The sequence below is a fragment of the Azolla caroliniana genome, unplaced genomic scaffold (assembly GCF_043228905.1).
Source record: "Azolla caroliniana isolate FFs.n. ecotype wild unplaced genomic scaffold, voAzoCaro1.0.p SCAF_15, whole genome shotgun sequence".
Lineage (NCBI taxonomy): Eukaryota > Viridiplantae > Streptophyta > Polypodiopsida > Salviniales > Salviniaceae > Azolla > Azolla caroliniana.
Genome location: NW_028230450.1, coordinates 13,583,597 through 13,655,685, shown reverse-complemented (window position 1 = coordinate 13,655,685; position 72,089 = coordinate 13,583,597). Strand labels below are relative to the sequence as shown.

The following is a 72,089-nucleotide window of genomic DNA, read 5'->3' as shown; positions in this document are numbered from 1 at the left end:
ATATATTCTACGTATTTAACAATATTACAACATTTCAAAAAAGTTTACAAATTTGTAAAATTTTAAATTTATATTTTTTGAACAAAAAAACTTTAATTTTTAAGAAGTATTTAAAGTATTTTACATGTATTCTAAGTATTTTTAAGAAAAAGTTCAAATACTTGTAGCATATGTATTCTACACGTATTGCATGATAAGTATTCTACAACAATGGGGCAAAATGTGCATAGTTGACCACTCTTATCACTTGTGTCCCAATGCCCTGCCTCACATTGCAAGGCATGTGAACTAAGTCACATGGAAGTAATGGTTCGAATGGCAGTAAACTGAATGGGCTCTAACATGTATAGATGTATATCGTTTTCCCGTTCCACAAAGAATATGGTTTTGTAGTTTGGTGCAACATGTGTAGTATAATGTATGAAGTGTGAGACTCCACATTTGTCCCATGTCATGATACATTGGCATTGCAAAAAGGCCTCATTTACACAGACACACAGAGATCCTTTTAGAAAGATAGTAGTAATGACCATTAATGATTGCCCATTCTTGGTTGGTTGGTTGGATCATCCAAATTCATGGAAAGTGATAAGATGTTGGGAGCAATTGAGATTGGAATGTACAAGAGAGCAGAGAGAGAGAGAGAGAGAGAGAGAGAGAGAGAGAGAGAGAGAGAGAAAGTGAGTGAGAGAGAGCTTACAAGAATAAATCATATAGGTATTGGTTCTTTTTATTTATTTTTGTGGGAAGAGTGTAGCTAATTTTCGATGATAGCTAACACATTCGCTATGGAGTTGTTGACAATTGATGTACTCGTTTTATTTTTATTATTATTTACTATCATCTTCACTGTAGTGAGTAACGAAAGATGAGACATCCATCCCATTCATGTCCAAAATATTACACACTTACCATGATATGCCTTTTTAGTTACAAGAAAATCATGTACTTTTATCCTTGTCAATATACTTTATGCCCTTTCTAGCCTTTACTACCTCATCATGGTTCATCATCCTTGAGACACATCCATAATTCAATAGTGATGAGATCAATGGATTTACAACCATTAAAAGAAAATATGACCATATGGTTAAGGTAATATGTGTTCGATAATCAATCATTTCAATGCACAAACATTAGGTCTTTATTATTAAAGTAGCATCTTAAAAATTAAGGATTTGAACATAACTGTTTACTTACGCTTAAGTATTTGCTTCCCATAATTTACAATAAATTAATCCACCTTTCAATTGGAGTTTGACTCATATGCTCTAGCTAGAGGGAAAAAGAATCCAATAGGAAATTGTGGCGTACATGCTTGAGGCAAAATTATGGAGAGCTACCTATCCCAATTCTCTAGAGCAAGAAGAGTGGTACACAAATAGGTCCAAGAAGTTGTTGATTGTTCTTCCTAAAGCCCCCTTGTGGCAACAATGAGGGCCCTCACATTGAATGAACAAACAACCAAGCATGAAGGTGAAGTTTAAGAGGGAAGTGGTATGGGCTTAACAAGGTTCAAGTTCACAAATTAGGCGATTTCAAATATAGAGATATATTCTATTAACCAAACATTCTCAAAGTGTAAAACTTGATTTAGAAATACTCATAATACCTATATATAACTAAAGTCAGAACTATCATAGAGTCAAACGTTCTAACAAACATTGAGACTCTTGTGCTCTTTATCCTTAGAGCATATACAATGAAATATGTTATGGAGAATTTGGACTCAATCTCAAGAATTAAACATTTGGAATATTTCCAAATGATTCACTCTCAAAATAATAAGAAAGAAGGTTCCCTGTGAAACTTTTGAAGTTGCCATTTAGAAATAAGATCCTAACTATCACAACACAACTCCAAATTCAACCATCTTGCTTAAGATTCAAGGTCAAGAGTTAAGAATCTGGATTATATCCAAATAGTTCTCTCTTAGAATAACAAGAAAGAAGGTTCCCTAGGAAACTTTGCAAGTTGCCATATAGAGATAAGATCATAACTTGCACAACACGACTTCAAATTCAACCATCCTAGACGTTCTAGTTTAGTTTTACTAAGATCCTTCTAATACTTGGACAAGGTTTTGGTAAGGGAGGCTTACACCTTTAGGTAATCCCCAATGCAAAAAGTATATCAATGACATGATAGTTTCCATAAGGCCCAATTTTTAGTCTAAAATCTCTTAAGAAAATTTCAAAATATTTTAAGAGATATTTGTATTGCTTTAAATTCCAAAAACAACCATTACGAAATAGGGCTTAAAAGCCTTCACAAAGGTTGTCCCAACTTGGTTGTTACAAGGGTGCAACACCATCCTTGAAGGAACAACCATTTGAATTTTAGGAATATGTATGGTGTGATTTGTATACACTTGTCATCCATCTTATGCAATTACATGAAATTGGTAAGAAAGTGAAGGTTGCATCTAGAATGTTCTCAAATTATTACATCTAGGCTGGAAAGTGGTTGTTGCATTTTAAATGTTTTGGAATTCTCAAAAATTAATCATTCAAAATTTTGTGAAAGTATCTTCCAACCCACACTCACAATTCTATTACTTGAAGATCTCTTTGCATTAGTTTTGTAAATCTAGCAAATGAGAAGTTAGTTTGGTGTTTTTTGTCAAGTTTTAGCTTTGGACTAAGTGTACATTTGTATACCCTACCCACAAACTCTTTAACAATCTTTATCTAGACATTTTTAATGCTTTTATTTAAGTCAAGGCTAGTATGCTTCTAGACCAACTTCCATGAAGAGCATGAACTTGGGAAGATGTTATCACGTGGCCCCATATATGACTTATCACCTAATGAATTGGACGTTTTTTGAAATTTATATTGAGGATAATTTAGCCCTCTATTTCATATGGAATTCTCAATCACCGGCCAAGATATTAATTGTCTTTGTTTGGAAGAAAGAAGATTATTTGGGATCGGTCTTTATTCTTGACATACATGAGAGGCAATTGGGCTTGGTTCTCTAGATTCGTAATTAGCATAGAATGTGTATCAAGATGGTAAGTATCTACTATCGACTCTAAAACTTCATGGGTATTGCATCATTTCTTAAAGATTTTATATGGATTTATGTAAATGTAATAAGTTTTAAATGATCAAATCATCGACTATAGTACACAATATACTTGAATGCATTTGCAAACATTCTTTTTCATACTTTTGCAAACGAAAGTGTATGTTCTGAAAACATACTTATGTTTTTTTTTAACGTTTTTCACTTTAAAAAAAGTTTTACCTTATAATAAATAATAAATACAAAAGTATGGTATTTATCATACTTCAAGGGTGTTTACCATACTCGAATGCGAATGCACATATGATTCATACTATGGATCAAATACCTTTAAATGGATATATCCATGTTTTCTTCTACCCATCCTTTATTCAAAACCATTTAGAAACTAACACTCATTCAACACGTCTCGTTATGGAGGGTAGAAGTGGAAAGTTCCTTCGTTAACCTAAATCAAGCTTTCACTACACTAACTTAAATATTGTCCACTTAGATCCATGCAATCCATACAATCCAAAGTCAAATGTTTTTGGTAATATATTGTCAAATGGAATGACCATCTAATCTTTGATCATTCTCAGAAATGTTAAAATTACAAAAACCAACTATCCAATTTATGACAAGGAAATCTCAAAATTCTTAAATTTTTTGAGTTGTGACATATTCTTGAAGGATCTTAAGAGTCACTATCTACATCGATCCTCTAAATCTAGTTTGCCCTCAAATTCTCAATTATTAACAAGCTCAACAAATTATTCTAAGTTCTCCCCCACGCTTGCGGAGCAAGTTTGGAGGACATCGCACATTGTTTGTGGAGTTGCCAGTGTGCCCAAGAAGTTTGAACGAGGAGATTAAGAATCTTGGCTTAGTGTGGGTTTATAGTTCATGTATTGAGTGCAACTATCGGGTTGACTACTGAATCGACTGTGTGGTTCCCTGTGGAATGAAAATAGTCCTTCTTTAAAGGTGGTGCATGGAATAGTACAACCTTCAGCACAGGGGGGTTCATTCTACATTCAGGAACGATACTTGAACATTTGGTTATTAGTGGCCGACCTTACAGTTTGGCAAGTGTTGGTATCTAGATGCAAGGAGACTTTCACAAATAAACAAACCTCACCGGCCAAGAGTTTAATGATGATCTGTTTTAATCTTATTTCTATGTTACAATGAGAGTTTGAAAGCATTCAAGGGACCTCGAATGCGAGTGAAGAAGCTAGAGGTCGTTTCCTCTTGAAATGGAGAGGTTCTCCAATGATGTAGATGGTAGATGGGAATGCAAAGTGGATTTATGAGCCACCATGGTGGTTGTTATCTCTGAGGGTACCAAACATTGTAAATAGGTGGGCGTTGCCACGTGAGGAGATTGGAGGATGTCTATGTTGAATTAGAGTCATATGAGGCTCACGTTGAAGGTATGTGGTCGAGTAGTATTGTGCTCATCGGATGCATGTTGTTATAATCCAGATAATCCAAGGGAAGGTTGCTCATCCTCCTATCTTCGTCCCTCTTGATGTGGTGATTATTAGCTTACTTTTTTGTTGATTCCTTTGTACATGCTGGTCTCTTTGTAGTCATGCAAGTTGGCCTGTAAGAAATGAGTTGTTGTATATTATCCTATGTCCATTGACTTAACTAATGGAAATAGTAAATTTTTTGGAAAAAAGAAGTTCTTCCCCACATTGATTTTGTGATAAAGTATTATCCTGGATTCTAGGAGGAAAATTAAGAGGGTTTGACACATTGCTCATATTTTAAGATTATGCCAATGATCCTTTGTACAAACGATATAATAAGTGGAGGTAATAACCTTCCACATGCTTCTATTAGCCCCAAACTATTCTATCAAAACTCATTGGTTCATGGTTTTTTTTATTTGATGCTGTAAATTTAGTGATACATAATGAAATATTCAATATAATCTTCTCCAAGCTATGGATTGATAATAGAAGTATGGATACACATGTTTTCTAGAAATTCCTCCCTTTCATGTTGATTTATATGGCTTCTTTGAAAAGATTTAGAAACTAAACCTCTCTATTATATTAATGATCTAAAATTGTACTACAATAATGTAATCTATACACATGTCTTTGTCTATACTCATGTCTTGGTTTATCACATCTTCACTTCTCAATCATCACATGATCTAAAACCCCAATGATTATACCCACGCACACTCACATGTTGCACTACTATATGACACCATGTTATTACTTCATTGATTGGAAGGGATATGAGCTTGATATGGTCACAATCAGGAAACTACCAAGAATCCAGCCAATGCGCCTATTGTCGTGAGAATACGTGCAAAATGGCATAACCTTTTGATAAACATTTGAACTTATGGCCCCTTTGTGACAACCTCTAACATTAGCCATTAAGATATCTTATTCAATATAAAATATATATAGAACCCTTTACTATTATCTTCCATCTACCAATGTATGATACTAATTGTATCATAGCAACTTGAGCAATAACCATAAACAATTGCCAAGTGACGAGTGTCATATACACGATGCCATGGTGGAATGTAGGGGTTGAACCCATGACCTCTTGGCCTTATTGGGCAACCTTACCAATTGAATTGCATCCATTTGAGCATCGTTGTATAAGATTAAACTTCTTACATTGTAGGTTCATCACTAGAAGTTTCCTAGCTTGGATGCATACCTCCTCATTCTTGTATAAATACTCAAGTGCACCTTGATTCTAATCAAGGTGAACAACACCAGTTACGGAAGCATAAATTTAGTTCTTGTTCTCTTGTCTATTCTCTCTCTCTCTCTCTTCTTCTCTTGCCTATCCTCACTCTCTTTTAGTATTTAGCCTCGTCTACTCGTTCGTGACAACAAGTATGTGTAATTATGGATGACAACTACGTGGTGATTATGCATGAGTTCAATATTAACGATTGAGTTGAAATACCCTTTAGTGATCCTTCATTTTTCCGAGAATTTTATTGCCCTTACCTCACAACCAAATTTATGGCATTAGAAGAAGAGAACCAAAAGCCACTTGGAGATTTATAAAGAGTGAGTTGAGAAGGCATGACAACATAACCAACTTTCTAAATGAAGCTATCAACTCAAAACAGTTCTAATATTTTTTATAATACACAAGAAGCATTTCAAAATTAGCTAAGATTACCTTCCGATGAAAGTTTGATGAAACATAGTCTCAATTTAAATAATTTCTAAACCAAGTACATTTAATATTTAATTTAGATCCATATCGACAAAACTCGAATTAGGTTAGGTGTGTCCTTGTTGATAATAGCATGGGTTGCCCAAAATTTGGAGAAAATGTCTCTACTTTTAAACAATTTTCATAGTTTTATCAAAGAGTTTCAAGTGTGTTTTGGAGACATTAATAGTGCAAGGAGAGCAATCAATAAGATATCCTTGCATTGGCTTATGTGATAGATTTTCCCCTTCTTGTATGTGATATACTTATTTCTTACATTACATGAAGATCAAAGTCACTGAATCAAGTTGTGTGATGTGACAATAACTTATTTGAAGGACATTCCAAGCGCCAAAAAAATGCCATGCCCCAAATTTGAGCCATAGTTGTTAAAAAAGGCGTACTCTACGTTTAGAATACTTTGAAGTATTCTACACGTATTCTACGTTTTAGAATTACCATTTTAAAAAAATTGACATATTCTATGTATTTAACAAGTATTTATCACTTCAAAAAAGTTTACGATTTTTTTAAACTTTTTAATTTTTTGTTTGAAAAAAAAACTTTAAATTTAAAGAAGTATTTCATGTATTTTACAAGTATTCTACACGTATTCAAAGTATTTAATGTATTTTATCTATAGAATGTGTATTATACATGTATTTTATGTAGAATATGTATACTTAGCTACTAACATAGAGGCATATGTTTGCTCGAATCATTGTATAGAATACTTAGCATACATGTTCTACATGTATATTATGCTAAGTATTCTACAACAATTATTCGCGCAAACATATGCCTTTGTGCTAGTATCTCTACCTTCAAGGATAATGCAAGCACCTAACCCCATTTCTGAAGTTTTCAAGACTCATAGTTTCCCAAATGACATTGTTACTGAAAATTATAAGCAGTCAAGAAAGTTTTCAAGACTCATAGTTTCCCAAATGACATTATTAGTAACAGTGGGTCATAATTTGTTTCAAAGTTGTAGAAGCATTTGCTCACGATGCTTGATATCTCTTGTGACATCTCTTTGAGCTATCATCTACAAAGTGATAGACTGATCACATGCACAAAGTAGAACTTGGAGTAACATCTTCCTATATCATCAATGGCCAACAAGATTATTTGGTATATTTCTTATATTTGTTGAGTTTTCTTACAATAATTCATTTCATTTTTCCACAACTATGTATACTCCATTCTTTGGAAATACCTACAATAAGCATCATGCGACAATGCTTGATCACCCTCAAGTCTTTCTAAGCCCAGTTATTGAGAATTGTCTAGTTCAACTCCAACTTATTCAAGTAAAATTTTTATAGCTAATATATGCAATGGCCAAGCTTAACAAATCTAGGTTTAGTTCAACATGATCTAGAATCTTCACTAGATGAGCCTAAGTTCCAAGTTAAGGATCATTTCTAATTGTTATGATGCAATGTGAATACCACCATGCCGTTTGAAAAGTTGGATGATCAATATCATGGTCCATTTTGGAACTAAAGCCATTCATCAATGTCGTTGCATTTTGTTTGGATCACCCTTCCAATACGTAACTTCATCGTGGGGTTCATTTGTCACTTTTTGAAATCTTGGTGTTCATCCTACCTCATGTTTGACTTCTTGATGGACTAGAGTAAGAGGTCAAATTTGGACTTTGAGGTTGTGTAGATTACTTCTTTACCTAGTGGGTTGGTTAGTCTATATGTCCAATGATTGAACATGGGAGATCACCAAGAACCTTGCTAATACCCCAACCCTTGGAGAATAATTTCATCATTGTTATCCTAACAAACAAAGTCCCAATTCTTTCTTGTAAAAGAATACGATTGCAGAAGCTAAGACAAAACCGGTTCATCCGGATAGCTAAATAATATAGACATAGGTTTAATGGAAACCTTACACGGGAGATACAAAGTTAGAGCAGAACATTAAAACTCAATTCGAATAATGACACTTTGTGCATACAAATGTCCTACATAACACTTTTTATACAAGTTCTTAAAGGACTGACAAGTACTTCAATGCTCATATGAGCGACTGACACTAACTCCCAAAAATATGCCTACGTACTAGGCTAGATTCGTAGGCCTCTAACGTTCTACAAGTTCCAATTTGATCTGACTCTCCGATCTGGCTCTTGGTTCCAGATACTAGTCTGACCACTGATCCGATTCTTCGTTCCGGACTTCGATCCGGCTCTGGCTTATTCAGCCAATACGGATCCGGCTGAGCTTGTTCACTCAACACTCCCCCTCAAGCTCAACTTGAGGTCGGATCGAGGTATCAGTGTCTGTGGTCTCCGATTCTTCTCTCCGGCTCCTCCTAGTGTTCTCCTGCCTTGCGTGCTCTCCTCATCCGATCCGATTCCGCATCCTGTGACCCGTCCAGTTCTGCGCTCCTCGACCTTCTCAATTGGCTTGTCTGCTCCTTCGGCCCTTATCAACTCCCTTGTTGTCGTGGTGTTAGCGCTTCACGACCCGTCGGTTCCTTCGTATCAGCGTCGTCTTCTATTGCCCTTTCGTCCACTTGGCCCATCGTAGATTCGGCTCCTCCGAATCAAACATTTCAAATGAATCGAGTGACCCCGATTCACTTCTTCTCTCGACCGAATCGGTTGTCTCTGATTCGTCTTCAATTTCTAGACCTTTCACGACATCGGCCCACGTCCGTGTCTTGGTCTTTCTGGCTTTGCCTCCCCTTTTTTCGGATGGCTTTGGCTTGAGTTCTCCGTTCCGGTGGCTCACCCTATGTCTGGTCTCAGCTTTCTTGATTGACCCGTACACTCCGACTTCTTCAGTCGGACCATAGTCAAAATTGGTTTCCGACTCGGCTTTTCGGTTGTCTTTCTCATTCCTCCTTTCATTCCTCCCCCTCAAGTTCGGCATTTCAAGGTATTGCACACCTACTCCACCGGAAAATTGTCGCAACTTGTCTAAGTCGAGGGATTTGGTGAAGATATTAGCCACTTACTGATCCGTTGGAACATAAAATAGTTCTACTTCACAAGAGGGAATGCGCTCTCGGACAAAATAGTAGTGCATCTCAATGTGCTTTGTCCGGGCGTGAAAGACGAGGTTCTTTGCCAACTAGATGCTACTGAGGTTTTCGCAAGTAGATCGTCGTCGGATCAGACACCTTCACTTGCAAATCCTTTAGGAGCCTCTTGAGCCATACGGCTTCACATGTCGCGACAATCGCTCCTTGGTACTCGGCCTCGGTGCTCGACAGTGCTACTGTCAGCTGCTTTTTGTTGCTCCAGGCGACCGCGACGCTTCCAAGTGAAAATGCATATCCGAATGTAGACCTGCGGTCACCGGCATTTCCAACCCAATTGGGATCCGTGTAGTCGACAAGTTGTTCGGCTACACCGGTTTGATATAGCAACCCCTTGTCCTTAGTGCCGCTGACGTATCTGAGAATTTGGTGTGTGCACTGAAGGTGTTGCACGGTCAGATGTTCCATGAATTGACTACTCAATCCGGTCGGGCGATGGTCAAATATAAGGCTTCCGACTATCTGTTGGAACCTTTTCGGGTCGCATGTCATTACCAGTCGGGGCGAAGCTTCACATTCCGGTCCAGAGGAGTTGAGACGAATTTGCATTCCGGCATACCAAATTCGAAGAGCATACTCAGCAGATAATGTTGATGGCTGATTAGTATGCCTTCGGGGTTGCGGATCACTTCGATCCCGAGGAAGTAATGAAGCTCTCCTAGATTCTTCATTTTGAATGATGCCATGAGCTGGGATTTGACGTGGACGATTTCGTCCAGGTCGGCGTCGACGATGACTAAATCATCAACATAAAGCGAAATGCTTACCAGCTTGTTCCGACCTTGCCAGATGAAATGTGAAGAGTCTGATTTCAATGGAGCAAACCCCATACAACACAATCTCAACATGATCTTCGTTTTGCAGGCACGCGGAGCTTGCTTGAGTCCATAGAGGGACTTCTTCAATTGGCACACCGCCGATATATTCACTCGGGACTGAAACCCGGGGGGTTGAACCATATACAACTACTCCTGAAGATCACCTTGCAGGAACACATTCTTTACGTCCATTTGATGTAGATGCCACCCCTTCATCGCGGCCACCACAACCAAGACACGGACGGTCATCATCTTCAGGACCAACGCGAACGTCTCATCATAATCGATGTTGTGCTATTGCGCGTAGCCCTTGGCCATTAACCGGGCCTTGTACCTATTGACTGATCCGTCGGTGTTGTATTTCAATTTTTCTACCCATCGACAACCGATCTTCCTTACCCCTTTCGATACATCAACTAAATCCCACGTCTCGTTTTCCGTGAGTGTGTGCATCTCTTCCTCCATGGCCTGCTGCCAGTTTGGATCTTTAGCCACTTATGCATAGCTCTCTAGCTCACACACAGCTGCCACCTTGACCATGTACGCATAATGATGCACCATATACTCATTGTACCTGTTACGGGATGGATAAATCTATCAAAGATGCCACATGGGAACGCAAAAATACTCTTAGAACTAACTTCCCTAGCTTTCCATTGCAAGACCATATAATATCCCATGGTGAGAATTTACCGTAGTATTCTATACACGTGGATAAGTGTGAGGGTTAAACGAGAGTGTAAAGAAGGGGAGGATTACTTTTAATCCTCGGGATTGAGACAACCCATTAGGCCAAGTGTGAACTTACCTGGGGGCCTTGGGTCTCGCTATAAATATGAGTCCTAGATACCCTCATTTCATCATCTCTTGATTACGTCGAGACTCTTTTTCGTGGTAGGGTAACTCTTGTAGCGAGTGCGCCAGCACCAGGTACGAATCGACGCCACTACGGTGGTATGGGACGCTGATCGAGGCTCGAGTCCGTCTCGGTTCATTCGCTTGGGGGTGGTTGGGTAGATTGATGCCCTTCTTTCTCTCTCTCCTTTCTTATTTCATATATATTATATCCTTATCGTATGCTTACATTAGATCATCGCTCTAATAGTACCCATACCTCTCAACGGGGTTTTTCTGGCAGGTGGATCAACGCAATTCTTGATTCGCCGATTTTGTGGCCTTCTCGGTCGATTTTGACCTCTTCCTCGGAGGTTTCTTTTCGATTCTGTCGGAGTCGGATTCACTCCGATCCGACTCGGCTCGAGCGGTGTCATACTCTGGCATCTCCTTCTTCCCCTTTTTCTGCGTGCGTGAACCATCTGCTCCATTCTTTGCATGGGGAGAGCATGACCGAGTCTTCACTACTCACCGGCTTGTCATCCGGTTGACCACTTCGGCTCAACCAATTTGGATTTGGTTCACTCATCCAGCTGTTCAAATTCCGCAATGCTTCTCTCTGTTCCGGATTCCACCATATCATGAACAACAATTAGTTCAGGTTTAGGTGGAGAGAAGTGCCAAAATGCCGATTCATCAAAAAAGACATCTCGGCTAACTCAAACCGCTTTCGATTGGGGGTTATAACACTTATAACCCTTCTGTTCATCGGAGTTGCCGACGAGAATACACTTTCCGGCTTTCACGTCTAACTTCCTCCGTTTTTCCTTCAATACATGCACATATGCAATGCTACGGAACACCCGAAGGTGTGCCAAATTCGGCTTCCACTCAAAACATAGTTCGTGCGGTGACACCTTTGTCCTTGAGGCGGATATTCGATTCTAGATGTAGACGGTTGTCCGAATTGCTTCGGCCCAATAAAATTTGGGCATGCTTTTCTCCTCAAGCGTCACTCTTGCCGCTTCTACCAGCGTCTTGTTCCGACGCTCGGCCACGCCTTTTTGCTCCAATGTGTATTTGCAGGAGAATTCCCGTCGGATTCCCTTCGTTTGTAGATAACTCGTGAACTGGCCGGAAAAATACTCTTTTCTGCCATCCAATTTCAAACACTTGATCTTTCTTTTGGTCTCACGTTCGACAAGGTTCTTCAAATCCCAGAAGGATGAGAAGACTTGGCTTTTCTTCTTGATTAGATAGGTCTAAGTGTGCTGGGTGAAATCGTCAATAAAGGAGAAGAAATACCGACTCCCACCGATGCTCACGTTTTGTGCCGGTCCCCACACATCCGAATGGATGAGATCAGGCCGATTCTGGCTCCGATTCTTCTTGTTGGGGAATGAAAGCCTATGTTGCTTCCCGAGCTGGCATGCTTCACAAATTTGGCCTTTCCGGCCATTGAAATTGATGTCCGAAAACCATGTGTTCTGACTGCAATTCATGAAGCTTCTGAAAGTTGATGTGGCTGATCCGCTTATGCCACAAGTCGATGTCCAACTCGACCTTTTGCCCTTTTGCGAACATAACGGTGCCAACATCATACGTCTCGAGGATAAACATCCTCCTGTCTCGGTGCCCTTGCGCGATGACTTTCCCTCTTCTTCGATGAAGCACCCGAGGTGCGTGAACCGAACCTCCATCCCTTGATCAACAATCTATTTGACTGACACAAGATTCTTTGTGATTGTCGGGATGTGCAGGACATTCATTAGCTTTCCCTTCTACTTGACATGGTTGAGGGGAACCTCTCTGATGTGCTCAATGGTATGCGGGGTGTGGTTTCCGGTTTCGACGACTCCCGATTGTTCCGGTTTTTCTAGATACGCAAACCATTTTGCGTGGCTTGTCATATGGTTTGACGCTCCGGAATCGACATACCATATCTCGTTCGGTTTCGGGGTGTTTGTCTTCATCGAGTTCGCCTTGACTCCCCCTTGCTTGTGGAGGGTCGGGAACTTTGTCGACACCATCATTGTGCCTCTGATTTTGCTCTTGTCGGCCCCTGTCACCACGTGCTGATCCGCCTCGTCTGCCACGAGCACAGGGCCGATCCTCCTTCGTGTACAACATCTTGTTGTCGGTGTGCGTGCTTGTTGACACACCCATTTAGTTCTCCTCTATTAGGAGTATTGACTTGTATAGACCGCTTCTGGAATGCTCCGGACATCGACGCCAGGCCCCCGAGACAAGCTTGCACCATCTCATCTTCCTTGACAGTCACGTTGACAGAGGGAAGTGAGTCACAGATGTCTTTGATCCGGGCCGTATAGTCGGCCACCGACATGTCCTTCTGTTGGACATTGTTCAACTTCTGTCGGAGTTGCAGCTTCCAAGCCGTGGTGCTTGTGGTGAAGACCTTCTTCAGGTTTCCCCAAGCTTCCTTTGGCGTCTTGGCATCCCGGATATGGCTGAGCAACTGATCACCGACACTTGACACGAAGTAGTACATTACCCTGCTTGCCGCTTGCTCCCAAGTCGGGAAGTCCATGTGTGCCGCATCAGGGCTCCCTTGACATAACTCCAGTAATTGTGCCCGAGCAGGTACTGGGGCATCTTGTATGACCAAGATGCATAGTTGAATCTGTCGAGCTTCTTCATCGGGAGCGAACTAGCCATTCCTCGGTCCATATTTTTCTTCTGTCTATTCTTTACCTGGTGATAGGGTTTGCCTTCGGAAGTCGCTTCACCTGTAGAGGGGTTCTCAACCCTCGCGTTCTAATACGATGTAAAATAATACGATTGCGGAAGCTAAGACAAAACCGGCTCATCCGTATAGCTAAAGAATATAGACACAGGTTTAATGGAAACCTTACACGGGAGAGACAGAGTTAGAGGAGAACAGTAAAACTCCATTCAAATAATGACACTCTGTGCATACAAATGTCTTACAGAACACTTTTTATACAAGTCCTTAAAGGATTGACAAAAGTACTGACAAGTACTTGAATGCTCATACGAGCGACTAACACTAACTCCCAAAAATATGCCTATGTACTAGGCTAGATTCGTAGGCCTCTAACGGCCTAACGGTTCCAATCCGATCCGACTCTTCGATCTGGCTCTTGGTTCCGGACACCGATCCGGTTCTTCGTTTGGGACTCTGATTCAGCTTTGGCTTATTCAACCGATCCGGATCCGGTTGAGATTGTCCGCTCAACATTGCTTTTGCAACTCGTGGAATTCATTCTCAAAAGGATGGGAAGGATATTGTCATGAGCACATGCATAAATAACATAACCTTTTAGGGATTCAAACATCTAACCCTCCTAATAACTTCCAATCTCAAGTAGTATGATATCTTATTTTATATAAAAATGATATACCATTTTATATAAAAGTGTAAACCACTCTGATTCAATAACAATATTTAACGAACTCTTGTAATATTGTAACTTGTGAATACAAATCCTATTTTCCCTTTTATTTTCTTCCTTTTTTGAATCAACACTATTCTTCACATTGGTTGTTGATACATAATAAAGATTGAGTAGTCTCAAAGATTTTATTGGCAAGAAGCCAAGTCATATTACTTTGGATCCACCTCTATATTGCCATCCATAACTTCCTGACATGTAGGTGACAATGTCTTCGAGGAACCATGGCTTGAGATCAAATTTCCTCATTTAGGAAGACAATTGAGCGCTGGAAAAATAGAAAAATGAGCATGGGTGAAAGAATCATTAGTGGAACCCAAACTTCATTATTATCTAACATTTCATATATGTTCAATGCTATTGAAAAAAATCCAATTCTAGGATAAAGAGATTCCAAAGTTATGCTTGAATACATTTTTGGGGGAAGCTATTGAGCAATCAAAACTCTATAAAGTTAGATGGTATATCTACACTTCTTCCAAACTCCAAGGTTAAGTAAAGCGGTTTTGGGAACGATTAAAAGTCACAATTATCTTTGAGTGTGTCACTTTTGAGTGAATCCCGAAAGTTCGGATAATCCCTCTCGAGGATTTAGCCCAATTAATTTGATGTGTGTGTTCTTCCTTTCGACATCAAAGGTCATAATAGTTTCCACAACATACTTGTAAGTTGTAACCTTGTTAGATACTAGAAAACAAAAAACTATTTCCTTGTTATCAAATCTTGTGGAATCAATATACAAAATTTACATCACTCTACCCAAAGTAATTAAGGGAAAATTCACCACAAGCTACTTTATTCCAAGCATATTTTAACCAAGGTAAGAGGATATAGGTTTCTAAATTTGGTGAGATTTATTGAAATATAGTGTCAAGACCTTGAAAATGCCAAATGAAATTCAAGATAATTATGCATTAAAATCCCAAAATGTGGAATTTAATCAAACTAGATTTCATGCTTAAAATCTCAAGATGAGAGGTGGTATGCGCCTCAAACATTCAAAGAGGTGTACCATCAAGTGGTTGAACAAAATCTCATATTCCCTCTCCAACATTAGAGTCTATGCTACACTTAACAATGATAGGAGTACAAATTGGTCCATTTCTCACTAGTGATGAGCAAATCAAGAGCTCATGATGATCTCACAAATTAGTCGCAGCCATATGGCTCATTTTATTAAATGTTGTATGCATCTATTAAAAGAGAATGTGTTCTAGATGTTAAAAAAGACAAAATGTATTATAGATGTGGGACCATGTGGTTAAAACTTCTTATTACTTGTTTCTCATCGTCCCAAAATGCAAAAAAGAACTAATGGAATGCCATTAAGGTAAATGTATGCATTATGGAACAAAATAATCTTCACATTAAAAGAAATCCTTCTAGGGGAAGCCAATGTGAGATATTATGATAAGATTGAACTATGTACTCTCTCTAGATTATAAGATTTTTAACAATGTAAGTGAGGATCCAACTACTCGATGAAGATGTTGACTACATACATGTCAGGCAAGACATGATAGAGGTAAATGAATTGGACTGATGTTATGAAACAAATCAAGAAAAGAAGGGCGAGAATCAAAACTCCATGAGATAAATGAGAGTCTTGAAGACAATGTGAGATTGCGTAAGAACTCGAGGCGATGATGGAGAATTTGAAAAGAATCCCGGAACGAGAGAGCGAGAACAAGAGAGACCAAGCATGAGAAGAACCCCCGACAAGTGAGAGAAATGTAATACGATGCTAACCATAACAAACATGAATTAGAATAGTTCTTGATGAGATCAGATGTAATATGATGGGCGATGCCTACCAGCTCAACAAACATGACATAATTGCTCACTAGCTCTCAACGTAATAGAAGAGAGGGAGACACAATGTGTATGTGTGTGTGTGTGTGTGAAAGTGTATATTTGCTTTTGTTTTTATGTAACTGATTAAGATGTGAAAAGAGGAACCAAAAAGGAAGAAGTAAGGAAGGGAAAAACAATGCTATGATATTTAATAGTTGGCCAGTGAGAGTGAGTAGATATAAAGAAGATAAGTGGGTCATTGACTAGGGTGGATAATTCCCTCTTTCCTCATCATCAAAGTGACTTGAATATGTTAGCAATGGACCCAACCCATCAAATTCACTCATTCATCTTTTAAGACCAAAATGGTTCAATCATAGAAGTCCCATTTCATGTGTTTGCGTGTGTGTGAGTGTGTGTGTGAGAGAGAGAGAGAGAAAGAGATCGATCGATCTATTGATGGATCAGTGGATCTATCGATCGACAAGCTAGAAGCAACGCTTTCGGGTGTACCCTAAATTCTCTTGACCCATCGAGTTCATATATTTCGAAGAAGCTAGCTAAGGTGCTTGTAATTTGTGCTTGTGCATGTGTTTTGTGTTTGTGTTTGTGTGTGTGGGGGGGGGGAGGGGGGAGGGTGAGCCATTTCGATGAGATCGATCGATTGACCGGTTTATTATTGAAGCAGAAGCTAGCTAAGGTGCTTAGGTTCTCGGCCCGGATTTAAATTTATAGGAGTGCGAAGGACGACGAGCTATGTGGAGGAGTAAGGGCCACCGGAGACTAGGAAGCGAAATAACTTGAAGCTCGGCTCGGGAATGTGTCATTGCCCCCTAAAATGATAGCAGAAATAGATAGATGAAGCGCAATTGAGAGGCCGATCCGGTGCCGAGCCATCCGCACCACACCCCTGACCACTTCGTATGGCGGCCAACAAGCCTTATTATAACTACATGGCAGTTCATGGCATGACCACTACCACCACAACTAGTAGCCCTTTTCATAATGATGATGGTGGCGATGATGATGATGATGATGACAATGGGGCTGCTGGTGTGAATGTGCCCTTATGTGGGCAGCACCACCAACTACTGGCGATGACAATGGCCGGGCGTGGCCGAAAGCAACAACAACAACCGACCGCTTCCTCGTTAACCACAATTACGACGATGCCACCGATCCGCAACAACTCGATCACCAATCTCTTCTCTATGAATAGAAACCCTCAAGTTTACAGTTATGATCACAACAAGCGACAACAGAATCACCAAGGCGCGGCGGCGGTTCCGGGACATCATTCCCACAATTCTAACACTTTGTCGAATGCCATTCAAAATTTGGGCGTGTCCCAGACATGGGGGAGCGTGGGCGCGGACATGGGGCGGGCGCGGATGCTGGCCAATGATGATAATGATGAGGATGCGGCGGCCGGCCTAGCCACGGGCGTGTGGCCGCCGCGCTCCTACCATTGTACCTTCTGCCGGCGCGAGTTCCGATCTGCCCAAGCCCTCGGCGGACACATGAATGTGCACCGCCGTGACCGAGCTCGCCTCCGCCAATCCTCCTCGCCACCCCCGCCCAATTCTTCTATCATCTCACCGCCACCCGATGCTTTGTCCGTAATGACCACTACCACGACCACCCCTCCGACTCCACACCCGTCCAAGGGAACAACCATTTTCTCCCCGGATTTCTTCTTCTCCGCTAAACCATTGCCCACCAAATACCTAATGCCATCGAGGGCCTCGGATTCGACCGAGCATATCCGCGATCTCCCTGCCAAGATTTCTAACCACAATCACCCACGGCCAAGCAGAACATCATTCAATCACCCTTTGATCATCACTCCTCCTACTACTACTACTATTACTTCTACTACTTCTACTACTGCTACTACTAAGACTACCCATGACTCCATTGATCTCCAAATCTTAAGAAGCCATAGCCCGAGACTCACCAAGAAGCCCTTCAAATTAGACCACGGATTAGGGATGGACATGAACTACAAATTCGAGTGTCCGGGTGCCAATCCGCCTAGTAAATTAGTAGACCTCGAGCTCAGGCTCGGCCACGACATTGTAAAGTAGTCCTTTGGTAGCTAGTTTTTATGCGTTTCGGGGGATTCCAAGCTTTTCCGCCGCAACGCCACATCCTCTCGAGTAGTCAGTTAGTCATGTAACCAGCTAAACTTTGAGGAGTAAGAAGTTGTGGCATGGTCCCGACCGATCTCGAGGCCCCTGGCATGCCATTCTAGTGTGAGTAGCTAGTCGGTTCGCTAGCTAGCTAAGTTATATTGGTTTGCTTCCAGTGTGGGGATGACACCTTGTGTCTCTCCTTCTTTGGATCCAGCGATCTTGAGCCATCTCGAGTCCGCGAGGATTCGCCTACCCTTACCGGCATTGTAAAACAATTAGTCCGTCTCTTGCTAGCCAACTAACTTAGTTGTGTTTAAATTTGGGCGGTTTTAAAACTTGTGTTCGCCGCCCTTTATGATGCAAAAAATGTATGCTACCGGATACACGCCATTTAATTAATTGATTCCATTCTTTCTTCTTCTTCTTCTTCTTGTTTCTTTCGTCATGCCGGTCTACTTGTTGCGATTTCATTCCAAAGTTTCAAATGAACGAACTCCTTCGTCTACTTGTACAAATTAATACAATGCTAATTGTATTTATGGTATGAATTAGCACATGCGACACGAGGATCCTATCATCATATAAGTGATTATACTTTTCCTATTATTGATGGAATGCTCGTCTTCCTCCGGTATATCCGTTTGCTTTGAGTATAAAGGAGTTGTTTGCTCCATGTATCGTATCCTATACGAAATTGTTGTGGTTTTGGTCTCATAGGTCATATTTGACACATTTAGCCACCTCCCAATATACAATGTTAAGATGTTTTCACTTTGATCCCATGGCCAATGTTTGACCTCTAGCCATCACAATAGTAAAATCTATCTATCTCTAGACCAAGGTTATCGTAAGTAATAAGGTCAACATTCCATTTGTACAGAATAAGACAAAATATTCACCCATTAGTTGAACTACTTATAAGCATATATTAGAATAAGAATGTCATTATACTATCTAGAGAGAAAAGGCAAATTTCTTGTTTAGAGAATTAAAAATGCATGGTTCTTCTCATTCTTTTTGTAGAACCCCATGTGAATCATGTTCTAAAATCTGGTAAAGCAATAAAAACCTATGCATGTGTACTTCCTTGGATTAGTAGGATAACACCTCTTAAGAACGTAAAAGGACGGAGACACTTTAGTACTCTATGTTTACTTTATGAAAATAATGCAATGTAGCTTTTTAATGTTTACTTATCTAGTTTAATATAGATGTTTTAGGCCGCTCTACATCCATCTATACACATATTTTGCACAATTAGGATTGTGCAAAATAATAATAGTTTAAAATTATATGTCAAAAAGTATAGTCATGTTTGAAGTTTCAATTACAGAACAAGCGACAAATGTTAGAATTTCAAGAGTATAAGGACGCAATATTCATGAGAACGATGTCATGACTCGAAGTATGTTAAAGGTTTCTCCAACTCCATCATGACAACAAACAAGGATGTAACTGTGAGACTGGGCGACATCTAGGAATAGTTATCGACCCATGACTTGATGTATAATATAAAATGGTATCTTCTTATAGTGGGAGAAGAAAAAGCGTATGAACATCTCTAAAGACTCTAGTGTCGCCTATCCAAAGGAGACCATAGATGAGAAGAACAAAGAAGCCAAATTTGTTTGTATTTTTCCACATGCGTAGCCAATTTAATCGACAAAGTCAGATGATGTTAAATTTATTGCTAATACTAGAGAATCATGACTTTTAATAAACAAACCATTTCCCTACTCCCTAATCAATGAATCATCATAGAAAGTGACTGATTTGTTTCTCTTCTCTCTTCCACCATAGAAAATCTAAATTTACACGATACTTATGTACCATTATGTTTTGTAAGTTACATGTGTGTGCAAAGAGAAGAAGGCTCTTCAGAGATAGAGAAACAAAAAGATTGTACACTAGGTATTTTTTTTCCGGATTTTTTCAATGGGATTACGCTTATGGTTGAGAATTTAACCTTCCCCAACATATAAGGTATTGTTTGACTAACTAAAACATTGGGATTTATTGGACAATTGTTGTAAGGTAAATGCAGATTCTTATTTGTACATTGATACTAGTCGATTTAGATAGAGAAATTGTTTATCATTTGAATTTAGATTTTTGAGACAATGGAATAGAGAGATTGAAGAATGTCGAGCAAAGTCCATACAAGAGTTTTTAATTTATTTGATTAAATCGACCATAGGATATTTGGTAAACAAACGTATATGGCGCATAAGCATGGTAGTAATTACTCCCAACTATAATATTAAATCATTAGAAAGGATTTTAAATTTAGTTTTCAGAAACATTTGTATGTCATACTTTTCTCTCTAAATGCTAAGACTGAGAATGAAAATGATGCCTTTAAGATTGATTTGAACCCATACTCTCTCCTTTTTCTTTTTTTCTTTTTTTCTTTTTTTTCTTTAGAGAGAGAGAGAGAGAGAGAGAAGTAATGACCAATGATCACCTATTATGAGTTAGTTGGTTGGTTGGGTCATCTAAATTCATCGAAAGTGATAAGGTGAACAAAGAAGTAATGGAGCCTAGAAGCAATCATGAAGGTTGGTTTTCTTTTGGAGAGTGGGGGCATAATTAACTATCAATGATAGCTATCACATCCGTTAGGGAGAGTGATGTTTTCACTTCACTTTGTTTTTCTTAAGTGTCATCTTCGTTGCAGTAAGTAACGAAAGTTGGAACATCCATCTCATTCATGACTTATTATTATTATCATCACTCATTTCAAGGTGATCTACCTTCATTTCCAAATAGTAGTAGGTCATGTACTTCATAATGACATGCCTTTTTAGTTACCTCGTAGTCATTTTCTTCTGTTCATACCTTTAGGTATTTTAGCTTTTACCAACTCATGAAGGCTCATCATCGTTTTTCCTTACATCCACTCTACGTCCTTGGTCTCCTCGTGTGCAAGTGATCCAACATAGCAACAATTACATCACACTTTAACATAACAATAATTTTCACCCGCCTTTAGCTCCTTCGATCTCGTATTGTAAATGCACATAAAAGTTTCTGAAACTATTCATGCTCCAGTTATCAATGCTTTTTCCCAACATTGAGTTTCGACGGCCAACTGCAAAGGTTCAAGTTGAACAACAAAAGTAAATTGATGAGTTTGTCTGGTGGATTCTCTTCTAATGCCTTCTTGTCTTTTCCACATTATAACCTAACGTTACACGAAATTTGACTCTTTTTGAGGCATTTTAGTTAGTTAGAGAGAGAGAGAGAGTCTGGAGGGTAGGCAATAAACAAGACACCATTAGGGAATTGCTCAACTAAAAAATGGGTAGATTAGAAATTATGCGAGAAATTGCTCAACTATAAAATGGGTAGAGAAGAATTTATGTCATGTTACTATACACATTTGCATTGAGAGATGACAACTTTTACTAAGATATTATTAAAACCTTATCATACGATCCATCTTTGAAAAGATCTTAGTTCCACAGTTTTGAGCATGCTCAAATCAAGTTGTGGCATGTTAGTAATGATATTTTCTTGCACAAGCAACTCCAACACCTCTTTCTCCTTGGTATGATAATTTTGAAATATTAAAAAAATCTTAAATAGGTCAAAATTAAGTCTAAAATTTGCCCAACTTTTTGTTTGGGGGGAAATTTGAATATTTTCATTTGACAAAATATTCATAAAAGAAGAGAATTCATAATACACATAGTAATAAATTAGAATAAAATTGGACATACTTTTACACAAACTTAAATTCCTTGTATTTTACTATGTTAATCGAAAACAAAGAGTGCCACATAATAGGGAAAGTACAACAAAGGGGATCCACAATTGTTACTAAACTGAAGAGTTCATTAATATTTTGGGCTTGTTGGACATGGCATGATTCTAGAACATTCTCCTAGATACACATACTCCTCTCCGGATCATTGCAAGTGGTATAATTATGCAAGGTGGATGAGAGCCATATGTATATAGTACTCATGCTATCATTAAATTATTCACCTCACACCCCAACGATAATGTTGATAAAATTAGTCAATAATCTTACCTATTGCATAAGTCAAATCCTTGGTAGGTTCCCATATGTGATCAGTTGTACAATATCTTTCCCATTTGAAAAAGTAATATAATTATTGGTGAAGGAACCTAGATCCTAAACCATCTCTTGAACCTCAAATTCATCTTGAATATCAATCTCAACTAGAGAAGCGTTAGGAGTACTTTATCTAAGTAGTAATAGTTGTATATGACTTCAAAGAAAGAAACAAGGAAGCCTCCATTTGTGCAAATTGTTGGTGGTTGTCTAAGTTGAAACGCAAGAAGAGTCAAGATGGCAAAAATAAGGCTATACAAGATCATCAACATGAAAAGGTGGAGCTTCTTGGCAATATGAGTTAGAAGACTTTTTGATACTAAGTTGTTAATTGTACAACATAGGCTTCACGTCCTATAAACTTGTAGAATGACAATTACCTTGACATTAGTGTAAAAGTTTATCTATGGAAGCTTGTACACACCAGACACAGTTGGCTAAGCCGGACAACAATGCACCATTAGGTATACATAGAAAGAAAGAAAGATATATTAACGTCTTCTAAGAACAAACTTGGCTCATGAGACAATTGGTTTACAACAAAAATGGAGCATTTACCCATTCATCGAAAGTAAAAATAAAATAAAATAAAATAGAACATGAGCTAAAGAGTTCTAGTATTATACAAAAACATGTTATGGTGTAACATATTCTATAAAGGAAATGACTTTATACTAGGCCTAGTTTCATTTCCATCCAAGTCTCTCGAAAAGGAGCGAGAGGTCAAAGGGTTTCGATGTGGATGTGGCCCGTGGTCCCAATGTAAAAGGTACCCCAACCATAGCTTCTAGGCGGCGTAGCTCATGTTCCCTTATCTTCTTAATTGTTTCTACTCCATGACCAATTGCTTTGAAGCCTGACATCCGAGGGTGTTTGGTTGTTCTTTGCTTTTCTGCTTCAACAAAGGAGAGGCTGAGTGGTATAGGTGTGTCCACATTCATCGTCTCCCCTTGTTCCTGAAAAGTTTCATTAGTTACATGTTGGTGAATATTAGAATAATTATGGTTATACCTACCTAGTCTCTTTATATCCAAGGTATCAAATAGTTTGGAAAGGGTGGGAGAGGGTCCTAGTATGTCTTGGTATTTCTTCCTTATCTCAGCGTAAGTTGGACACTTTCATGTAAAGTGATACTCATCCTCTATCTTTGTGTGACATAATCTACATATCCTTTCCTCTCTAGGGACTCTATTGGTACGACCATTCTCAATCTCAAGTTGGTGAGATGATATTGTATGTTGTTCAATGGAACTCTTAGTGCATTTGATAAGAATGTATCTAGGTATTTTGGTGGTGTAATAAAACCTAACTTAGAGAAGTGCATGAAGTGTTCCTTATAGTACAACATTTTAGATGGGAGTGGGTCTCGTGGGTCCATTTATATCGAGTGTAAATTAGCCATATTTCTTGGCGTATTACTTTATTACGGTCCTCATGAGAGATTAAAGTTTTATGAGTTCCGTGGTTGTACTTAAGGGGAGGTAAGTTATTAATGTCTTGGTCGTTTGCAAGCAGCCAACTCACTACAATGCTATACCAAGAGCTTGACGAGATATCAAATACTATGTTTGATTATGTATCCTACGAATAAAAACTAAAAGTTGGAAAAGTGCTTCTACTAACATCGGGGGCAAAGTGAACTCTACTAGACTAATAATGTCATGTGGTATTATCGATTTGCTTCGGAGTTGACGTGATAACATCGCCAACAATGGTCTCTCTAATTGCGTCCACATGAAAGATGGTAGACTTAGAGCTCAAACTACTGATGCATACATGAGGGAAGGGGTCACTAATGAGTCGAAGAGCCATCTCTAATCGCGTGTGTGGTGAAACGGGGCGGGACCACCGGTGCCTCAGACCAAGGATCCGGTGAGAGAGGAAGGTTGTTCGATTCGGTTTCTGGATAACCTAGCCATATCGGGTCCTGAACGCGTAGCCAATCCGGATTGATTCCCGGATGTAGGACGGTGAGTACACAGGCTCAGAGACGTATACCACTCTGGATCAACGACCGGATCTCAACGGATGAGCACAGGGGCTCATGCACAACGAACCCGAGACGAACAGAGACAATGAGGGAACACTTGAACACAAGGATAAAATCAACAAAATAATGATCAACAGAGAAAAGCAGGAAAGATTACAACCGGACATGACCAACAACAAAGCCGCGTGCTCTACTCACACACACGCATAATGATAGACTTCTGGTCGGGAGCACACGGGCTTCCTACACGAGTAGAGGCCTCCACCTTCTTCCGTAAACCACACAGAACAGAAACAAAGGGAACAACAGAGCTCGTCACTCAAACCGTCATCACTTCGTTCTCCAATCATTGGATCCCCAAAATAGTCTCAAACCTCCCCCTTTATAGCAAAAAGGGGAGGCCGTTGCATCGCAAGTAAATGACAACCCTTTCAGTCAGAGATTGCCCTCACTTCTCTCCATGTAAACTTATTCTTATTCTCTATACATGTGGGTCATAAAGTACCCATTAACTACTCTACCTAGCACTTTAAATATTTAACACATATTTACATTTCTTGTACTCCAATCCATGTGTTCTGTGCCTACTTTCACACTCTCGTTCACACACCTATCCACACCTCTTTCTTCATATGGATGGAATTCTTCACCACATCCACTTCCACCAAACCGCACATCCTCCGGCATGTGCCAAGTAGTGCATCAGTGGAGATTCCGGCTCGACCTTTACTCGTCCTTTCCTTGTCCTCCACCGGTCCGGTTCTCATTTGACTCCTCGCCCTCGTCGGCGCTTTTGTCTTCGATCTTCGGATCTGATTCCGCTTCATGCCGTTTCTTGAAGGCCTTGATCCGTTTCCCTACAACTGGTATCGTGATCATTCTTCTGTCGAGCTCCGCCTGGTGGTACGTTGCATTGTCGTTCACGCTCGTCACCATGTAAGGTCCAAACCACCATCTCAGAAATTTTCGGGTCGACTAGTGCTAGTTTTGAGGCTGTTGTTGTAGACCAACACCCAGTCGCCTTCCTCGATCTTCTTCGGCCGAAGCCGGTGTGTTTGATTGAACCGACCCTTGTTCTTCCTCCGCGCCTCCTCCACTCTCGTCGTCACTTGCCTGATTTCTTCTGGTCTTCGCTCAAGTTGTCGGATCCGCGCTGCCAATAGCTCCTATAAGCTCATTTCCTCCGTCCAGTCGATCCCATCCACGAAGAGTTGTCAGTCAATAGAGCAGAAAATAAAGAGACAATTGGTATGTTCTGCTCTTGATCGTAATACAAGGACAGTAAAGGATGAAGGAGTGGTGCTCCTTCTTAGTTGTAATATGGAGGAATAGGGGGGTGAGCAACAAAGGGGTTCAATAGGCAACTCTCAATACAACAGGGTGGAGGTTACAATAGAGATGGAAAGGGGGTGAATCTCTGCAACAGAGAAAAGGGGGGGAAAAAGCCACAGAGAGGAAGCAAACACTCACTCACTCGCTCACACTCACTAACTCTCTCTCTCTCTCTCTCTCTCTCTCTCTCTCACCACACTACTAAGTGGAAGACCAATTTTGGCCTTTTCACACTTAGCATGTATCGGGGGTAGATGTATAACAATCTCCCACTAAAAGGCCTAAACTAGGAGTACAAATAATGAAAGGTTGACCTGTACAAGACCTAGACCTATATCTCCCACATGATGGGCATGTTACACAATGTACATGACAAGTGTGTAACATAAGGCATTAAGTAATTCCCATCAAGTAACAACAATGCTCCAACGCATCTTGTGGTAAGGCCTTAGTCAAAGCACTCCAATATGTTTGGTCTTTGCATGATATACTGGATTCTTAGCCAAAGCAATGACACTCTAACTATCACAAAATAGTTTGGGTACATGTTGTGGTATACCCATGTCACTAGCTAATCGAGAAAGCCAAATTGCTTCCTTACATGCCTCACTGGATGCAACATACTTAGCCTCTGTTGTTGACAATGCGACACAATCTTGAAGATGAGATCTCCAAGCAATAACACCTCCCATAATCTGAAAGATGTACCCTGAAGTAGATTTCCTACTGTCAGTGCATCCGACATAATCTGAATCTGTGTATCCAATGATAGATGCATCTCCTTTGCCTAAACAAAGGCACTTATCCTTAGTGCCACCGAGATATCTTAGTATCAACTTGAATTCATCCCAGTGTTTCTTACCAGGATTTGACATGAATCGACTTACGGATACCATGAATCGACTTACGGTTCTGGTATAGTAGCCACCATGGTGTACATAAGGCTCCCAACTGCGGATTGATAGGGAACCTTGGACATGAATTCCTTGTCCTCATAAGATGTGGGGCAATCACATGTGCTCAGTTTTACATCTGTAGGCAATGGAGTGCTCAACAACTTTGCATTCTCCATATTAAATCTCTTGAGCACTTTCAATATGTACTCAACCTGAGAGAAGTAAATGCATCACTTACTCCTATCATGAGTAATACGCATACCAAGAATATGTTTTGCATCTCCCAAATCCTTCATGTCAAAATTCTGGCCCAAGTTTTTCTTTAACATATGCCTCTAGACTCACAAAAATCTCTGAACTCATGAGAGGTATACTCACCTCCATTATTAGAACATAAAGCCTTAAGCTTTATACCCTTTTTAGTCTCAACCGAGGCAAGCCATTTTTTGAAAGTAGAGTATACATTGCCCTTTTGTTTTATGGGATAAACCCAAACCTTTCTTGTGGCATCATCAATAAATGTAACAAAGTACAAAGCTCCACCCAATAATCTGGTAGGCATAGGGCCACATACATCTGTATGAACTAGATCCAAGGGTTGAGTAGACGAATCAGAATTAATATTTTGATGCACACTTCTAGTTTGTTTACCATATTGACAATGCTCACAAACTGAAAAATTTGAAAATGATAACATAGGTAAATAGCCAAAACATGATAATGTTTCCATTCCAGTACGAGACATGTGACCTAAATGGCCATGCCAAATACAAGTCATAGGCTGTTCTGTGACTGTCAAAAGATGTTTTTTTTTATAGACAACTAAAGGATAAAGTGAACCAAATTTGTTCCCTCTAGGCAACAAAAATCACTTTAAAACCAATGTTATCAAGCTGTCCAACAGACATTAAGCTACGAGTTAGCTTAGGCACATGGCATATATTTTGTACTGTAAACTGAGATCCATCAGAAAATTGTACCATGACATCTCCAATGCCAATCACATCACACTGATGTGAATCTCCAAGTCGTACTATACCAAGTGGTTTAACTTCGTATTGTGTGAACCACTCTATATGTGGAGTCACATGAAATGAAGCAGCAGAGTCTAACAACGTTGTCATGATTTCTACACTTGTCATGATTTCCATGGCTATTTCTGGTATGGCTTCTACCACGTTGCTGGTTCTTGCCATGACCAGAATCTCGAACATTATATGCCTCTCCAACTTGTGAGGAAACCATAGATTTCCTACGCATTTCTTCACCCAATAGGGCTCCACTTATGTCATTATACACCAATTTCCCGTTTGGTACACTAGCGATAATAGCGATGCAAAATGTATCCCATGAGCTAGGCAATGTGGATAGGAAAAATACGGCTTTCAGCTCATCATCCATGGTCATTTTCTGAGCTTGCAACTGCGACCATAATGTATCAAACAGATTTAAATGAGATGCAACACTATCTGTATCCTTCATACGAAGGTCATATAGCTTCCTCATCAAATACACCTTGTTAGCTGCAGTTTCCTTCTCATAGGTGTTGCATAGCTTTTTCCAAAGTTCTTCGGAGTTTTTGCTGTCTAAAACTATGAAGTAGACACTATCTGCCAAGTGCAATCTTATAGTGGACATGGTCAAGGCATCAAGTTCCTCCCAATCATCATCATCCATGTCATTCGGCTTCTTCGCTTTGCCGCCTAGGGGCCTCGTTTGATTTCTTTGAACCAATACATCACGCATCTAATTCTTCCACAAAGCAAAATTAGATCCATCAAATTTCCGGATCTCAATCTGATCTTTTCCCAAAAATGAATAGTTCTTACTTGAATCACAAACTGTAGGCATCTACTTTGTTATGCATTCACACTAACCCCAAATCTCTCTTGCAAATGTGGTAGGGGTCTCTCCCACCACAACTTATTTCCGCCCAAAAAAGGTTTTGCATATGACGGATAAGCAGAGAGTTTAACAAAGGGAAATACTTGTGAATAGCAAACTCCTTTCTTCAATGTCAAAGATGCTGGAGATGCCCAACAGTAGGCAGATGCTTCAACCGACCCTGATACTCCAATGCTCACCACACGAATCTCCTAAGCCGCTACGAGTCTCGAACGCTTGTTGCTTCCGACTCCAAAGCTTCCCCTCGCTGTCTCTCAAGCTCTTATACCACTGTTGTCAGTCGATAGAATAGAAAATCAAGAGACAATTGGTTTGTTCTGCTCTTGATCGTAATAAAAGGATAGTAAAGGATGAAGAAGGAGTGGTGCTCCTTCTTAGTTGTAGTATGCATGGGAGGAATAGGGGGGTGAGCAACAAAGGGGTTCAATAGGCAACTCTCAATACAACAGGGTGGAGGTTACAACAGAAATGGAAAGGGGGTGAATCTCTACAACAGAGAAAAAGGGGGAAAAAAGCCATAGAGAGGAGGCAAACACTCACTCACTCACTCACTCGCTCACACTCACTAACTCTCTCTCTCTCCCCACACTACTAAGTGGAAGACCAGTTTTGCCCTCTTCACACTTAGCATGTATCAGGGGTACATGTATAACATGCTTCATGCCATTTCTTGAAGGCTTTGATCCGTTTCCCTACAACTGGTACCGTGATCCTTGTTCCATCGAGTTCCACCTAGTGGTACGTTGCATTGTCATTCGTGCTCGTCACCACGAAAGGTCCAAACCACCATCTCAAACATTTTCGGGTCGACCGGTGGTGGTTGTTGAGGCTGTTGTTGTAGACCAGCACCCAATCGCCTTCCTCGATCTTCTTCGGCCGAAGCCGGTGTGTTCGGTAGAACCGGCCCTTGTTCTTCCTCCGCGCCTCCTCCACTCTCGCCGTCGCTGGCTTGATGTCTTCTAGTGTACGCTCAAGTTGTTGGATCTGTGTTGCCAACAGCTCCTACAAGCTCATTTTGAAAGGACTATAAGCTCCCGAAAAACAACGCTCGGCCACAACCGAGTCTAGTGTACGCTCAAGTTGTTGGATCTGTGCTGCCAACAGCTCCTACAAGCTCATTTTGAAAGGACTATAAGCTCCCGAAAAACAACGCTCGGCCACAACCGAGTCTAGGATCAAACACAGAAAAACGGGTAATGTACGCACGACACAGTAAAGAGAAGAGTACATAGGATGTTTACGTGGAAAACCCAAATACGGGAAAAACCACAGCAGTCCACAAACTGCAAACTATCACTATGCTACAATATATAATAGATGAACACAGAGGCAACGCCCTTCTTCTGCTGGAACCCCTTCACCACGATCCTGACTTTGTATCTTGGGGGGTTGTCGGCATCTCCCGGTTTCAACTTGTACACCCACTTGTTTCGGAGTGCCCGCTTTCCTTTCGGCAACTCCACCAATTCGTACGTATGGTTCTCATGCTTGGAATCCATCTCATCCTGCATGGCACTTAACCATTTGCGGCTGTGGGTGTCTTCCTTCGCTTCTTCAAAGCTTTCCGGCTCTCCCTCATCGGTCTTGGCCAGTTCCATTTCACCTATTCCTTCTTCTTCGGCCTGTCTTGTCTCCTTACCGTCACCGGCCGGTTCATCGAGTGCTAACGAGTCTCTTGCCGGTTGGGTCCGCTCATCGTAGAATCAATCCTTACCGGTCGACTCGGAGTTCATTATCTTCTTCTCCTACTCCCAGTCGGCGAGCGTTTTGTCCTCCATGAAGATAATATCTTGACTCCGGGATACCTTCTTGTCAACCGGGTCCTACACTCGGTAGCCGAACTCATCGTCACCGTAACCAAGGAATATGCATGGCCAGGTCTTCGGATCCAACTTTCCTCTCCAGTCCTTTCCAACATGCACGTACGCGAGACTCTCGAATACCTTCAGATGCCGGTAGGACACTTCCTTACCGGTTCAGACTCTCTGTGGCGTGTCTCCGTCCAAGGGTACTGAGGGTGATCTGTTTATCACATACGTCGTTGTTGACAGTGCCTCAACCCAAAACTTCTTGGGTAGTTTTGCATGCGCCAACATACTCCGGACCCTCTCCATTATGGTCCGGTTCTGTTGGGATTTCGGTCCCTCCGGATGGGATGTCCGGAGATGAATGACGGCAAGCCCGGAGGCTGTTACGGAACCGTAGGATGAAGAGTACCCGGTTACGGAGCCGGATGCTGAAGACCCCGGTTACGGAGCCGGATGCTGAAGACCCCGGTTACGGAGCCGGATGACGAATGTACCCGGAGAGAGATCCGGATGCGGGGACATATTTGTGAATATGTTTTGCCAAGAGCCCTTGAGGCTATATTTGTAAATAGCCCGAAAGTCATATGTGTATAAATATGACTTAGGGCAATCAGTTTTAGGTTGTTGCTCATTTTTATGCGAAGTGAGAGCAGCCCAGAGAGAGAGAGAGAGAGAGAGACGAAGAGGTCGTTGCCTCTGTGTATTACCGCCGCCTGTGGCGAAGACAGTGAGCTCAAGGTTGTTGCCTTGCAGCTTCACCAGTGTACATCCCTGTTCATAGTGATAGTTGGAGTTTGAGGACTCCCGTGGTTTTTCCCATTTAGGGTTTTCCACGTAAAATATCCAGTGTACCTTTTCTCTCTATTGTCCTCGTGCATTTTTTGTATTTCCTGTTTTCTGTGAGTTGATCCTATTCCTCGGTTGTGGCCGAGCACTGTTTTTTTCAACAAACTGGTATTAGAGCGACGGTAACACAGAAAATGGAAGGCGGCGTTAGTGGGCCTCCGGGCATGATGGTGTTGAACTCACAGAACTACGCCGACTGGAAGATAAAGATGGAAGACCTTCTCATCGTCCGAGACCTGTACGAACCGATCGACAATGCCGAGATACCCAAGGGAGTAATAGAGTCGGAGTGGAAGCTCCTGAACCGGAAAGCCGTAGCGACGATTCGGCAATATGTCGATGTAAGCGTCCTACAACATGTGGCGAACGACACCAACGCATATGAGATGTGGAAGAAGCTGTCGGGCCTCTACGAGAGGAAGAATGCGTTGAACCGGACCTCCCTGATGAGGAAAATAGTGAACCTCAAGTACCGGGACGGCGAGAATATGGTGGAACACGTGAGCACGTTCATGGGATTCGTGAACCAGCTTGCGGCGATTAAGTTCCCGTTGGAGGATGCAATGCAAGCCATCATTCTGATGTGTACATTACCGGAAAGCTGGGAGAACTTGGTGGTGACTCTCAGCACCTCCTGCACGGAAGACAACTTGTCCCTACAAACGGTAAAGACAAGTATTTTGAACGAAGAAGCGCGTCGGAGAGATAAAGAACCGGTCTCCGACTCGAAGGCGCTGCTTACCGAATCGGATCGGGGAAGACAACGGAACCGGAGTCCGCAAAGACGGGAGAAGTCGGGGACCCGGTCGCAGTCAAGAGGAAGGCCCACATGCTTCCACTGTGGGAAGCCGGGGCACTTCCGGAAGAATTGTCGGCATTACCGAAAGGACAACGGAGCCGACGACACCGATTCGAAGAAGTCACCGGAGAGAAACGGTGCATACCGGGGAGCCACGGACCGGAGAGGTCCTGATCGGCGAGGGCAGGACCGGAAAGGAACGACGGCACTCGCGGCAAGTGAGGAAGAAATCATGCTCATCACCGAAGAAGGTGAACTAAACGTTGCCGGCGATGAGACGACCTGGGTGGTCGATTCCGGAGCATCGTTCCACCTGACCCCGGAGAGAAGATACTTCTCATCCTACACAGCCGGTGAGCATGGCTGTGTTCGGATGGGAAATGAAGGTACGTGCCGGATTGCCGGCATAGGAGACGTGTGGGTGACAACCTCGACCGGATGCAAAATGCTGCTGAAGGATGTCAGACACGTTCCGGAGGTTCGATTGAACCTGATTTCGGCCGAGAGGCTAGACGATGAAGGCTACACAGGTAGCATCCGGAACGGCGTAATGAAGTTCAGCAAGGGGAGCCTGATAGTGGCTCGGGCCCGGAAAGACAACACACTGTACCTGATGAATGCCCGGTTATGTCCGGAAGAGCTGAATGTGGCAGCCGACACTGCCGGTGAGCTGTGGCACAAGAGACTGTGCCACATGAGTGAGAAGGGGATGAAGAGGCTTGCAGAAGACAACCTTATTCCAGTGAAGCATGTGCACCTGGAGAAGTGCACCGACTGTCTGGCCGGTAAGCAAAACCGAACCTCCTTCCACTCAAGGCCACCGACGAGACGTAGCGCACCATTGGAGTTGGTGCATACTGATGTGTGTCAGGTAGAAACGAAGTCACATGGCGGAGCCCAGTACTTCGTAACATTCATTGATGATCACAGCCGGAAGCTGTGGACGGCACCGTTGAAGACAAAGGACCAAGTACTGTCCGTCTTCAAAGAACTCCACGCGAGGGTGGAAAGGGAATCCGGCAAGAAGCTGAAAGCGATACGAGCGGATAACGGAGGAGAATACCGGGGGCAGTTCCAGGAGTACTGTCGCTCGAAGGGAATCCGGCTCGAGTTTACTGTGCCGAAGACGCCGGAACTGAACGGGCTGGCCGAGAGAATGAACCGGACCATAATGGAGAGGGTCCGGAGTATGCTGGCGCATGCGAAATTACCCAAGGGATTTTGGGCTGAGGCAATGTCGACGGCGACGTATGTGATAAATAGATCACCCTCAGTACCTTTGGACGGAGACACGCCGCAGAAAGTGTGGACCGGTAAGGAAGTGTCCTACCGGCATCTGAAGGTGTTCGGGTGTCTCGCATACGTGCATGTGGCAAAGGACCGGAGAGGAAAGTTAGATCCAAAGACCCGGCCATGCATATTCCTCGGTTACGGCGACGACGAGTTCGGCTACCGAGTATGGGACCCGGTCGACAAGAAGATATTCAGGAGTCGAGATATCATCTTCATGGAGGACAAGACACTCGCCAACTGGGAGTCGGAGAAGAAGATGAAGAGCTCCAAGTCGACCGGTGAGGATAAACTCTACGAGGAGCAGTCCCGACCGGCAAGGGACCGGTTAGCACTCGAGGATCCGGCCGAAGACGGTGAAGAAACAGAACCGGCCGAAGAAGATGAAAATGATACCGGAACCGGCCCCGATCCCGAAATGGATTCGGATGAAGAAGAATCGGAAGAACCGGTTACCGAAGCTCCGGAACGGAGATATCCTCTAAGAGAGAGAAGGGCCCCCCGGAGATTTCCGGAACCAGAGCACGTGCTGCTAACCGACGAGGGGGAGCCGGAGAGCTTTGAAGAAGCAAAGCATGACACCCAGAGCCGCAGGTGGTTGAGTGCCATGCAGGACGAGATGGATTCCCTGCATGAGAACCACACATATGAACTTGTGGAGTTGCCGAAAGGAAAGCGGGCACTACGAAACAAGTGGGTGTTCAAGCTGAAACCGGGAGATGCCGGAAACCCCCCGAGATACAAAGCCAGGATCGTGGTGAAGGGGTTTCAGCAGAAGAAGGGCGTCGACTTCGACGAGATATTTGCCCCGGTAGTGAAGATGACCTCCATCCGGACGGTGCTGAGCATAGCGGCAAGCATGGACCTCGAGGTAGAACAGATGGACGTGAAGACGGCATTCCTTCACGGTGACCTCGAAGAAGAGATCTACATGCAGCAACCGGAAGGATTCGAGAAGAAAGGGAAGGAGCACCTGGTATGCCGGTTGAAGAAGAGCCTTTACGGACTGAAGCAGGCTCCCCGGCAATGGTACCGGAAGTTCGACTCCTTCATGATCGACGAAGGGTACCTCAAAACGCAGTCCGACCACTGCGTGTTTGTGAAGAAGTTCGAAGGAGGAGACTTTCTAATACTCCTCCTGTACGTGGACGACATGTTGATCGTCGGACGGGACCAGGTCAAGATACGGATGCTGAAGAAGGCTCTTCACCGAACCTTCTCAATGAAGGACTTGGGTCCGGCGAGACAAATACTAGGGATGCACATCATCCGGGACCGGAGCAAGAAGCAGTTGTGGCTGTCACAAGAGAAGTACGTGACAAAGGTGCTTAAACGGTTCAACATGTCGGAAGCAAGACCGGTCGGATCGACCCTCCCGGCAAACTGCAAGCTGTCCAGCAAGCAAAGCCCCAAGACAAAGGCTGAGAAGGAGGACATGATGAAAGTGCCATATGCCTCTGCCGTTGGAAGCTTGATGTACGCAATGGTGTGTACAAGACCGGACATTGGATACGCAGTCGGAGTGGTGAGCCGGTACATGAGAAATCCCGGCAAAGAGCACTGGAACGCGGTCAAGTGGATACTCCGATACCTGAAGGGCACGGCAAACGTGTGCCTCCGATTTGGCTCTCGAAAGCCCGAACTCGACGGCTTTACCGATTCGGATATGTCGGCTGATGCAGATACCAGCCGGTCCACATCAGGGTATGTGATGACGTATGCAGGGGGAGCTGTTTCGTGGCAGTCGAGGCTGCAGAAGACGGTTGCGTTGTCAACCACGGAGGCGGAGTACATGGCGGCTGTTGAAGCCGGCAAGGAAATAATATGGATGAAGGACTTCATTAGAGAGCTCGGTATCCGGCAGGAGGAGTACCGACTCTACTGCGACAGTCAGAGTGCCATCCACCTTGCGAAGAACGCGGCCTATCACTCCCGGACGAAGCACATCCAGCGTAGATACCACTGGATCCGGGAAAGGATAGAGGACAAGGAGTTCGTGCTGACGAAGGTCCACACGAACGAGAACGGGTCGGATATGCTGACCAAGGTGCTCACACCCGACAAGCTGGAAGCATGCCGGAAGAGGATCGGATTGGAGAGACATCCCATGCCGAAGTGAAGGGGGAGTTTGTTGGGATTTCGGTCCCTCCGGATGGGATGTCCGGAGATGAATGACGGCAAGCCCGGAGGCTGTTACGGAACCGTAGGATGAAGAGTACCCGGTTACGGAGCCGGATGCTGAAGACCCCGGTTACGGAGCCGGATGCTGAAGACCCCGGTTACGGAGCCGGATGCTGAAGACCCCGGTTACGGAGCCGGATGCTAAAGACCCCGGTTACGGAGCCGGATGACGAATGTACCCGGAGAGAGATCCGGATGCGGGGACATATTTGTGAATATGTTTTGCCAAGAGCCCTTGAGGCTATATTTGTAAATAGCCCGAAAGTCATATGTGTATAAATATGACTTAGGGCAATCAGTTTTAGGTTGTTGCTCATTTTTATGCGAAGTGAGAGCAGCCCAGAGAGAGAGAGAGAGAGAGAGAGACGAAGAGGTCGTTGCCTCTGTGTATTACCGCCGCCTGTGGCGAAGACAGTGAGCTCAAGGTTGTTGCCTTGCAGCTTCACCAGTGTACATCCCTGTTCATAGTGATAGTTGGAGTTTGAGGACTCCCGTGGTTTTTCCCATTTAGGGTTTTCCACGTAAAATATCCAGTGTACCTTTTCTCTCTATTGTCCTCGTGCATTTTTTGTATTTCCTGTTTTCTGTGAGTTGATCCTATTCCTCGGTTGTGGCCGAGCACTGTTTTTTTCAACAGGTTCAATCTCTCAGCCAGCCCGTTTAGTTCCGGCGTCTTCGGCATGGTAAATTCGAGCCGGATTCCCTTCGAGCGACAGTACTCCTCGAATTGCCCCCGGTATTCACCTTCGTTATCTGCTCGAACCACCTTCAGCTTCCGGCCGGTTTCTCTTTCCACTCTCGTGTGGAGCTCTTTGAAGACGGATAGCACCTGATCCTTCGTCTTCAACGGTGTGGCCCACAGCTTCCGGCTGTGGTCATCTATGAACGTCACGAAGTACTGCGATCCTGCATGTGACTTCGTGTCCACTTGACACACATCAGTATGCACCAACTCCAGTAGTGCATTACGTCTCATCAGTGGCCTCGATCGGAAGGAGGTTCGGTTTTGTTTACCAGCCAGAAAATCAGTACACTTCTCCAAGTGCACGTTCTTCACTGGAATGAGGTTGTCGTCTGTAAGCCTCTTCATCCCCTTCTCGCTCATGTGACACAACCTCTTGTGCCACAACTCACCGGCAGTGTCGGATGCCACGTTCATTTCTTCCGAGTATAACCGGGCATTCATCAGGTACATCGTGTTGACCTTCCGGGCCCGAGCCACAATCAGGCGCCCTTTGCTGAAGTTCATGACACCGTTCCGGATGCTACCCATGAAGCCTTCATCATCTAGCCGACCGGCTGATATTAGGTTCAATCGAACCTCCAGAACGTGTCGGACATCCTTCAGCAGCAGCTTGCATCCGGTTGGGGTTGTCAACCACACGTCTCCCATGCCGACAATTCGGCAGGTACCTTCATTCCCCATACGGACACAACTGTGATCACCGACCGAGTAGGATGAGAAGCATTTCCGGTTCGGGGTAAGGTGGAACGACGCTCCGGAGTTGACCACCCAGGTCATCTCGTTGTCGGCAAGGTTTAGCTCACTCTCCTCGGTGATGAGCATCAACTCTTCTTCACATGCTGCGATTGCCATTGCTCTCTTCTAGTCCATTCCCCTCCGGTCTTTACTGTTCCGGTCCGGTGTCCGCTTCGAATCGGTACCGTCGGTTTTCTTGTCTTTTCAGAAGTGCCGACAGTTCTTCTGGAAGTGTCCCGGCTTGCCGCAATATGAGCAAGTAGGCCTTCCCCTTGACTTTGACCGTGTCCCCGACTTTTCCCGGTTCTGGGGACTACAGTTCCTTTGTCTTTTGCGTTCCGATTCGGTAAGGAGCGCTTTGGAGTCAGAGCTCATATCCTTATCTTTCCGACACGCCTCCTCATCTAGCAAGCTTGACTTCACTCTTGCTAGGGATAACCGTTTCCCTTCCGGCCCGGCGTTGCCCAAAGTGACAACCAACGTCTCCTAGCTATTTGGGAGGGAACCGAGCAGGAGTAGTGCTAGTACCTCATTAGCGAGAGGTACTTCCAATGATGTTGCATGGTGGATCAGCCCCTGGAAGGCATTCATGTGCTCCGCCTTGCTGGAGCCATCTTGGTACCAGAGTCTTACTAGCTTCCGAAATACCGAAACCTGATTAACAACATTTTTGTTCTGAAACATAATGCCGATCTTCTCCTAGACCTCATGAGCCTTGCTCTCTTCATTGAAGTTGTTGTATAGACTCATGTCGATGAAGCACCATATGAACGTCGTTGTCTTCTTGTGCATCACCTCCCATATCGTGGCATCGATTTTGTCCGGTCTCTTGTCCCTGAACTGAACCGGCAACCAAAGATCTTTAACCATGATCATGTCCCTCATCTTCGACTTCCACACTGAATAGTTGGAGCCGGTGAGCTTGAACATGCCTCCCAACAAATCATCCATTTTCTGTGTCGTTTCGCTCTCATACCACTTTGAAAGGACTACACGCTCCCGAAAAACAACGCTCGGCCACAACCGAGTCTAGGATCAAACACAGAAAAACGGGTAATGTACGCACGACACAATAAAGAGAAGAGTACACAGGATGTTTACGTGGAAAACAAAAACACGGGAAAAACCACGGTAGTCCACAGACTGCAAACTATCACTATGTTACAATATACAATAGATGAACATAGAGGCAACGACCTCTTGTTCACTGTCTTCGCCACAGGTGGCGGTTACAACAGAGACAATGTCCTCTTCGTCTCTCACTCTCTCTCTCTGTACACGGTTGCACTCAAATCTTGCACCAACAAGAATGACAACTACTCACTAAATTTGCCCTAAGTCATATTTATACTAATATGACTTTTCGGCTATCTACAAATATAGCCCCAATGGACTCTCAGAAACATATTTACGAATATGTCCCTTCATCCGGTGAGCCCTCCTCACCGGGCCTGCATCATCCGGCTCTTGCCGGGCACTCGTCATCCGGTTCTCACCGGGCCTTCACCATCCGGCTCTTGCCGGGCACTCGTCATCCGGTTCTCACCGGGTCTTCACCATCCGGCTCTTGTCGGGCACTCGTCATCCAGTTCTCACCGGGTCTTCCATTGCCGGGTACTCCTATCCCATCCAGAGGGATCTGTTTCCTAACACATTTCCTCCGTCTAGTCGACCCCATCCATGAAGAGATTGTTTGCTTCACTAGCATGATCGGCTTCTGCCTAGACATGAGTTTGGTCGGCATGTACCCGGTCACCAAACTGTGCGTGGTTCGGTCAACCCACAAAGGGTAAGGAAGAAACCTTGGGTAAGGAAGAAACCTCGACCAGTTCTCAGCCCGTATGTTGCATGATCGCACTAGTGCTTTCACAATCGGCCCGTGCCCTCTCTCGACCTTCCCATTCACTTACAAATTGTATGCCGTGGTGAGGGAGAGCTTGACCCCTAGCCGGTCGAACAACTCCTCCGCTTCCTGCGCGTCTAGCTCCCCATGATCAACCACAATTTTGTTGGGGATATGTCCCTGTAGTGGGAGGAACCGACAGTTTGGAAGTAGCCAATAGTCGAAGAGTCGAAGGAACCGACTGTTTGATTCACTCTGCCTTGTACATCCACTATATAGTGAAGTTTCTACTCTCCCGTGGTTTTCTCCCATTTTTTAGGGTTTCCACGTAAATCTCTGTGTACTGTGTCGTCGTGTGCCTGTGTTGTGTATTTTCAGCATCGTTTGATCTTGTGGTTTTACGAATCGATTCTCAACAATCTGGTATCAGAGCTTGAGGTGCAAGCATGGAAGGAGGTGTGAGTGGCTTCCCAAGCATGATAGTTCTAAACTCATAGAACAATGCAAAATGGAAGATAAAGATGGAGGACCTTCTCATAGTCAAAGACCTGTACGAGCCAGTCGATAGAGCAGATATACCTAGGGTTATTGGAGTCGGATTGGAAATTTCTTAATAGAAAGGCGATGGCCACCATTTGACAATGCGTCAATGTAAGTGTCTTGCAACATGTGGCAAATGACACAAATGCACACGAGATGTGGCAGAAGTTGTTAGGTCTATATGAGAGGAAGAACGCGCTCAATAAAACCTCACTGATGAGAAAGATCGTATGGCTGAAATAGAGGGATGACGAGAGCATCGTCGAACACATCAACACATTCATGGGGTATGTGAATTAACTTGCTGCAACCAAGTTTCCCCTAGATGATGCGATGCAGGCCATTCTGCTGATGTGCACACTGCCGGATAGCTGGGAGAACCTGGTGGTTACTCTTAGCATCTCTTGTCAAGAAGAGAACTTGTCTTTACAAACTGTAAAGACAAGCATCCTAAATGAGGAGGCAAGGAGGCAAGGAGGCAAGGAGGAGGAAGGACAAGGGAGTCGAATGTTGTCCCAGTCGGAGTCGAATGTAACACAACATTCGGACAGAGGAAGGAATCGGCAAAGAAGTCCACCAAGGAGAGAAAAGTCCCAAGCTAGATCGAAGTCCACAGGTAAGCTAGTGTGCTTTTATTGTGGTAAACCTGGAGACTTCTAGAAGGACTGCCGACACATGAGAAAAGACAAGGGTGTCGGAAACAATGTCGAACCCAGGAAGATTCCTGATGAGAAGAACACTTCTGCCATTGCTACGAGCAATGAAGAACTGTTGTTCATTTGTGAATAGACAAGTGCAAATCTTGCAAGTGAAGAATGCACTTGGGTGATCGATTTTGAGGCATCGTTTCACGTAACTCCGTCGAGAGATTATTTTTCGACTTACATAGATAGAGATCACGGTTATGTGAAAATGGGTGATATTGGAGAGTGCAAGATAACCGGAGTCTGAAGTGTCTGCTTGACGACGTCGATAGGGTGTTGACTGACTTTGAAGGATGTTCGACACGTCCCTGATATCAGATTGAATCTGATATCGACTGGAAGGTTAGATGACGAAGGCTATAATGGTAGTTTTCGAAATGGCACGTGCAAGTTCTGCCGAGGAAATCTTATAGTGGCCCGAGTACAGAAAGAAGGCACATTATATATGATGCATGCCCGACTGTGCAAATCGGAAGTAAATGTGGCAGCCGACTCGACAGGAGAGATATGGCATAAGACGCTAGGCCACATGAGTGAGAAAGGAATGCACCTGCTAGCCGACCAAAAGCTTCTACCAGAAGTCAAGGGAGTGCACCTGGAGAAGTGCGTCGACTGCTTAGTCGGAAAGCAGAACAGATCATCATTCCACTCAAGACCACCAAGAAGAAGAGAAGCTACACTAGAACTAGTACACACGGATGTGTGTTATGTAGATGCTCCATCGCATCGAGGTGGACAATACTTTGTGACGTTCATCGACGACTATAGTCAGAAGACATGGGCCTTTGTACTAAAGTCGAAGGATCAAGTACTGTTGGCTTTCAAGGAGTTCCAGGCTAGAACTAAACGAGAGTCGGGTCAGAAGTTGAAGGTTGTTCAAACCAACAACGATGGCGAGTATAGAGGGCAATTCGAGGAATACTGCAAGTGCCAAGGTATTCGGATCGAATACACAGTGCCAAAGACCCCAGAGTGGAACGGGATTGTAGAGAGGATGAATCGAACAATCATGGAGAGGGTAAGGAGCATGCTCTCTCATGCAAAACTACCAAAATCCTATTGGGGTGAGGCGATGTACACAACTATTTATCTGATCAACAGGTCTCCCTCAGTACCATTAAAGGGTGATGACCCACAGACAGTGTGACAGGGAAGGATGTCTCATACCAACACCCGAGGGTGTTCGGATGTTTGGGGTATATGCATGTGCCGAAGGATCAAAGGTCAAAGCTCGACAGTAAGTCAAAAGCATGCATATTCATGGGATACTCGGAAGATGAGTTCGGCTATAGGCTATGGAACCTAGTCGACAGGAAGGTAGTGAGAAGTCGGGACATAGTCTTTCTTAAAGATAAGATGATTGAAGAATAGAAGCAACAGAAGTCGGATACGACTCCCTAGACAAGTCCGACTATCGTCGATCTAAGGTCAAGTGAATCGACAACGTCGGTTGTTCGGAGACGGCCAGTCGGCAAAGCTGAATCCGAGTCGGTTGACTCACAGAGACCGACCGACTATGAGTCAGAGTCGGCAGAGCTGCTAAGGTCAATTGAAGAGTATGAGTTGGAGTCGTCCAACTTGGAGATGCCGATTGATGTGCAGGAACCCGAGCGGAGACAAGAGTTAGCAGAGACATCCAAAAGAGAGCCAACAATGAGTGGAAGGAGATACCCACTTAGAGAAAGGAAAGCACTGACAACATATGCTAGTCAATACATCCTCTTGATTGATGAAGTTGAACCAGAGTGCTATGAAGAAGCCATTGCTGACGAGCATAGAGAGAAATGGCTGAGCGCAATGCAAGATGAGATGGAATCCCTGCACGATAATTACACCTACGACCTGGTAGAGCTACCGAAAGTTAAGAGAGCACTCAGGAATAAGTGGGTCTACCAGGTGAAGACTGGAGAAGCCGATAGTGAGCCCAAGTATAAAGCCCGCATAGTGATGAAGGGTTTTCAACAGAAAAAGGGCGTCGACTTCGACGAATTATTCGCACTAGTCGTGAAGATGACATCCATTCGAACTGTTCTGAGTATAGCGACCAGTATGAGATCGAACAGTTGGATGTCAAAACCACATTCCTGCACGGGGAGGTAGAAGAAGAAATCTACATGCAGCAACCCGAAGGCTTTGAGGAGAAAGGGAAAGAGAACCTGGTGTGTCGACTGAAGAAAAGCTTGTATGGTCTGAAACAAGCTCCACACCAATGGTACAAGAAGTTCGAGTCCTTCATGATGGAACACCGGTTCCAGAAAACACAAGCCGATCACTGTGTGTTCGTCAAAAGGTACGAAGAAGGAGAATTCTCGATTCTCTTGTTATATGTTGATGACATGTTGATAGTCGGTCAAGACACAAAGAAGATCAGAAGCTTGAAGAAAGCTCTAGGCAGGTCGTTTACCTAGATAGATTATATTATTGTCTTTGGAGGTCAAATATGACCTATGAGACCAAAAATATTACATTGCACGTGATACGTGTGAAAGTGAGTAGTGATTCTCAATGTTCAAGAACTTTACCAATGAATGTTGCAATCGAGAGTGCACATTGTGGTTGTCAGAGGAATTCATGCAAGGATTGGGCTCGGTCAAAGAGAAGTGGAAAACATGGTCAAATATGATGAAAGGCAGAGCATTGTATCAAAGTGTGATACTCAGACTCGAGAAATTGTTTACGGAAAAGTGTGCATAGCCAACCACTCTCATCACTTGTTCCCCAATGCCCTGTCTTACATCGCAATGCATGTGAGCTAAGTCACATTGAAGCAATGGTTCGAATGGCAGATAACGGTATGGGCTCTAAATGTATCGATGTGTATGGTTTCCCTTTTCCACAAAGAATATGGTTTTGTAGTTAGGTGCAACATGTGTAGTATAATGTGTGAAGTGTGAGCCTCCACATTTGTTCCATGTCCTGATACATTGGCATTGCAAAAAGGCCTCATTTATAGAGGAATCTAGTGATGCATCATGAAGCAAGTGTCTCACATCCCATCTACCAAACCATTTTTCTATATCTTGCATCCAACTGGAACACAAAGTTTTGCTTTTATGTGTCTTTTGGATCTTTTTGCTTGCTTCCCATGCAATTCTAGGAAGTCCCTGACTTTTTTGAACCTTAAGCATGTATTCAACAACCCTTTCCATGGCCATGATCTCAATGGGAAGTGATCCCGTCTCAAGGAGGAGGAGGGTGTAGGGCGTTGGTTTCTTAACTTGTAGAGAGAGAGAGAGAGAGAGAGAGGCGACAAAGTTTAGCAAGACTGCCAAGAACCCTAAGGGGTTATCCTCTGAGTATCAGAGAAGAGTTGTAACCGTTCTTTGTATTCTCTGTGTATAGTGGAAGATCTGTTTAGGGTATCCACGTAAAACAATGTGCATTGTATATTTTGTCTATTTGTTGTTCTCTGTTCCGAGCGATGTATTTTTGTGTATCTTCCAAAGAGGGATTTACGATTCCATCTCAACAAACTAGTATCAGAGCTTGAGGTGCAAGCATGGATGGAGGTGTGAGTGGCTTCCCAGGGATGATAGTTCACACAACTATGTGGAATGGAAGATAAACTTAAAGATGGAAGACCTTCTCATAGTCAAAGACCATACGAGCCTATCGATAGAGCAGAAATAACCACGGGGGTGTTAGAGTATGAATGGAAACTTCTGAATAGCAAGGCGGTGGCCACCATCAGATAGTGCGTTGATGTAAGCGTCCTTTAACATGTGGCGAACGACACAAATGCCTACGATGTGGCAAAAGTTGTTAGCTGTATATGAGAGGAAGAACACCCTCAACAAAACATGTTTGATGACAAAGATTGTGAGGCTGAAATACAGGGACTGAGAAAGTATAATGGAGCACGTAACACATTCATGGGTATGTGAACCAACTTGCGACAACCAAGTTTCCCCTGGAGGATGCAATGTAGACAGTACTACTACTGTGTACCCTGTCGGATAGCTGGGAGAACCTAGTGGTGACTCTTAGCACCTCGTGTCAAGAAGAGAACTTGTCTCTACAAGCGGTAAAGACAAGTATCTTGAACAAGGAGACAAGAAGGAAGGACAATCTCATGGATAGAAAACATGCACAAGAGAGTAGAAGATAATCAAAAGGATGAGTTGATTAATTGAAAGACTCTGTAACTGGTGTTGTTCACGTTGATTGTAATCTAGGTGAACACACATATTTATACAAGTTCGGAGATTGAATATCTCTAGAATATATGTAAGAAATATCTCTAGAATATATCCGTCTAGAATATACCATAGAATATTTCTAGAATATACTAAAGACTAGAATATTTTGAACTATATGCTAAACTATACAATATTAAACCATATACAATTTACATGTAACTTAAGGGTTTCCAAAAGGTTTATCTAATACTAAGTATTGAGTGTGTTATAGGTCAAAGGTTCAAGTCTAGATGTGACAGATGAGAGTGTCCTGTCCCAGTCGGAGTTTGTTAAGGATTAGGTAATTAATTAAGGAATAATTATCACTTAATTATGTGATTTAGTTAAGCAATTACGTAGCGGAAGATTAAGTGATATGTGCGTGAGAGGAAGAGAGAGAGAAGTACACTTATGAACACAAAAACAAGATGGGGGATGATAAAGTATATTAAAAGATAAATATCATCAACTATCATCAAATACAAAAATACCTTCAATGAGGTATATATAGGTTTCATGTGCAAGGGTGCACATGTGCTAGGAGAATATAGGTACAACGTGTTAGTCTTATATTAAATGAGCATGGAGTGGTGGATCTACAATGTATCCCACTCGAGTACAAAATCCTATTTAAGGCTTTATGGTCAACACACTAACTAGATTCTATCTAGGTAACTACTAAGTTACATGTGTTGACTAACTAACTAAACTAAGTTGAGCTTGATCTCTCAACAATCAAATCTGACTCAACATACCTATAGAGGAAGGTAATGGCAAACGAGTCCACAAAGAAGTGCCAGGTCCAAGTCTAGAGGCAAACTGGCATGCTTTTATTATGAAAAGCCTGGACACTTCTAGAAGGACTGCCGACACCTCAAGAAGAACAAAGGTGTTGGTAATAATGTCGAATCAAGGAAGATTCTTGACGAAAAGGGCACATCAGCCGTAGCTACGAGCCGACAAGCACAAATCTTACAAGTGAAGAGTGTACCTGGGTAATCGACTCGGGTGTATCTTTCCATATATAACTCCATCGAGAGGGTGTCTTGATTTACACATATGGGGATCATGGCTATGTAAAGATGGGAGATAATGGAGAATGCATGATATTCAGCATAGGAAGTGTAAGCCTGATGACGTCGAGAGGTTGTCGACTGACTCTGAGGGAAGTTCGACATGTCCACGATATCAGATTGAATATGATATTGACTGGAAGGTTGGATGATGAAGGCTATAGTGGTACCTTTCGAAACGACTAGTGGAAGTTCTGCCAAGGAAACCTCATTGTGGCCTGAGCACAGAAAGAGGGCACATTGTATATGATGCATGCCCGACTGTGCAAGTCAGAAGCAAATGTGGCAGCCAACTCGAGTGGAGAGTTATGGCATGAGAGACTAGGCCACATGAGTGAAAAGGGAATGCATATCATGGCTGATCAGGAACTTCTCCCATAAGTGAAAGGAGTGCACTTGGAGAAGTGTGTCGACTGCTTAGTTTGAAAGTAGAACAGAGTTGCATTCCACTCAAGACGACTGAGAAGAAGAGAAGTGCCACTGGAACTGGTACACATGGATGTGTGATATGTAGATGCTCCATCACATCGCGGTGCACAATACTTCGTGACGTTCATTGATGACTACAGTTGGAAGTTGTGGGCTTTCGTACTAAAGTCGAAGGACCAAGTACTGTCGTTTTTAAAGGAGTTCCAGGCAAGGGCTGCAAGAGAGTCGGGTTGGAAGTTGAACGTTGTCTAAACTGACAATGGTGGCAAATATAGAGGGTTGTCCAAGTACTACAAGGCCCAAGGTATTCAAATCGAACACAATGCTAAAGACCCCTGAGTTGAATGAGCTTGCAGAGAGGATGAATCGAACAATCATGGAAAGAGTAAGGAGCATGCTCTCTCATGCTAAATTGCCGAAATTGTGTTGGGCTGAGGCAATGTATACAACCATTTATTTGATCAACAGGTCTCCCTCAGTGCCATTGAAAGGTGATGTTCCACTGTCAGGAATAGTACTGAGACAGAGAGGAAATTAGTACTAAGAGGAAAAGAGGGTATAGAACACTCGAGACAAAGAGAGAGAGAGAGAGAGAGAGAGAGAGAGAGAGAATGATGATGACAACGATATATTATGGGAAAACAATATACAAGGATGGCTAGGAGGCTTAAGACTGGAATTGAACCGATTTGGTTCGAAATAATTCCTTGTGCCTCCTTTTATAATGTTCTAAGGAGTACTCCTGAAGTTTCTAGAATTTTCCAGAGAAATCTGGAATATACTTCAATTTTGTCTAGTAAAACTTAAATGAAAATAATATCCGTTGTATTACAACATACAGTCTAATGGTTAAGAGCTCAACCCATGTAACATAAGGTCATGGGTTCGAGTTTTGCCATATCATGACACTATCCCCCCTCCTTTAAAACGACGAGTGTCACAAGTCATTTTGGATAGAGGGCCCAGTTTCTCTGGATATTGACAATGGAAGTCTTCAAGAAGAGCACGAGCATTGGTCACATTCTCTATTGGTTCGTAAGTATGCTCGTTGGGACTATATCCTAGCCAATCGACTAAATCGAACAATCTTGGAATCAAGGATGGCGGCAACCTCGTACTCAGGTCCATCTTCAAGTTCGATCGGGGGTGGAGGTTGTTTAATACAACCTGGGTTGGTGCTATCTTGATAGGTTTCGAAGAGAGAACTATGAAAAACCGGATGTATCGGAAGTTGTGGACGTAGATTGAGACAAAAAGCGACATCATTAATTTTTCCGATAATACGGAAAGGACCTAATCGCCGATAATCCAACTTCTCGCATGGGCGAGTAGTCTTGATGTGTCATTGTAGTAGCCATACCCGATAATGTGGGAATCCAAGGGCATACCGAAGACGTGCGTTGCTTGTAGTCGTGCCGGTCCCAAGATTACTTGCTTTTGGTTATCGAAAGTTGGCTCGCTAGGATGCGGTGCTAGATACGAGTGCCATGATAATGCATCTGCCTTCCCTTGTTGCTTTCTTGGACGATATGTAATTTTGAAGTCGAAACGAGTGAGGAATTGGGCCCACCGAGCTTGACGTCGATTTAACACATGAGCATTCTGAAAGTAGGCCAGGTTTTTGTGATCACCGATTACGGTGACTTGATGAGAAGATCCCTTTAGAAAATACTTCCATTGTGTAAAAGAGTCCACTATTGCTAATAACTCCTTATCATGAATTTCATAGTTGATTTCGGCGTCATCAAACTTGCATGAGTGGAAAGCCACAGGATGTAGCTTTTCATCATCGCCTTGTTGTGACAAAATGCTACCCAAGGCGAAATCCGACGCGTTTGCTTCAATGATGAATGATTTTTCCGGATCAACATGAGATAGAATAGGAGTTCAATTTGTAAATGCCTTCTTAAGACTCTCAAAAGTCATGTTTTCTTCTTCAGACCAAACGAACCATTGTCCCTTCCTGGTAAGCTATGTGAGAGGCAAAACAAGCTTTGAGTAATCTTGTATGAACTTGTAGTAGAAATTGGAAAACCCAAAAAGCATTGCACATCTCACAATAAATGCGGAGTCTGCCACTATACCACCATTTTGACCTTTGCTGCATCCTGTGGGGGCAACGAGTGCGATTTGCGGAAACGTGTATGGATCTGTGATCAGTTCGGAACAACAAACAATGCAGACAGAAAGTAGAATAGGCGTGGACTTACACAACGCAAGCTCTAATGGAAAGCTTTATTGCTTCTTTCTCACTCTCTCTAAGATACAATACACATACGCTTTGTCTCTCTGTTACTCGTTGTTGAGAGACAAGCTCAACATCAGCCGGATCGGCTGAAGAAGCCGAGGACCGGATCGGTTGGGACCGATCGGTTAGGCCGAGTGCGTAAACCGGGAGGCCGTTAGGAAAGATATTCCGTGAGGAATATATTTGGGAGTTAGTATAGGAGCTCTTAATGAGCATTGAAGTACTGTCAGTACTTCTGTCAGTCCTTCTAGGACTTGTATAAAAATGTTCATTGAACACACATATGTATAGAGTGTTGAATATAGTTCTTGTTTTTTCTCTCTCACTCCCTCTATCTCTCCCGCGTATACTGCGTAAGCTCAAGCTCTCCATTAAACCTGAGTTTTCTTCCTTCTGTTCGGTCTTTATACTTGTTTCCGCACACTACTTTTTACATGGTATCAGAGTGCAAGGGTTGAGAACCTCTCTGCAGCCGACACAGCTTGACGAAGAAGAACAAGAAGAACGATGGATAGAGGCATGGCGAGCTCGCTTCCAACAGAGAAGCTCGACAGAACCAACTACACGTCTTGGTCCTACAAGATGCACCAGTACCTGCTCGGGCACGGCTACTAGAGTTATGTCGAAGGAGCTAATGATGTGGCACCCGAATTGACACACAGAGACTTCCCGTCGTGGGAGCAATCGACGAGCAGGGTATTATACTGCTTCGCGTCCTGTGTGGGCGAACAACTATTGAGCTATGTTCGGGATGCAAAGACGCCGAAGGGTGCGTGAGAAAATCTGAAGAAGATTTTCGCCGCGAGCACCACAGCCAGGAAACTTCAGCTCCGACAGGAGTTGAGCAACCTACGACAACGCGACTTCTCGGTGGCGGACTATACCTCGAAGATCAAGAATATCTGCGACTCCCTCACCTCCATAGAGGTGAACATCGAGGAGAGCGAGATGGTCCAGATCTGTCGCGGAGGTTTGGCGTCGAAGTTCGGAGCGTTCCGAATGGCTGTGTGTACCCGGGAGAATACGCCGTCCTTTTTCGACTTACAGTCAGTGCTCCTGGTAGAGGAGAACCACGCGGGTGCGTCTACAAGCACGCACACCGACAGCAGAATGTTGTACACGGAGGGATATAGGCCCCATGGACGTGGAGGACGAGGCGAGTCGGCGCGCAATGGAGACGGCCGAGGAGATCAAGGAAGAAGGCATCGAAGTGATGCCGACAACAACTCCGGACCCTCCGGAAATAGGGGGAGTCGAAGCGATGAGAACCGGCAAGGGAAGGTCATCGCGGAGTGCTGGTACTGTGGCAAGAAAGGCCACAGGGAAAGTGAGTACTAGAAGAAGCTCGCCGATTCGGAGAGAACCGGTTCCGGAAACGGCTCCGAACATACCGACAAGGGAAATCGGCAGCGATCGCACTACGCCGAAGACTTCGGGAGAGCCGGAGAAGGGTCTGCCTTTGTGACGAGACACGAAGCAAACTCAATGAAACAGACCACCCCGAGATCGGACGAAGTGTGGTACGTACACTCCGGAGCATCAAACCACATGACGAGCCATAAGGAGTGGTTCTCGTACCTTGAAAAACCGATACAACCTGGAGTAGTCGCAACTAGAGACGACACTCCGCATCCGATCGCGAATGTCGAAGAAGTTCCCCTTAGCCATGTTGGGCAGAAAGGGAAACTCATGAACGTGCTGCACGCTCCGACAATCACGAAGAACTTGGTCTCGGTCAGACAGATCGTCGACCAAGGGATGGAGGTTCGGTTTACACACCTCGGGTTCTTCACTGAGGAAGAAGGTTGTGTGATTGCGCAAGGGCGCAGAGACGGGAGGATGTTCATCCTCGACTCCACTGACGGCGGCACCACAATGTTCGCGAAGGGACAAAAATCCGAGTCGGACATCGACTTGTGGCACAAGCGGATAGGCCACGTCAACTACCAGCGGCTTCAAGATCTGCAATCGAAACAGGTAGTTTTTGGATTGCCCAAATTTAGTGGCCGAAAGGCACAAATTTGTGAAGCCTGCCAACTCGGGAAGCAACACCGACTTCCTTTCCCAAACGAGCGAAACCGGAGCCGGAACAAGCTTGACCTTATACACTCCGATGTATGGGGGCCGGCACAAAACGTTAGTCTTGGCAGGAGCCGATATTTCGTCTCCTTCATCGACGACCACACGCGGCACACGTGGATCTACCTCATTGAGAGGAAGAGCGAAGTCTTCGACTGTTTCCGGGACCTCAAAGGGTTCGTGGAAACGGAAACAGGACGAAAGATCAAGTGCCTGCGGTCGGATGGCGGGAAAGAGTACTTTTCCGGTCAATTCAACGGTTATCTACAACAAATGGGAATTCAGCGCGAATTCAGTTGTAGATACACGCCGGAGCAGAACGGCGTGGCCGAGAGAAAGAATCGGTCAGTTGTGGAAGCGGCACGGGCAATGCTGGAGGAGAAGAGCTTGCCCAAGTTCTACTGGGCGGAGGCGGTAAGGACCGCGGTATACATCCAGAACCGGATCGGAGACAAAGTGTCGGCGCACGAGCTATATTTCGGAACAAAACCGAACTTGCAACACTTGAGGGTGTTCGGTAGCATTGCGTATGTGCATGTATCGAAGGAGAAAAGGAGGAAGCTGGACAAGGCCGAGAAATGCATCTTGGTCGGCTACTTGGACAAGCAGAAGGGTTATAAGTGCTATAACCCTCGCACCAAACAAGCGCGTGTTAGACGCAACATTGTGTTTGACGAGTCCGCATACTGGTACCAGCCCCCGACTCCGAACCCCAACTCGTTGAGGTCAGCGAGGCCGAGATGCCTCCGGATGAGCCCGAAATCGAGACCCGTGAAGAGAGTCCGATTTCACTCCGTTTAAGTGGACTGATTGGACAACTGAGTCGGTACGACCAATCCGATGAAGAGCCGGCGAGTAGTAGAGACTCGGCCGTGCATTCCCCGCGCAGGAAGCTGAGGAGACGGCTTACGCACAAAGAGAAAGGGAAGAAGAAGGTGTCGGATCCCGGCACGGATAGGAACGAGTCCGACCGACGCGAGTCCGACTCCGAGGGAACCGGTGACGGGTCTTTAAAGGTGAAGTGCGCGTCGACCGAGAAGGCCTCGACATCGGCTAATGTGAGATTACGCCGATCTACCCGCCAGAAGAATCCTGTTTTGCGGTTCGGATACAACGAGTACATGGCGCATCATTATGCGTACATGACCCGTGTAGCGGAAGTGCGTGAGCTGGAGAGCTACGCAGAAGCGGCTAAAGACGCGAATTGGCGTGCCGTGATGGAGGAAGAGATGCACGCATTGGCGGAGAACGAGACCTGGGACCTGGTTGACGCACCAAGAGGGGTAAAACCGATCGGGTGTAGGTGGGTGTACAAGGTCAAGTACAACACTGATGGCTCAGTCAACCGGTACAAGGCTCGGCTAGTGGCAAAGGGCTACGCGCAGAAACACGGCATCGACTACGATGAGACGTTTGCGCCGGTCGCGAAGATGACGACCGTCCGTGTTTTGCTCGCAGTAGCTGCGGTGAATGGGTGGCACTTACATCAGATGGATGTAAAGAATGCGTTCTTGCAAGGTGACCTTGAGGAACAGGTGTACATGGTACAACCCCCCGGATTTCACTCCAGCACGAACTCCTCGGCAGTATGCCGACTGAAGAAGTCCCTTTACGGACTGAAGCAAGCCCCGCGTGCCTGGAACGCGAAGATCACGCAACAACTGCATCGGATGGGCTTCGTCACGTCAAAATCGGACTGTTCCCTGTTCATCCGGAAAGGTTGACTCGGACCGGTTAGTATTTTACTATATGTTGATGACTTGGTCATCACCAGCGCCGACCTAGGTGAAATCGACCGCGTGAAGCTCCAAGTTGCAGCATCGTTCAACATGAAGGATCTGGGGAACCTTCATTACTTCCTCGGGATCGAAGTGATCCAAACCCCCGAAAGGCATATTGATCAGCCAAAGTCATTACGTGTTGAGTATGCTCTTCAAATTCGGGATGGCCGACTGTAAGTCCGTCTCGACTCCTCTGGACAGAACCGTCAAGCTTCGTCCCGATATGGGAAAGGTATGCGACCCGACGAGGTTCCGACAAATTGTCGGAAGCCTCATATACTTGCCCATCACCCGACCCGACCTCAGTTATCCGGTCGGAGTGATCAGTCAGTTCATGGTGCGACCTACCGAGGAGCACCTTCAGTGTGCGCAACGCATACTTCGGTATGTCAACGGCACTAAGGACCGGGGACTGCTATATCGGACCGGTGCAGCCACGCAGTTAGTCGGCTACACCGTTGCTGATTGGGCTGGCAATGCCGCCGATCGCCGATCCACGTCCGGATACGCGTTCTCCCTCAGGAGTGCCACGATCGCATGGAGCAATAAGAAGCAGCCGACAGTTGCACTGTCGAGCACCGAAGCTGAGTACCGAGGAGTGGCTGTCGTGAGATGCGAAGCCATATGGTTGAAGCGGCTACTTAAGGACTTGCAAGAGGAAGTGTCAGATCCGACGACAATCTACTGCGACAACCTCAGCAACATCCAGCTCGCGAAAAACCCCGTTTTCCACGCATGGACCAAGCACATTGAGGTGCACTACCATTTCGTCCGTGAGCGTGTCCTTTCCGGTGAAGTCGAACTTCAGTACGTTCCGATAGATCGGCAGACTGCCGACATCTTCACCAAGCCTCTTGGTTTGGACAAGTTGCGGTAATTCTCATGTGCGCTCGGATTGCGTCACCTCGACGTGCCAAACTTGAGGGGGAGAACAGTTACGAACGACCATGCAAAGCAGCAGGAAAGGAGCGGAGACCGCGACACCAAGTCGGTTGACTCGGTTGACTCGGTTGTCGAGTTCGACTTCGGATCAGCTGAAGAAGCCGAGGGCGGACCCGCGGAAAAGTCCGGAAGCGGACAGAAGGGGAGCAGCCGAAGGAGAGAGCCGAAGCCAACCACGCATGGGGAAGATGATGCCATCGAGGGCGAGAAGACCGAAGACAAGTTGGAGACAGCCAACTCGGACGAGAGAGAAAACCGATCGGGTGTAGTCGAGTCGGTTCGGATGTTTGATTCAGATACACTGAATCAACCGAGGCCCAAGCGGAAGAAAAGGCAGCAGGAGAAGCGTCAACACCGCAACAGCAGAAGAGCTGACAAGGGCCACATGAGCAGACAAGCCGACCGAAAGGGTCGAAGCGTGCGGAGTCGAACAGGTCGAGGAGCACGAGCGAGGCGTGAAGCCAGGAGGAACCGGAACTGTGAGCCCAAAGAGCCTCAAGTTGAGCTTGAGGGGGAGTGTTGAGAGACAAGCTCAACATCGGCCGGATCGGCTGAAGAAGCCGAGGACCAGATCGGTTGGGACCGATCGGTTAGGCCGAGTGCGTAAACCGGGAGGCCGTTAGGAAAGATATTCCGTGAGGAATATATTTGGGAGTTAGTATAGGAGCTCTTAATGAGCATTAAAGTATTGTCAGTCCTTCTAGGACTTGTATAAAAATGTTCATTGAACACACATATGTATAGAGTGTTGAATATAGTTCTTGTTTTTTCTCTCTCACTCCCTCTGTCTCTCCCGCGTAGACTGCGTAAGCTCAAGCTCTCCATTAAACCTGAGTTTTCTTCCTTCTGTTCGGTCTTTATACTTGCTTCTGCACGCTACTTTTTACACTCGTCTCTATTCTATACAATATTAGGTATTCACTTATATACTAAGCCCTAACTTATTGACGAGTTCACAGTCGGACAGATACAACTTGGAAGGAGTCGACCTTTTATGCCAACAAACTCCCCCGTAAAAGGACTAGTCTTTCTTGCATGTACAAGTATTTGGGGTTATCTCCCCCGTAAGCCTAGATTACAAAATTGATCTAAGTTTATATGTTACAAGTCGGTTAGCATGCAACCGAGTCGGTAGATGTATAGGATGTGTTGTTATTGTTCCCATCAAATCTTACCTTCTGCTCCTTGTTCGGCTTTCTTCTACTCAATCACTTGTCGTAGCCCCATTTTCGTCCTTAGTGCTCCGAACCGTAGATCTGGGAGTGGCTTCGTCAGGCAATCAGCGATGTTCACCTCGGTGTGGATCTTTCGGACTTCGAGTTTCTTTTCGTTTATGAGCTCCCGGATATGATGATAATACACCTCAATGTGCTTCGTCTTCACATGATAGAAGGGATTGTTGATGAGGTGTATTGCCCTCTCTGAGTCGTAATAGATGGTCGGCGTTGGTTGGTCGTTTCAGTTTGCAGTTCCAAAGTCGGCAGTCAGTCAATGCAGCCAAATCACTTCCTTCGCTGCTTCCGATGCTGCTATGTACTCAACTTCTGTGGTAGACAGAGCCGTGCACTCTTGAAGTTTCGACCTCCATGATATCGCCCCGCCACCATAGGTGAAGATGTAGCCTGATGTCGATTTCCAACTATCTGCATTTCCAGCATAGTCGGAATCGGTGTAGCCTTCGACTTTGGCTGAGGTTGTCAGTCCGAAAGTCAGTTGTGCATCTAGGGTTCCTTTTAGATACCTAAGGATGTGCTTGACGGCCTCCCAATGCTTCTTTCCTAGGTTTGACATGTACCGGCTGACCACCCCTACGGAATAGGCTAGGTCGGGTCAGGTCGCCACCATTGCGTACATGATACTTCTTACTACCGATGCATAGGGTATTTTTCCATTAAGTTCTCTTTCCTTGTCCGTCGAAGGAGAGTCTCTGTCTGATATTCCAATCGACGTCGGAAGCGGTGTCGGTGTTGGCTTCACATTCTCCATGTTGAAGCGCTTCAGCACCTTGCGGATGTATTCTGACTGGGAGAGTCAGAGAGTTTTGGTCGTCCGATTTCGCTCTATCCTCATGCCCAGTATGTGTCGAGCTTGTCCGAGTTCCTTCATCACGAACTTTGTGTGAAGGTTCTGCTTCAGCTTACTGATCTCTACTCGATTGCTTCCTGCAATCAACATATCGTCGACGAATAGGATCAGATAGATCCTTGACTCGTCGGCCAATTGTCGAACATACATGCATGGGTCAGAGTTTGATCTATTGTATCCAAGTTGCCATATGTAGGTGTCAAACTTCTGATACCACATTCTTGGCGCTTGTTTTAGGCCATATAGACTTTTTTTTTAGTCGACATACGAGGTGACTGTCATCCCCCGTCGCCGTGAAGCCTGCCGGTGCGACATGTATATGTCCTTTTCCCGATCTCCGTGTAGGAATGCCGTCATTACATCCATCTGCTCGAGCTCTAGATCTTTTGTCACCACGACTCCTACTAGGAGTCGGAGGGTGGTCATCTTAACTACTGGTGAGAATATCTCATCGTAGTCGACCCTGTATTCCTGTTTGAATCCTTTCGCGAGAAGCTAAGCTTTGTACTTGGGTTTCACTGAGTCGGATACATACTTGTATCGGAAAACCCATTTGCAAGGTAGTTGCGTCCTTCCAGCTAGTAGTTCGACCAACTCCCATGTCTGATTCTGATGAATCAAGTCCATTTCGGATTTCATGGCTTGTAGCTATGTTTCGGCATCCAGTGCGGCCATAGCTTCTTCATAGCTGGTTGGTTTGCCTGCATCCGTGTAGTTGACGTAGTCGAGGCCCGGTTGGTAGAACTCTATTTTCCTTCGAGCTTGTCCAGATCTCCTATGTGCCGAGATGTTTTGTTCGGATCCTTCGATCAGCTATGTTGGTCGATCGTTATTAGTTGAACCATTTGTATCAGGTCAATTCAGCTGTGTCTTTGATGACTTTGTCTTTGAGTTCGACAATAGCACTTGTTGTCGATTCGGTGTCGGCAGGGAAGTTGGTAGCTTATTGGACTTCAACTGTTTGTCGAGTCTCCGAATCGGCCCGGTAGGTCGGTCCTTCTACGACAGTGATGTAATCTTCAAAGGATACCTTCTTACCAACAATTTTCTATTGGTTCCACTGAGTGAAGATAGAGTCTTCATTGAAGACTACGTCGCTGCTCCGGATCAATTTCTGGTTCTCTAGGTCTCATAGTCGGTAGCCGAACTCCCCATCGGTTCCATAACCGAGAAATATGCACTTTGTGGCATGGGGTGCCAACTTCGTCCTTTGGTACTTGGGGATGAACGTGTAGGGTTCGCATCTGAATATACGGAACCTATTGTAGGTCGGTTGTTTGCCTAACCATAGTGCATGTGGCACTTCGAGCCTGATTGCTCTTGACGACGCCAGATTTATCAAGTACATTGCCATCTGCAATGCCTCGGCCTAGAATTCCAGCTTCAGTTCGGTTGCTAGACCATTGCCGTCACCCTCTCCTGGATTGTCCTGTTGATCCGTTCTACCACTCCATTTTGCATGGGTGTGTAGGGAATGGTCTTTTGGTGTCGGATCCATTTTCCAAACAGGTACTGTTTGAAGGCTTTGGAGGTGTACTCACCTCCATTGTCGGATCAGAGTGTCTTCACTCTGTATCCCGACTGGTTCTCCAGTTCAGATATCCATCGAGTGAAGACCTCGAGCGCTTAATCTTTGGACTTGATGGAGTATGCCCAAATATGTCTGTGTGATGGACTTGATACCGGGATCCTCCTAGTGATCGCTCTGGCATGGGCCCAAATATGTTTGTGTGCATGAGCTCTAGGGGTTGTCGTACCGTCTCGTAGTGGAGAGAGTGAGGACTTCGGGCCTGTTTCACATATTGACAATGCTCACAGAAGTTCGTCTTTGCCTAGAGTTTCAGAATGTAACCGACCGACATCAACCGATCAAGTCCGGCCTGAGACATGTGGCCAAGTCGGCCATGCCATAAGTTTGGGTCGGTTTTCTCGGCTATGTTCACGGCTGCTTCAGGGTTGATAGCCATCAATGGGTATAGATTATTATACTTGTGCCCACTACCGATTTTGAGGTTTCCTCGGCTGATCACCCATGTTGACTTGTGTAGAGTCGTTCGATACCCGTCTTTGGCTAACATGCCGATGGAGACCAGACTCCTCTTTAGATTAGATACGTGCTGAACTCAGTGCAGGGTTATTGTGTTGCCATTTGGCAATCTAATGGGAACCTCCCCGGTTCCGACTATCTTGCAGTCCTGCCCTTTCCCCAGTCGGACTGAATAGTTCGAGAACCATTTAATGTTGGGGGTGACTTGAAATGTGGCGCCAAAGTCTAGTAGTCACATGTTTGCAACTTGTGCACTATAGAGGACTTCTCTTATCATTGAGTCCTCTAAGGAGAGGATTTCTTCGGATCGGGTGTCGGCAATGTTGATCTGGTTGCCAACTGGAGAGTGGTCCGAGTCAAAACGTCCCCGATTCCGCTCGAATGGCCAACCACTCTCTTTTCTTTTTAATGACCAGTAGTTGGAAACATTGTGGCCAACTTTCCTGTAGTGTGTGTAGTACTTGCTTGATTGGCCCGTTTTCAACTTCAACCATTGTTGGTCTCCGCTTGTTTTCGATCAGCTGTAGTGTCGACTTGGTCGAACGACTCGCTGTCAGTCGAACGACTTGGTCGAGTGATGGGCTTCTGCCGATTCATCGATGGTTCGTCCCATCGATTTTCGCCTGATGTCCTCTGTGAGGACTAGGCCGATTATTTCGTCCAAGTTTAGGATCGGTCGGCTATTGGTGTATGTCATGCAGAATAGGAGGGCAAGGGCTTTCACTTCTTCTTCGAAGTTGATCCCTTGTGACGAGAGCTCAGACACCACCCGGCTGAAGGTGTTGATGTGGGAGGTTGCCAGATCGGTTTCTCACATCTTCATGTTGAACAATTGTTTGATCAAAATCAGTTTTGAAGATGAGGACTTCTTTTCATAAACGGCCTATAGCTTCTCCCACAATGAGAACGTTGTCGTCTCTTTCACCATGCTGAAATATACGTTTTCGACCAGATTCATTCAGATGATGGAGCGTGCGATTTTGTTCGTTGATCTCCACTCCTCGGCTGTCATTGAAGCAGGTTTTTCGCTGTGCTGAATGGCTTCGACCTGTCTTTGAATGATCAGCACATCCTGCATCATGTCCTTCCACAAGGCAAAGTTTTTGTTGTCGAATTTTCTGATTTCAACTACTGTTGAAAATGGGTGTGCCGGTTAGAGATTTGGAATATCGAATGAAACCATGTGCCAAATTCTCCTATATATAGGCTCGAAGGACTTCTAGCTCGGTTGGTGAAAAATTGTACATCTGTCCCCATGGTGGCTCTTTTCCCGGTTGTAAATCGATGGGGCAATCATATGGTTGATGGTGAGGAAGGGTATTGGCTTGTACTTTATCGAACACATCAACATAATGACGATACTTCTTTGGAAGTTGAACTGTGGACTCCTCTTTAGTGGTGTTGGAGGGTTTTACTGATACTGCGGAGAGAAACATTTCTTCCTTGCGTCCTTCCTCATGCAACTGATGTAGCAAAATGGTTGCAATCTTATGAGTAGATCCTCGGGTTTTTCGATATCGGATTTCTCTTGTTCTCCAATCTATGTCTAGGTTATGTAATTCGAACCATGGTAATCCCAAAACAATGGGATGTTTTGGGATACTAATTATATTAAATAATACTACACACGCTAAATTATCTAGGACAATATAAACGGGCTTTGACTCTTCCATGATATTTCCGGAAGGAATGGGATGACCATTAATGACTACTACAAAGGCTGGACACAGGAGTTTTCTTAGGGATATCTGATGAGCTTGGGCAAAATTCCTATCCATGAAGCAAGAATTAGCTCCCAAATTTAAGAGTGCTGAGACATGTATTGGAGAGGTACTTTTAGTAGTAACTGTTACTTGGGCTAAGAACACAATGCTAACTTGCTTACAAGGAATGGAACCACTAATGGGCTACATAGTTCTAGGGTTGTCCAACCAAACGGCTCCTATTTTGGTTGGACTTAGTCGTTTAACTCTTCTTCTAACTGACTAAGGACATCAAATTTGTTCGATAGATTTGGGCTATTAAAACTATTAGGACTATCATATATTCCTACTGAAATAGACTCGGGTTTAGTACAATTAGAACTAGCAACTATTTGGTTTACCTGTCTTCTTGGCCTATGGGGGCAATTCACTGCAATATACCTTGGTCCACCACTGTCGTGAAGAAAACCGTCCCTAGGAGGAATCGGTGGATGGTGTGCGTGAACCAACCCTTACACATGGGCACATGTTTTGATATATATTTACATACATGGTTAAGTACAGGTTGGCGATGTAATTATCCTAGGTAGCACGAATTCTTTAAGTAGGGAATCGAAGAGGATTTCTGTTCAAAAGGGCAGAGAATAACAGTGATTTAACAGTCTGTAAATGGCTCTCTCTCCTTGTGCTATAAAAGCAGGGGAAAAGAGCTGACTAGGGATTGCACGTTTTGGGAGGAAGAAGTGTTGTTGGATTGGGAACTGAGCTCTCTCCTCCACCGTCGTTGTTGTTTCTGCCAGGATTTTGGGTTAGGTTGGTTGCCTCTACTACGTGTAAGCCCGCGTGCTTTCGTTAGAGGCTCCACCACGTATTTTAGCGCGTGTGTTCGTCTGTGTTGAGTCTGTCACCGGCTGGCCGGTTGTAACATTGCAAGCTCTGTAATCTATACTGTTATTGGAATTGACTCTTTTGTTTCTATCTCTTTGTGTTCCTGTGAATCTCTCTCCCTCATCTCTCTCACGCTCCTCGGTTCAGGGCCCCTGCGGTCTCGCCTTATTTCATACGCGTGAGCGTAACAACACGACATTAAATTGGTGAACCCAACGTGAAACAAGGCGGCAGAGGAATCGAAAATGAGGGGATTAGAGGTCGTCGAAGCCATGGCAACAGGAATCGATTGGATAGTAAGTGCTCGCGAGTGCACGGGTGCCCTCGACAGGGCCATTGAAGCAATTGTCGGCACAATAGGCCGGTTCGATGGGAAGGACACCACGAGTTATTTGGTGCCCTATCGGGCCAAAATGGTGATGAGGGACATCCTGGGGGAGAGGCATCTACGTGGGTTTTCCTGGGTAGCGAGACCGGGCATCCACGCAGAGGTGCTCGAGGTGCAGGCTCGATGCCGGACCTGGGGGGAATTCGAAGCGAGGCTCCTTGAGCGGTACAGGCTTGATGACACGCTTCGGTTATCGAAGCGGAACTTTATAGATTGGGTAGAGACCCCAAGAAAGGGGAGGAATGCGTCGGCGCTCCTCCAGGAGTTCGAGGAACACTTCACACATCTTTCGGCACTAGATAGGACCGTACTGGACATGAGCCGTGTCCTTTTATTCGTCAAAGATGTGGACGTGCGGGATTGGGAGCAAGTGGGTCTCCTGCTAAGGACGCACATTGGGCTGACGGCCGACTGGGCCGTGGTAAAAGGGGTCTGCGGCCGTTTCGACAAACGGCGTGCGTGGGTTGACAAGGGCTCGTCGGGGGCAGGAGCGGTTGCGGCAAGAAACCTCGAGGGACCCCCGCTGGCGCGCAAGGAGGGAACCCGGGATTGGCTTGAGACAGGCTCGTCCGGCGTGGTCAAGGGCCCGTCACGTAGAGCGGCTCTGGAAGAACTGATGCACATGGTACGAGACCTCCATATTGCACAAGCGAGGAGGGACAACAATGAGTAGCCTCGCGACCGAAGGCCTCCGGGTGGGCAGCGGTGCTTGTGGTGTGACGCGGTCGGTCACGTCCGGAAGGACTGCGTGGACTTTGCAGAAGCAATAAGGGCTAATGTGGTGTACCTATGGAATGGGAGGGTGCATGTTAGCGAGACTCGGAGAGCCCTAGAGCTGAATATCAGACGGGGAGGAATGAAGAGACTGATGGAAGAAGCGGTGGCGCTGTCGTGAAGTACGAAAGCTTCACATTAAAAGTCTACAATAAGATAAATACGTAACTAGAATAACATTTGAAAATGTCTTATATATAAAGATAATATTAACAACACATATGATAATATTAGATATATATAGATAAATATATATATTACACGAACAAGAGAGGACTTGAACCAATAACCCAACCCTATGACTCTTAAATCTTACCATTTACTCTATACTAGTAATATACATAAAATAAAGCATACTTTATATTACATAAAGGATTTGCTTATGATATAAAAATAAAGTTGTATGTTGTATTCAATAGTATTTTGATACTCGAACCCACAACGTCATACACCAAAGTCAACAGAACTACCATTAGGCTAGATACTTTCTTTCTCTTTAAGATTATATTTTCATGTTTATTGTTATTGCATATATTTTTTCATACATAAAAGCTCAAATGAGCGAGATGTTTATCATGCATCACATGCAATGCATGAACGCCAAATGGCGATCATGCATCACATGTATGTCTTGTACCCTCCAATGCATCATATGCATGGGGGCACCTATTTAAAGGGTGAAAGAGAAGATAAAAAAGGGAGAGGTATGAGATATCAATCAAATATATTACATAAGAGATACCATAAAATAGGGAAAGAAAGGAAGAAGTTCAACATAAAGGTGGAGTTCTAGCTTGGCGATCGTGGTGGTCAACTCTCAACAAGAGGGAGGCGGTTCAAGCCTTATCTTCATCAAAATATTGAAGTGAAGATTGTGGTGGTCTACTATCAAGAAAGAGAAGAGCGATTGACGCTTACAACCACTTTTGTAACTCTTTCATCAAATAATTATAAATCTCTTTTATTCCTTCAAATATCATTCAATATCCTATCTTGTCATATTTTGTTGATCTCTATGTACTCTATCTCTACTCTTTTGTCTCTTTCGTCCATAATCCCAGTGATTCCTTCCTCACTTTCACGATATCTTTTGTCTACCCAACGCTACGTTTCTAGGCAAGCCACGCCACGACACAATTTGGTGAACCCGACGTGAAACGGGGAAGTAGAAGAGACATCTAAAGTAAAGATCAACATCAACATGGCAAGTATGATTACAATGGGTCTGGTAAGGTTGTTTATTGAAAAGTTTAATCAAGATCGATTATTTCATGCCTTACGAGAAGTCCAAGAGAAGATTGGTATGTTTTATGGTACAAATATTTCGAAGTATGTGAATATATATTATGATGAAATGGAAATGTCTGGTATGAATGATGTCAATATGATAGCAAACTTTTATAAATTAGTGGAAATGGAATTAAGAGATAGAATTCATGAAATACAAACATTGCATAGTTTGGATTGGTATGCATTCAAAGAAGGACTTGTGTCTGAATATGCTCGTGAGGATTTCTCTCGAGTTACTATGCGTTCATTTCATGAATGGATCTTAAAAGAAGATAAAGGGTTATCTGTGGCTGACACAAAAAAGAAGTTTGATAGGATGTATGGACACTTAAAGCCAGAAGAAAGAAATTCTTTGTCTTGGCAAAAGGTTGCTTTAGTTTTGCTGGCAGTTGACAAGAGATATAGAAAAGAATTGGAATTCATGCTTGAAGTACCAAATACTGAGGATGGTATAACTACAGATTGGAATGAGGTAACAAATTCTTGTAATAAATTTATGAAAAGAATGCAAAGGAATGGTGCAATGCTACAAATACCATATGGGGGAATCACAAATCGGCTTGAGCAAAACATCGAAGTTCAAAGACTTGGTCGAGAACCATCACATGAGATGGTTCATCAACCACGAGAAATGTTCGAAACTAAGAGTGAGTGTTTGCTTGATGATTTAGTTCAAAGTATGAAAGATCTAACAATTAAAGTGGCAAAGCTTGAGAATGGTCAGACTTTGAGGTCAAGGGAACCATTTCGACCTCGATGCATGTGGTGTGATAGTCTCGAACATCGATTACGTGATTGTGCGGAATATAAAGACATGGAAAATCGAGACTTGGTGTATTGGAAAATTGGTAACATTTATTTAACTGAAACTAGAAGTCCACTTACAAAGAACTTTGGTGATGGAGGTGTTAAGGTTAAATTTGAAGAAGCTGAAGCAAAGAAGGCTTCTGCAATGTACTACTCGGCAACGGCAGGAATGCGCCTCGATGACATGCCATCCCGATCATCATTCTGGGAGAAGGTTGTAAGTACCACACAAAAGCAAAAAATGAAGATGGAAGACCTTCGTGTTGCAGGAGATTCTGTAAGGAAAAACATTGGATGGGATGTTCCAGTAGATGCTATGACGGTCTATGCTCAGATGGCAGAACACCAAGAGCATGAGGTGATAGTGAAAGAAAAAAGGAAAAGGCCAGATGATGAGATTGGCTCAACCAAAAAGCATGAGACAAGAGACAACAAAAGAAAAGAGATGGACGCAAAGGTCGAAAAAGGTAAATCTGGTCCTTCATTCAAATTAATGTCTGATATTGAAAAAGATACAGATTTAAAGAAAGTTTTAGAAACAAGAATACTAGACAATCGAGTAGAATTTACACTAAGAGAAGTGTTAGGTATTGCAAAAAAGGAATTTCATGATGAAATAATTGATATTGTGCGAAGAAAGAAGCAAGTAAATGAGCAGGTTAAAGAAACAAATCCGAAGGTGGCATATGAAGTGGTAAGCAATGAGTCGAACAATATCATTGTTGACTCTCAACATGCATCAACCTCAATGATAAGTTCAACAGAGACAAGAAGCCACTACTCTCGCAAATGTTGGGCAAGAGCAACTACTGAGCATCATGTGAAGATTGGAAATGTTCCAGACTCGGTGATGGCACTTATTGATCATGGTTCTGAAATAAATATAATGAGTGCTGATTTTTACAGGAAAGGTAGATGGCCAATTGATACTCAACATGGTTGGTGAGTAAAAGCCGCCACATCAATCACGGAAGATTTATTTGGTGCATGCCCAAATGTAAAGGTTACTATTGGCGATATAGAGGTAGATTAACATTTCTTTGTGCAGGAAGGATCTACCTATCCAATAATCTTGGGGCAACCATACATTACAGCGGTACAGATGGAGACCAAAGTCCTCGACAATGGTTCTGCCTATACGAAAATCCGTACCCAAGATGGACGACGAACTGTACAATTTATGACAGTTCGCCCAAATCATGAGAGGAACAAGCAAGAGATTTGTGATTATTGAATACCAAAAGACTGTGATGATTTTGATAATCAGGTTTTTTACTAGGACTGTTGCAAGTGAGGGTTGCAATAGTCCCATTATTAAAAGACCCTCATATAGGGCATTACAACATATGAATAAGTCATTTCATGTTTCTGAAAGTGGTGCTATATGTGTGACTAGGATGTATGAATGCAAGAGAAACTTGAAAAAGAATGTTAATCTGTTTCAATAGGCATTGAAGGATAATGGAGTACTTGAAATGGAAGAGCAGATTGAAAGTGTTATGGAAGAAATTTCTTTTGCAAATACTTTAGAAGAGTTAGAAATGTATTTGAAAGAAGATGATGAGAATGTTAGAAAGATACATGTAAACTCAATTGATATGTATTATGAGATTGATAGGTATAATTGTAAATATGAAGAAGTAGAAAGTTTATGTAATACAAAATACAAAACAATAGATAAAAAGGTCAAACCTGCTGCAGTACCATTACCTATTGGTAGTGAAGAGAAGATGGAGGCAGCAACAACTGAGCCTATGCTTCGACCAGTAGAGAAGATCAGACATCACTTCACTTCGGAGACAATAAATAACTTGAGAATCGGAGGGGGTGAATTTCTTCTGCAATCAGAGATCGCAACTTTCAAAGAAATGATCTTTAGGCATCCAGGAAAGCGTTCACATTCAAAGCTGAGGAGATTGGTTGTGTAGATCCAAAGGTGGTGACGGCAATGGTAATATTTACTATCCCTCATATTCCTTGGAATTTTAAACCTATTGCAGTATCGAGGGCTCGATTACCTCAATTGTTGGAGCTGCTGAAGGATAAAGTCAAGATGAAGATTTTAGAGCCTTCAAATGCACCATACTCCAATAGATGGTTCACAGTTCCAAAGAAAGATGGTTCTCTAAGATTCATTCAAGATCTACAACTAGTCATCAAAGTCACAATCCGAAATGCGAGAATCAGACCGATCGTTGATGAATTTGCAGAAGCGTTTGCTGGAAGAGCGATTTACTCTATGGGAGACCTATATTCAGGATACAACCAATTTCAACTAGCAATTGATAGTCGCAATATCACAACAATGAAAACACCAATTGGGTTGGTTCGAATGTGCACTCTACCTCAAGGTGCGACGAATTCAGTTGCTCATATGATGAATGCAATGAACAAAGTTCTACATGAATATATCCCAAAGGTAACTATGCCATTTTTAGATGATATTCCTATTAAGGGATGCCTAGAAAGAGAGAAAGACAAGACTATGGTTGGCAATGGTTGTAGAAAGTCTGTGATGGATCACATTAATGATTGTGAAAGTATTTTAAATAAGCTTGAGCAGGTACATTTGACACTACCAGGAAGAAAGTCAAGCCTTGGGCAGAACGAAGTTCTAATAGTTGGTAATATGTGTGGCTGGTATGGGAGGAAGCCGTCACCGATCAAAATTAACGCAATACAAAATATGAAGGAAGTTTGCCACTCATCGGAATGGTAGCAAGTTGCACGACACCAGATATTGCAATGCTTCGGTGAACCATGAACCCAGAATTGCTGCATATAAAGGGAAAAGACAACCCAGTTGCAAATATGTTGTCAAGGGCAAGGTTCATAAATGAAAAGGTGATGCAAACTGAAGATAAGAACTGGGCAACTACAAGCCATCAATTTGCTCATCAAGAATCTATTACGCCTCATGATGAGTTTAATGTAAGTATAATGTTCAAAGACATAGAGTATGAAGGTCAATGGTTAGAAATAGGAAATTTTCTAAAGACTCAAGAAGCCAACCCATCATGGTCAAAGAAACAATTAAATGAATTTCGAAGACGAGCATTCAAGTTTTTTTTACATGAAGGGCATTTATGGAGGTGTCCAAAAAGGCCAACCGAAAATCCTCTTCGAGTCATTTGTAAGGATGACATTAAGAGAAAATTAATTAATGAATTCCATGATAGTTTGTGGGCAGGACATAGAGGCATATGGGCGACATTTATGAAGTTGAAAGAAAAGTATTGGTGGCCACCTATGTATAAAGATGTAACGAAATTTGTGGAAACCTGTGAGGTTTGCCAGAGGTATTCAACTATCTGGTATCGAGATGAGCTAAAACCAACATATTCATCATCAATGCATTATAAATGGATGGTCGATCTAGTGACAATGCCACTTGGGGAAGGTCAAATGTGATATTTAGTACTAGCAAGAGAAGACCTTACAAACCAAGTAGAAAGAAGACCATTACGACAAAAAACAACTAGAGCTGTATGTAAATTTTAGTTAGAAGATGTAATATGTCATTACGGGTGTGTTGGTAAAATAATTGCAGATAGAGGAGAACTCGACCCTGATGAAGCTAGAGAATTCTTCAGCCAAATAGGGGTCAAATTATCACTTACAACTGCGTATAATCCAGAAGCCAATGGAAAGATTGAAAGAGGACATAGCCCAATAGTTAAGGCGATCATGAAAAGCTGTAAAGGTAAAATAAGAGATTGGTCACGCATGCTACCTTATGCACTATGGGCGGATCGAACAACTCATAGTTCGGTAACAGGATACATGCCAGTTGAATTGATACTTGGCCAAAAGCCCATCATGCCGATAGAAGAATCAATTATGTCATGGATATCTATTCCATGGAAAGAAGAGGTGAGCAGAGAAGAATTACTTGCTTTGCGAATTCAACAATTAGAGCGTCGACCTGAAGATATAGAAATAGCAGCCCAACGATTGAAGGAGGATCGACTAAAGAATAAAATTTGTTTTGATAAAACTCAAAGAATTCGACCTAAGAAAATAGAAGAAGGAGATTGGGTGCTCGTGTATGATAGCAGTTTAGATAATCAACATAGGACCATCCGCAAGCTCACTAAAAGATGGTTTGGGCCTTATATAGTAAGAAAAGTATATGATAACTTTACTTATAAGCTTAGTGAATTGGATGGGACACTAATCCTAAACGAGGTAGCTAGAAAGAGGATAAAAGTATTTAAGAAAAGGTTTCAGCTTGAACCTCCTCCAATAGATCAACATGAACATGAAAGATAGTGGCACATGCTGGAGGATCTGCAGGTCTAGAGGGGGTCGATGTCGTGAAGTATGAAAGCTTCACATTAAAAGTCTACAATAAGATAAATACATAACTAAAATAACATTTGATAATGTTTTATATATAAAGATAATATTAACAACACATATGATAATATTATATATATGTAAAGAAAAATAATATATGTAGATAAATATATTATATTACACGAACAAGAGAGGACTTGAACCAATAACCCCACCCTATGACTCTCAAATCTTACCATTTACTCTATACTAGTAATATACATAAAATAAAGCATACTTTATATTACATAAAGGATTTGCTTCATGATATCAAAATAAAGTTGTATGTTGTATTCAATAGTATTTTGAGACTCAATCCCACAACCTCATACACCAAAGTCAACACACCTACCATTAGGCTAGGTCCTTTCTCTTTAAGATTATATTTTCATGTTTATTGTTATTGCATATATTGTTTCATACATAAAAGCTCAAATGAGCGAGATGTTTATCATGCATCACATGCATGTCTTGTACCCTCCAATGCATCATATGCATGGGGGCACCTATTTAAAGGGTGAAAGAAAAGATCAAAAGGGGAGAGGTATGAGATATCAATCAAATATATTACATAAGAGATACAATAAAATAGGGAAAGAAAGGAAGAAGTTCAACATAAAGGTGGAGCTCTAGCTTGGCGATCGTGGTGGTCAACTCTCAACAAGAGGGAGGCGGTTCGAGCCCTATCTTCATCAAAATATTGAAGTGAAGACTGTTGTGGCCTACTATCAAGAAAGAGAAGAGCGATTATCTTGTGAGACCAAGTTTGAAGGATCAACGACGCTTACAACCACTTTTGTAACTCTTTCATCAAATAATTATAAATCTCTTTTATTCCTTCAAATATCATTCAATATCCTATTGTGTCATATCTTGTTGATATCTATTTACTCTATCTCTACTCTTTCGTCTCTTCCGTCCATAATCCCAGTGATTCCTTCGTCACTTTCACGATATCTTTTGTCTACGCAATGCTACGCTTCTAGGCAAGCCACGCCATGACACCGTAGAGCAGTTCCGCAACGTGTGCGTAGTGTGGTATCCAAATGTGATAGAACGCGCATGCCCCCAGGAACCTCGGCACCTCCATAACCGACTTGCATTCTTCCTTCATCACAGAGATGGCCTCTATCTTTGCCGGAGACGGTTTCCGGCCGTAAGGCCTGCACAAATGACCGACCACAAGGATCTCTGACTGCTCGAGAAGCCGACTTCTCTCTAGAGAGGGTGAATCGCGCACCCTGTAGTCTTTGCAGTACCTTCTCGCAGTCGTCAATGTGGTACGCCACGAATGTCAGGCATCCGTCTGGCCCAACCATTTCATCCTTATCCTCCACCGGGCACCCCTTTATCAGTATATCGTCCAGAAATGGCATGGTGATGTCCGGGATGTAGTCCCTCACCACCTTGTTCATCACATTCACCATGTGCGCCACTGAGTTTGTCCCTCCCTACAACAGGGTACACATCCGCACTAAGCCGAGAGGTGTCCGCATCATCGTGACATCCCTACTCTCCTCGGCTAGGTGGAACTGGTAGTACCCTGAGTATAGATCCCCGACTGAATAGATCGACCTCCTGGCGAAGGCCTCTCCAAACTGATCGTCGGTCCGACTCCTGCGTTTCGAATGGTCACTTTATTGACCGGCTGCAGGTCCTGAATGAAGCGCAACGTGCCATTCTTCTTAGGCACGGTAAACCACCGATTAGAATATGGGGCACTCGATTGTTCGAGGATGCCCATCTCCACCTTCTGCTTCAACAACTCCATCAGCTTCAGGATGTGAGCTCTAGGTACTTGAATCGGTTTGAGATTCCACGGCACATGCGGTACCATAAAAATATCCATCAGCTCAACGACCATCGGGTCCACGCACCGGATCTCTTCCGGCGAGAATGCGAAGGCCTTCCCGTGCCTCCCGAGCATTCTCTAAAACCGTTCCTCCTCCGTCTTCCGTACAAAGCCAACCCCACCAACCTTGAGCTCTCGTAACGTTATGTTGGTGAACCAGTGTCCTATGCCGGCCGAATCCAGTAGACTTGGGTCCGATGCGACCCCTTTCATCTGTAACTTGCTGCCCTCCGGCAAGGGTGCCGCGACTAGCCTCACCTTCCGGTCCACAGTCTTGTACCGTGTATACATGCAAGCCGTCCGATCTGACCTGACCCTTTCCCCAAAGTCAGTAATGACCTCGAACATTTCCACCAAGTTAACCGGAATCATCCGATCTTCACCGAGGCCTTCTTCGATCACCTTCCAGATTTCCCTAAGGGTCGTCGAAAGAGACCACCTCCACGGCGCCACTAATTTCCTCATTGGGGGCGAGGACTCCACATATCTTGAGATGTTCCTAAGCTAACGATGTCGGCTATCGTACAACCTTCGCTATCGGAGAACCAGAACTTCCGACCTATGGTACAGGTGTGGGGATCCTCCGGGGTGTCCGGACTATCATGGCCCCACACCTTGATGGACCTCTCTAAAAATCCCCTTGGCTTTCGCCACCGAGGGTCTCACGGTTGCGCTCATGGTTCGGTCGCACGGTCACGAATTGGACGGAGTGTCGTCCATCTTGGCTCTTCACGCGTGCATACGCTGAACCGTTATCCAACACTTTCATCTCCATACGTGTTGTCGTAATGTACGGTTCTCCGAGTATCACCAGATGCCACGATGTCTCCTGCACAAAGAAGTGTTGGTCGATCTCGACATCACCGATTTTCACCCGCACATTCGGGCAGGCCCCATGTAGCTCCTCCGTGGCGCACGTCACCGCTCGTATTTTCCACCCTTGCTTCTTGTTGATCAGCCAGTTGCCCTTCTTGTACAAGTCCATCGACATCCGGTTGATCTCCCAACCGTGGTCTACTAATGCCATCACCGGCTCCTGGACGTCCCCGATCCTAACCGGGATCTTCGGAGTGGCTCTTGCCCAGTGCGGCTTTGAATAGTGGCTTTCCGCCAACTCATCTTCCAGGGCCATGTCTTCTAGGTGCGTCGTTCGCACCTCCACCGGCCTCTCTGGCTCCGGCTCTGTCAAAAGCCTTTTTTGCTTCACCAAGTCCACGTTGGAGTCATGGAATTCATTCTTGGCGATCCCAAGCACTTCCCTCAGCGAAACTCAACCTTGTTGTCAAGGATTCGTTCCTCCAGGACCTTCCGCAGGTCCGTCATTCTTTCTATCTCGATGCTCAACCGGTAACCGGCTTTCTTTCCTTTATTCGGTGTGCCGGCAACACCGACGTCATTCTGCTTCGGCCCGGATCGGGTCTCATACCGTTACAAGGGTCCGGCCCCTCCTGCTTTTCCCGCACGCTTGTCTTCTACCAGAACTTTGTAGTTTTGGCACACGGCTTCCACAAAGCCGGTCTTTTCTTCGACCGGATCTCTCCACCCGGTAACCTCCCGGATCCGTCTGTCCGCCCGGTCCGCTTCCTCCCTTTTCAACCGCACGCCAGCGAGGCCTTCTAGCACCACCGGCCAGAACCCGGAGTCTTTCGTCTTCCGGCCTTCATCACTCCCGACCCAGATTCGTGCCGACGCCGAGTAGTGGATGGTCTCCGCATGGCGCGCTGTCGTGGCGTAGCTTGCCTAGAAGCGTAGCATTGCGTAGACAAAAGATATCGTGAAAGTGAGGAAGGAATCAATGGGATTATGGTTGGAAGAGACAAAAGAGTAGAGATAGAGTACATAGAGATCAACAAGATATGACAAGATAGGATATTGAATGATATTTGAAGGAATAAAAGAGATTTATAATTATTTGGTGAAAGAGTTACAAAAGTGGTTGTAAGTGTCGTTGATCCTTCGAACTTGGTCTCACAAGATAATTGCTCTTCTCTTTCTTGATAGTAGACCACTACAATCTTCACTTCAATATTTTGATGAAGATAAGGCTTGAACCGCCTCCCTCTTCTTGAGAGTTGACCACCACGATCGCCAATCGCCAAGCTAGAGCTCCACCTTTATGTTGAACTTCTTCCTTTCTTTCCCTATTTTATGGTATCTCTTATGTAATATATTTGATTGATATCTCATACCTCTCCCTTTTTTATCTTCTCTTTCACCCTTTAAATAGGTGCCCCCATGCATATGATGCATTGGAGGGTACAAGACATGCATGTGATGCATGATAAACATCTCACTCATTTGAGCTTTTATGTATGAAACAATATATGCAATAACAATAAACATGAAAATATAATCTTAAAGAGAAAGGACCTAGCCTAATGGTAGGTGTGTTGACTTTGGTGTATGAGGTTGTGGATTTGAGTCTCAAAATACTATTGAATATAACATACAACTTTATTTTGATATCATGAAGCAAATCCTTTATGTAATATAAAGTATGCTTTATTTTATGTATATTACTAGTATAGAGTAAATGGTAAGATTTGAGAGTCATAGGGTGGGGTTATTGGTTCAAGTCCTCTCTTGTTCGCGTAGGAAAGATCGTACCAAACCATGGAGAATTGGATGCACAAGAGGCCGAATAGTTGTTTGAACGGTTAGGGGTTATACTCTTGCTCACGATTGCGTACAATCCGGAGGCAAATGGGAAGGTGGAACGCGGACACGGGCCAATCCTAAAAGCATTAGTACGGGCCTATAGAGGCCAAGTCGGGAATTCTTTGCGGCTCCTACCCTACGGATTGTGGGCAGACCGAACTACGCACAATTCGGTAACCGGGTTCGTACCGGGGGAGCTGATGTATAGGCAAAAGCCGATCATGCCGACTGGAGAGATGAGATGAGCTGGGAGGAGATGTTAGTGGCGAGGATCCAACAGCTCGAGCGAAGACCGAAGAACGTGGAACGAGCAACGGTGAAGCTGTGTGCAACAAGGACAAAGAACAAGGGGCGATTCGACTGAACTCACCGACTACGACTGAGGAAAATCGAGGAAAGCGACTGGGTTCTGATCTACGACAACAGCCTCAACAACCAGCACAAGGCAATGCTAAAGTTTGCGAGGAGGTGGTTCGGGCCTTATGCGGTGACAAGTACCAACGACAACGGCACCTACCACCTCACGGAACTCGACGG

The 72,089-nt window shown here is 43.9% G+C and overlaps 1 protein-coding gene across 1 annotated transcript; it reads left to right on the top strand.

Annotated features, from left to right (window-relative positions):
• The first annotated feature begins 16,780 nt into the window (after positions 1 to 16,780).
• LOC147854712 (uncharacterized) lies at positions 16,781 to 26,214 on the top strand. The gene is made up of 5 exons (XM_087330980.1): positions 16,781 to 18,248; positions 19,602 to 19,659; positions 19,831 to 19,927; positions 25,260 to 25,369; positions 26,203 to 26,214. The coding sequence occupies exons 1-5, from the start codon at positions 17,086 to 17,088 to the stop codon at positions 26,212 to 26,214; spliced, it is 1,440 nt and encodes a 479-aa protein (XP_087187106.1). The 5' UTR covers positions 16,781 to 17,085.
• The last annotated feature ends 45,875 nt before the right edge of the window (positions 26,215 to 72,089 follow it).

Coding starts and splice junctions, on each gene's coding strand:
- LOC147854712 (XM_087330980.1), top strand. CDS start 17,086: ATGGCGGCCAACAAGCCTTATTATAACTACATGGCAGTTCATGGCATG. Junction 18,249..19,601: donor GGCCACGACATTGTAAAGTA/GTCCTTTGGTAG, acceptor TATGTCAAAAAG/TATAGTCATGTTTGAAGTTT. Junction 19,660..19,830: donor CAAATGTTAGAATTTCAAGA/GTATAAGGACGC, acceptor ATCTTCTTATAG/TGGGAGAAGAAAAAGCGTAT.